The sequence below is a fragment of the Nycticebus coucang genome, chromosome X (assembly GCF_027406575.1).
Source record: "Nycticebus coucang isolate mNycCou1 chromosome X, mNycCou1.pri, whole genome shotgun sequence".
Classification (NCBI taxonomy): Eukaryota; Metazoa; Chordata; class Mammalia; order Primates; family Lorisidae; genus Nycticebus; species Nycticebus coucang.
In genome coordinates, this window is record NC_069804.1 from 146,051,953 (window position 1) to 146,124,041 (window position 72,089).

Genomic DNA, 72,089 nt, shown 5'->3' on the forward strand with positions numbered 1-72,089 from the left:
GAAAGGATTTGATCAGAGTTGAAACTTTCTGTCAACTCTGCATCATTCCTGGGTCGGGGGAATTCTCCTATTTTCCATCTAGGGGACTACGTTGTGAAACCACGGTGGGTTTCTGGAACCCAGGGCTGACCTTACGTAGAAACAGAGTTGATGACCACCTTTGTGGTGTGATTTAAAGGGACCAGAGAACCTAGCTTTCCATAAACATTAAAATAGGTTTATTCTTTATTTGATTCATTTATATCAGATCTCACTAGAGATTTGTTTTTTAACTTTTTATTTTAAAATAATTATAACCTATGAAATGATAGATTCTATTAAGAGAGTTCATGTATTCTTCACCTAGCTTCCTCAAATATTAATATCTTATATGAATTGTAGTACATTACTAAAGGCAGGAAGTTGATATTTTCACAATATTGTTAGACTACAAAACCATATTCAGGTTTCACTGTTATTTATATGTGTATATTCTATGTAATTTTACCTCTAGGTTTGTTCTTTTTGTTTAAAGCTCTCATCACTGCTTCATACAGCCTTCTCCACCTTGGGAGAGGTAATGTGTTCTGTGACAGAAAGGATATAAGAGTTTCAATATCTGACAAGCTTGAGTATGAATTCAGGCTATTTTATTTCCTAGCTGTGTGACTATCATTTTGGGCAAATTACATCGTCTCTCTTGGTCTCAGTTATCCCTGGTGTGGCATGAGGATAACTACTACTAATCTACATGGCTTTCATGAAGATTAAATGGGATATTATGTGTAAAGTGTATGGCCTAGCAAATGCTATTCCCCTTCTTTATTTCTCCTTCCTTTAGAGGGGTAGCATTTTAAGTTGTTCCCAGATCTTTATATTTCTGACTTGTTCCTGAGAGGAGCAAGGTTTAATGAGAGGAAGTGAGAAGTTCATGAAAGCATTGTGTATCTAAATGGAATGACGAGCGATCAAAATTTCCAGAAGAGAAAATATAGTGGAGCCAAAGGAAGATTTTACCACTTTTATGATTTTGCTTGGTTCTAGTCCTGTTCTAGGTGTCCTATGAATTGTTCCTACATAACATGAACATTTATAACATTCTTACTCTATACTTTTGGCTTGAATTAATAATCTAAAATATTTAATAAACATCATGGCCATCCCTTTATTTTTTATTAGGAAAATCTCCTTTCATTGCCATGAATCCAGAATTACTGTGCTAAGAGGAAGTTGGAGCAATTGATGGTGTAAAAGGCATACTTTTCTATGGACTTGACTATTAAATAGTCACTAAAAGATGTGGAGACTATCCTGGGTATATGATAAGGAAGTTTCTGTTTCTTTTTTGTCTAGGTGGACAGAGTTACCACAAAGATGGAGAGACTATTTAGATAGGGAGCCAGAATTTTTTAAAACTTGAGGTTTTATTTCTTTTCATATATATATATATATATATATATATATATATATACATATATATATACACACACATTTTTTTTTTTTGCATTGTTTTGCTGGGGCTGGGTTTGAACCCGCCACCTCCAGTATATGAGGCTGGCACCCTACTATTTTGAGCCACAGGTGCTGCCCCATTTATATATATATATATATATATATATATATATATTTTTTATTGTTGGGGATTCATTGAGGGTACAATAAGCCAGGTTACCCTGATTGCAATTGTTAGGTAAAGTCCCTCTTACAATCATGTATGAGCTATTATGTGTTGTGAAATTGCCTCTTTTTAGCATATGGTCATATAAGTTTTAACAGTCAGTTGGTTAACAACCATAATCAAGACATAGACTTTTCTCATTCCCCCTTAGCAGGGGTCCTCAAACTACGGCCCGCAGGCCACATGAGGCGGTGTGATTGTATTTGTTCCTGTTTTGTTTTTTTACTTCAAAATAAGATATGCAGTGTGCATAGGAATTTGTTCATAGTATTTTTTAAAACTATAGTCTGGCCACGGTCTGAGGGACAGTGAACTGGCCCCTGTTTAAAAAGTTTGAGGACCTCTGCAAGTGTTCTTATGCCCCACTGTAGTCAACACCTCTCACCATTCCAAGTTCCTGGAATCCATTAATATATATTCTATTCCTGTAGTTTTGGCTTAATAAGATGTCACAGAAGTAGAATTGTACAGTATGTTACTTTTCGAGTCTGGCTTCTTAGTATAATAAAATTTACATTTATCTGTGTTTTTCTATGTCTCAATAGTTAATTTTTATTGATAAGTAGAGTTCTATTTTATGGCTACACTATCCATTCACGAGTTGAACATTGGGTTGTTGCTATTTTTTGGTTATTATGAATAGGGGCTGCTATAAACATTTTGTACAGGTTTTTGAGTGAATATATTTTCATTTCTCTTAGATGAATACCTAGGAAAAGGATTACTAAGCTATATTGTAGGTGACTTTCTAACTTTATAAGTAACTGTCACACTGCTTTCCAAAGAAACTGACATTTTTGCACTTTCTCCAGGAATGTACATGATTGTAGTTGCTCTGTTTCTTTGCTACTGCTTGATGTTACCACTTTTTCTTTTGCTTTTGTTTGCCAATCGAATTAATAGGTTTGTAGTGATATCATGTGATATGTAAATTTACATTTCTGTGATGACTAGTTATGTTGAACATCTTTGCATGTGGTGATTTTCCATTTGTATATCTTCTTTGGTAAGTCTGTTCAAATCTTTTGCCCAGGTTAAAAAATTGTTTTTTTTTTTTTTTTAATATTGTGTTTTGAGAGTGAGGTATCCTGGATAGAAGTCCTTTATCAGATATATGATTTGGAAATATTTCCCTAAGTATTTGGCTTAATTTTTTCACTTTCTTACCAGTATATTTTGAAGAATAGAAATTTTTCACGTTGATGAAGTCCAGTTTATCATTGTTTTTAATGGATTGTACTTTTGGTGCCGGATCTAAAACTTACCTTAAATCAAAGTCACAAAGATTCTCTCTTGTGTTTTCTTCCAGAAGTTCTTTTATAGTTTTAGCTATTTATATACAATTCAATAAGTTTTCAGTTTTTCCTTATTGTGTAAAGTGTGGGCTAAAGCTATATATATATATATTTTGCATACAGATATCCAATTTTTCTAGCACCATTTGTTTAAAGGACTACGTTCACTGAACTGCTTTTGCATTATTGCCCCAAATGAGTGGGCCATATACATGTGCGTTTATTTCTGTATTCTCTATTCTGTACATTTTTCCTTTTGTCGATACCACACTGTCTTGCTTACTGTAGCTATACAGAAAGTCTTGAAATCATGTAGTCTATAATTTCCATCTTTGTTCTTTCAAAAATTGCTTTGGCTATCTCAGGTTATTTGTGTTTCTATATGAATTTTATAGTTTGTCAATAATTTTATAATTTGTCAGTTCCTATGAAAAAATTATATGGGATTCTTATTAGGATTGTATTGAATCTATAGAACTGTGGGGAGGGGGAGAATTGTGTCTTTACTATGTTAAGGTTTCCAATTCATTAACATAGTAAATATATCCACATTTTTAGTTTTTTTCACTAAATATTTTGTCATTTACAGCATATGGATATTATGCATATTTTGATAGATTTATGTTTAACTAGTTCATGTTTTTGGTACTGATTCTATTAATACATGATATTGCTTTTTAATTTCAATTTCCAATTATTCATTACTAGTACATTGAAATACAATCCATGTTTAAACATTCTTTTTGTATCCTGAGAACTTGCTAAATTCACTCAGCTTTTAAAAATGTTCTTTAGGATTTTTAGACCATGATTTTATCTGTGAATAGCAGCCTTTTTATTACTTCCTTTCTAATGTGTATGCCTTATTCTTCTGGCTGAGACCTCTGGCATAGTGTTGAATAGCAGTAATTAGTGCAGACTACTTGCTAGCTTTCTGTTCTTAAGTTGGAAAGTACTCAGTTTTTATCAATAAATATGTTAGTTGGGGGTTCTTTAGAGATACCCTCTGTTAGGTTCATGGAATTTACTTTAATTCCTAGTTTTTATCATGAATGGATGTTGAATTTTTCAAATACTTTTCTTGCATTTATTAAGAGGACAAAATAATTTTATCTTATTTTATCTGTTGATATGTAGAATGCTATGGATGACTTTTGAATGCCATACAAAACTTGGATTCAAAGTATAAACCGCACTTGGTCATGATATATCACTATTTTTATGTATTCTAGATTTGATAATATGTTTTTTAAGTATTTTCCGTCAATATTCATCAGACAGTACATAAATCATGAGTTTTATACTGTTTTGTGCTAGTTTAGTATCAGGATAATGCTGGCCTAAAAGTAATTTGGGATTTTTTTCCTTTTTTTGTTTTTTTTAACATTTTATTTCAAGATTATTAATTTAAATTTTCTTTCTTTATTTTAATTAAATCATAGCTGTGTACATTAATGTGATCATGGGGCACCATACACTGGTTTTATAGACCATTTGACACATTTTCATCACACTGGTTAACATAGCCTTCCTGGCATTTTCTTAGTTATTGTGCTAAGACATTTACATTCCACATTTACTAAGTTTCACATATACACTTGTAAGATGCACCGCAGGTGTAATCCAACCAATCCCCCTCACTCTTGCCACCTCCCCCCTCCCTTCCCTCCCTTTCCCCCTTCCCCCTATTCTTAGGTTGTATCTGGGTTATAGCTTTCATGTGAAAGCCATAAATTAGTTTCATAGTAGGGCTGAGTACATTGGATACTTTTTCTTCCATTCTTGAGATACTTTACTAAGAGGAATATGTTCCAGCTCCATCCATGTAATCGTGAAAGAGGTAAAGTCTCCATCTTTCTTTAAGGCTGCATAATATTCCATGGTGTACATATACCACAATTTATTAATCCATTCGTGGATCGATGGGCACTTGGGCTTCTTCCATGACTTAGCAATTATGAATAGGGCTGCAATAAACATTCTGGTACAAATATCTTTGTTATGATGTGATTTTTGGTCTTCTGGGTATATGCCTAGTAGAGGAATTATAGCATTGAATGGCAGATCTATTTTTAGATCTCTAAGTGTTCTCCAAACATCTTTCCAAAAGGAATGTATTAATTTGCATTCCCACGAGCAGTGTAGAAGTGTTCCCTTTTCTCCACATCCACACCAACATCTCTGGTCTTGGGATTTTGTGATATAGGCTAATCTTACTGGAGTTAGATGATATCTCAAAGTAGTTTTGATTTGGATTTCTCTGATGATTAAAGATGATGAGCATTTTTTCATATGTCTGAAGGCCGCACGCCTTTCTTCTTCAGAGAAGTTTCTCTTCAAGTCCCTTGCCCAGCCTGCGAGGGATTTTTTCTTCTTTCTACTTTATGGAAGAGTTTTTGAAGACTTGTATTATATCTAAATTACTCTGTAGAATTCAGCATTGAAGCCATCTGGGTGGGGAATTTTCTTTGTTAGAATGTTTTATAAATATAAATTTGCTTTCTTATATAGATATAGTTCTATTTAGCTTTATATAATTTTCATAGTTCTGTATAATTATTACATAGTTTTTTTTATGAGTGAAGGTTCAGTAGTTTCTTTTAAGAAATTTCATCTAAATTGTATTCGACTATCTTAGTCTGTTTGAGCTGCTATATGAAAATAATTTAGCCTGGGTATTTTATAAACAAGAAATGTATTGCTTATTGTTCTAGAGCAGTGGTTCTCAACCTGTGGGTCGCTACCCCTTTGTAACAATGAAAATGCATCCTGCATATCAGATATTTACATTATGATTCATAACAGTAGCAAAATTACAGTTATGAAGTAGCAATGAAAATCTTATGGTTTGGGATCACCACAACATGAGGAACTGTATCAAATGGTCGTGGCATTAGGAGGCATTAGGAGGGTTGAGAACCACTGTTCTAGAGGGTAGGAAGTCCAAGACCAAGATGCCAGCAAAGTCCGTGTCTGGTGAAGACTTTTTCCTCACAGATGGCACCTGTATGTGTCTTTACATGGTAAAAGGAACAAACAGTCTTTCTCAAGCCTCCCCTTTTTTTTTTTTTCTCAAGCCTCTTTAAAAGGGCACTAATCTAATTCATGAGAATCTTCTGAAGGCCTCACCTCTCTTAACACTACTACATTAGGGATTGAAGTTCCAATATAAATTTTGGGAAGGCACCAACATTCAGACCATAGCATGAACATAAACTTTTTCATAATATTGTATTATTAATGTTATCCATTCAATGTCTGTATGATAAGTAATTATGTCTCCTCTTGTTGATATTTCTAATTTATGTTCACATATGCTCATGTGCTCTCTCTCTCTCTTCCATAGTCTGTCTGGAAATGTACAATTTTTATTGACCTTTATGAAGAACTGGCTGTCAGTTTTATTTTGTGTTTTCCTATTTTTGTTGATGTTTTTATTTTATTTACTTCTGCTTGTACTGGATTTCTTTTTTTCTAATCTTAGGATGAAACATCATTGATTTAAGAATTTTCTTCATCACTAATTATGATCACTTAAAGTTATGAATTTCCATCTAACCACTGTTTTAACTACATCCCACAAATTTTATTATGTGTTTCTATTGTCAGTTATACAGAAATTTAATTTCCTAATATTTAAGGACTTCTTTCTTGTTTTGTGTTCGTGGTTCTACATTAATACACTTTCAGTTAGAAAATATGCTCTAAATACGTCAGTATTTAAAGTAAATTTGAATATTGGCAGTGTTCTGGATCAAAAAATAATATTGTTGAATTTTTCGTGTGTTAGATGAGATGTTATATATATTTCAATGAGGTCAAGTTAGTTAATAATGTAATTCCAGTCTCTGTATCCTTGGAGACTTTCCATCTTCTTATTTTATCAATTACTGAAAGAGGAGTTGTCAATATGACCAACTATAATTATGTCTGTCCATTTCTCTTTGCAGCCCTATCAGACAAGGGATGGATTAATGAAGGTTTTTATTCCTACTCACAGTGTTCTGGCTCTAGGCTTAGCTTTCAGGCTTTATTGTGCCTCAGACTTTGTATTTCTATGTTAGCCCAAGAATAGATCACTTTTTGCTTATTACAGAGTGCTTGGAAGTCTGGTGTTGGGGGCAGAGAAGAATCTCTGTTGTTCAGTTTCATTTTTAGGTTTGTGCATCTGTGTAGCATGAGGTGAAGCTTTCTTGATTAGCCTGCCTCTTTCTAGACAAACTCTGCCTTGTTCAGTAGATCTTGTGCAGGAGAGTTCCCTTCCACTTCCCCAGTGGTAAGAGAATGCTAATTGCGTTAGTATAAAGTTCAGAGCCCAGGACAGTTTCTCACTTATCCTCTATTGGTATTTTTTTTTATTATTATTATTTTACTATCCTTCCTGCCATAATGAGTACTCACCTGTATTTTAGGAGTGACAGGGCTTTCTGTTTTCCTCCCAGTGGCTTAAACTTGTTGCTTTTTAGAGGATAAGGGTCTGGGAAAGTTTTATGCCTTTGCTTCTGTGGCAGCTTCTTTGCTCCAGGTCTGCAATATTAAGAGGTTCTTTGGCTTCTTCCATCCATAGTCTTTCTGGTAAACACTTTGCAGCAGTCTGTAAACAAGAGTTTGTGAAATAGGTGAGAATTTACTTTGTGTCTGTGTCACCCAGGAGTTCCATCATCTCATGCCAGCTGATACTTGGTTTTTAGCTATTCATTGAAACTGTGGCTAAATTCTTCTCACCCAGTGTTTGTGACTTGTCTTTCATAAGGTTTCAGATCAGTTCTCTTCCTTGCCATATCAGCTTTCTGATGACATTAGGAAAAAGTATGATTTTGCTTGTTTATCTGCAGATGGAACATCTTTTTTCTTATTAAGATGGTTGTGATTTTTTTTTTCAGCTTTCTTCATCCAGGATGAAACACCTTTCATTTCCTTGAGCTAGTTTTCAAAAATTATAAAAGTAATACATAAGCAGGATAAAAATTAAAATGTTAAACTTTAACATCTAAAAAATCTATAAAATGTTAAACTTTCCTACAAGTTCCACTCCCTAGAGGCAACACTGTTAATAACCTTTCTATTTTAATTTCTATTTCCAGTAGTTCCTGGAACAAGATAAATTATGAGAACCTATCACTAACCTTTCACAAATTTTACAAGTCCGTTGATGTCACATTGGTACTTGAAATTAGGTATAGTGAGAATATTTATACCATGGAAATTAGTAAATACTGAAAATCATGCTCCCTTTCCCCTAGCATGCTGGGAAACATTTATCAACACACCACTGATTTATAATGGTAAGTGTCATATGTATAGCCCTATATCTCAATTTGTTTTGTTAATAGTAAGTATAGACTCCCCACAAAGAAATACGAAAAATCTAACACATCATCAAACATGCTTATCTCCCAATTTCTTTTTAATTATTTTTTAAGTTGTAGATGATATTAAATGATAACCAAATATTTTCATTTTATAACCCCACATCTTAGTCTCCATAAGAAGTTACTTTAAATTGTTCCTTTTATTAGTCTTTGATAATTAGCATAATTCTAAAATAATGTTACCTCCATTCCTTGATTTAACGTTAAACAATACATTGACTCATTAGTTTTGACACATGTCTAATTCTCTCACCACCATAATTTCCAAAGATTAAATTTCATTACTTTTAGATTGTTCAGACTTTTAAAAATTTATAATCTGTAATGTACCTGTTGTGCCCAGATCTTGAAATCCCCCACAGAGACCACTAAGGAGCCAAGTCTGATGCAAAAGCAAAGGAACCATTTATTCACAGACTTGAGTCTGGGCTTCTCCTTCCTGGCACAGCAGGAGGGCAGAGAAGCCCCTACGGCAGAGGGAAGAGCAGTTTTAAGGATACGGAAAAGAAAAAGGGGGGAGAATAGGGGCTTAAGGACCTAAACAATGTTTGAGTTGGGCTGATTGCTTAGGGGAAAGATTTACTGCTACTGGGGCTGAGGGTGGGGGCTGTTATCACTCAGGGCAGACACACTGGAGCCCTGGATGGGGGAGGAAGCAGGTTGCCTATCACCTTTGGTATGCAGCTGTAAGTTGAAGGCTGTGAGGCAAAGTGGGGTCAGTGAAGGCTGTGAGACAAAATGGAGTTAGTTTTAACAAAATGAAGTTAGCTTGGTCCTTTCATACCTGTGCTTTATCTGTACATTAATTATAAAACCATGTTGAATAGCATGAGAGCACATTTATACTTAAAAAATAATGGTAATATTACTTACTGTGGAATTGTATACAGGGATTTGATCCAAATAAAAGGAAATATATCATTAATCCCTTGCCTGACAGGGATATCTGAATTAACAAGCTGACTTATATACCCCTACTACTTTCCAAGTTTCTTTGCTTCCTCTGGATTATTCTCATCTGTCACTGTTCCTTGTATCCCATTATTTCTTCATTTTTTTATTAAATGTTTGTTTAATTGATGAACAGTTCTTAATAATTTTTAATATAGTGAGTGGATATTAATTTTTGAGTTTGTGTGTGTCTAAAGCAGTGGTTTTCAACTAGTGTGACATAGCACACTGGTGTGCTGTGAAAAATATTAAAGATCATTAATTAAATTATTTTCTAAAGAAGTTCAAAGTATCCATAAGTATATTTATTTTTTGATACTTTTTTAAATCAACATAATTTAAGTGTGCCATGGAAGTTTAACTATAGGTTCAAGTGTGCTGTGTGATAAAAAAGGTTGAAAAACACTGATCTAAGTATTTTCTTTCTCATTCTGATTACTACTTTAGTTAGGTTTGACGTCCTGATTATAGAATTACTTTTCTTTAAAACTTTACAAATATCCTTCTGTTGTATCTTAGTATTCTGTGATGGTCATGAAAAGTCCTACAGTGGTATGTTTATTTGGGGGGAGTTAGTCTTTTATTTGGCATTTGATATATTTTAAGAATAAATATAGCATGTATAAGTGCTGAATTGAAATGAAAAAATTTAAAAAGCTACCACCAAACTAGAGCATGACCATAGCACTGCATCTGTGTGTTTCTTCCATTTCCTACCCTTAATTTATTCAGAAATGATTATCCTGAATTTTGTCTTTAACATTATTATTCTTGTTATGTCTATTGAATATATGTTCATCCCTCCGTGATATATTAGGTTTTCCTTATGTTTAAAAAATTTTTCTACTTAAGTTTATTTTTATTGATGCATAATATTTGTACATAATTAGGGGGCACATATAGCATTTTGTTATATGCATAGAATATATAATGACCAAGTCTCAGTATTTAGGTTATCCATCACCTCAACTATTTATCATTTCTATGTGTTGGGAACATTGAGTTCTCTCACCTATTTTGAAATACACAATACATTGTTGTTAACTCTAGTCATCCAATTCTATCAAACATTGGAACTCATATCTGTAATCTAGTTTCTACCCATTAACAAACTTCTCTTTTCCCTACTCCCATCAAACACATTCTTCCCAGCCTCTGGTTATATAATAGCTGTACTAATTTACGTTTCCGCTAACAGTGTATAAGAATTTCCTGTCTTCCTCATCCTCACCATATTTTTTTCTTTTTTTTTCATTTTTTTTTTTTTTTTTATAATAGCTGTTCTGACTTTTTTCTTGGCTAGTTCATTGTTGGTATATAGAAAAGCAATTTATTTTTGTATATTGATTTCTATATCCTGGGAGGTTCTTAAAATTATCAGATCTAAGCTTTTTTTTTTTTTTTTTCTTGCTATAGTCTGTATACTTTTCTAGATGTAAGATCATGTTATCTGCAAGTTGACTTCCTCATTTCTGATTTGGATGCCCTTTCTCTTGTCTAAATGCTTTGCCTAGGACTTGACTTCCAGTATTATATTGAGTAGGACTGGTGAAAGTGGGCATCTTTGTCTTGTTCCAGTGCTTACAGAAAATTATTTCAGCTTTCTCCTATTTGGTATGATATTAGCATTGTGTTTGTCATATAAAAACTTTATTATTTTGAGTTATGTTCCTTCTATGCCTCATTTGTTGAAGGATTTATCATGTAGGGAATGTTAATTTTATCAAATGCTTTTTCTGTGTCTGTTGAGATGATCATATGTCCTTCACTCTGTTGGTGTGATATACTACATTTATTGATTTGTATATATTGAATCCTCCTTGCATACTTAGGATATATCCCACTTGATCACAATATATTATCTTTTTGATATCTTGTTGATTTGGGTTTGCTCATATTTTATTGAGGATATTTATGTCTATGTTCAGCAGGGATATTGGTGTACAATTTTCCTTTTTGTTCTGTTGTCCTTGTCTGGTTTTAGTATCATGGTAATGCTGGCCTCTTCAAAGGATTTAGGGAGCATTCGACCCCTTTTCATTTTTCTGGAATAATTTGAGGAGAATTGCTGTTAGTTCTCTGTAAGTTTGATGAAATTCAGAAGAGAGGCCGTCCAGTCATTGGCTTTTCTTTTGATTACTGATGCAGTCTCATTACTCATCATTGGTGCATGCAGATTTTCTATTTCTTCCTAATTCAATCTTGGAAGGTGGTATATGTCCAGGAACTTACCCATTTTTTCTAGGTTTTCCAGTTTGTTAGTGTATAGTTATTCATAATAGTCTCTGATGATCTCTTGTATTTCTGTGCTATCAGTTATAATGTCTCCTTTTGAATTTTTGATTTTATTTTTGTCCTTTTTTAATTCTTGGTTAATCTAGTGGTTTATTAATTTTGTTTATTTTTTTCCAATACTTTGTATTTTGTTAGCCTACCTCATTTAGTTTTGCTTTTGTCTTTATTATTTATTTCCTTCCATGTTTGGTTTTGATGGTTGATTTATTAATTTCTTAAGGTATATCATTAGTTTACTTGAAATATTTCTACATTTTTGATGTATTTATTGCTAGGCACTTCCATCCTCGTACTGCTTTCACTGTATATCCCAAGGGAATTGATATTTTGTGTTTTAATTTAAATTTATTTCATGACTTTTAAAAATTTACTCCTTAATTTCTTCCTTGATTCAGTCATCATTCAGGAGCATGTTGTTTAACTTTCACGTATTTGTACCATTGCTGAAGTTCCTCTGTTGATTTCTAGTTTTATTCCATTGTGGTGGGGCCCTGTAACTCCTGGTTTGTTAAGGTTACTTTAGGCAAGTCTGAAGGCCTTTGTAAAGTCTTGGCAGAAATCAGAAGTTGCTTTTCTAGACACCTTTGGTAGCCACTGGGAGCAAAGTCAGGGCAGACTCTCCAGACCAAGAGGGCTGATTGTGGGGTTGGGGCCTCAATACTTGGTTGCTAATGTGCTGGGCTGGGGTCTTCCCAGCCCAAGCACCACCCTAATCAAATAGGACAGCTTTCCTGAGGGGAGCAGTTGGTTTTCTCCTAGACCTAGATCATCATGTCTCAGATGCCCAAAGTATTTTCTTGTCAGTTATATCCATGTGGGCTCTCTTAACCACCTGAGTCTAGCTCCCAGCCCTCCCCAATATGTTTCCCAGCAAGCTGCTCCAGTCTAAGAGAGCTCCCATATTGGGCAACCTGGGTCCACTGCAGGTCCCCAAGGTGAAAGGCAGGGATCCCACTCTTTGTGGAAATCACAGCTTGTAGCACATGCACACTGGGGTGATACAACCACTCACCAAATTTTAAGCTCAAACTATTCTCCCAGTTGGAATGAGTGGGAGAAAGGCTGCAATTCCCTGTCAGCTCACAGTGTCTGAATGTACCACCTTTGGTTGCTATGGCTCCCAGGGCTAAGCTCTTCCTGGCAGAAGACCCACTTTAATCCAACTCTGTTTTCCTATGTGATGTATGGGTGCTCTCCTATATCATTGCACCTTGGAACCCCACAGTATTCTTGCATCAATTCTGTCCATATGGTTTCCCTCACCACCTGAGTCCAGCTCCCAGACCTCCCTCCTGTGTCTCCCAGCAACCTATTTGAATCTAGAGTATTTGGGGACTGGTATACCATATGACCCTATGGCATGCAACTTCACAAAACACTGTTCCACTCTTAATGGAAACTGCATCCTATAATGTGCACCTGCTAGGAAGAGGCAGCTGGCTGGGAAAATTCTTGATTCAAACTGTTCTCCCAGTTGAAATGGATGGGGAGGGGCAGGTAGGGAAACATTTCAATGGAAGAAAGCTGACTCTTTGGCCTGTTAAGTCATTCTCCTTGGAGGGGAGCCCCATATGGAATGTCCAAGCTCTGAGGTCACACAGGTTCTCCTCAGTATTCCATAGTCTTCACCATACCTAGGCTCAGGGGGGTGGAAAAGCCTCCAAGAAACTTAGTAGCCTACTGGTCACCAAAGGTACATAGGAGGGAGAGGGGGGATTCCTTCTTACTCCTTCACTGGGCTTCAAGCCTCTCTGGGTTGGATTTATGACAGTATCTTTTTCCCTTTACCCTTTTCATTCTCTGCTTTGCAGTTTAAAATTTTTTTTTGCAGTTTTTGGCCAGGCTGGGTTTGAACCCACCACCTCTGGCATATGGGGCCGGCACCCCCGCCACCCTGCTTTGCAGTTTTTCTCTGTGAGGTCCTGTGTAGGTTCTGGCACCTCTCAATGATCTACACCTGAGCTGTACCTTCTTCTTTCTCCTTTATCTGAAATCTTTCCTTCCCTTTGGGATGGTCTGGCAATCAATGTCTTTAGTAGATCATTTGGCTCTCCCACACCCCATCATATTTTTCAATCCATTCAGACAGTCTGTATTTTTTTTTTTTTTTTTTTTTTTGAGACAGAGTCTCACTCTGTCACCCTGGGTAGAGTGCTGTGGCATCACAGATCACAGCAAACTCAAGCTCTTGAGTTTAAGCGATTGTCTTGCCTCAGCCTCCAAAGTAGCTGGGACTCCAGGTGCCCACCACGCCTGGCTACTTTTTGGTTGTAGTTGTCATTATTTGGCAGGCCTGGGCTGGATTCAAACCCGCCTGCTCTAGTGTATGTGGCTGGTGCACAAGTCTCTGAGCTACAGGTGCCAAGCCCAGATAGTGTGTATTTTTTTTTTTTTTACACTTTTTGCCGGAGCGGGGCTTGAACCTACTCCTAGAGCCACAGGTGCCACCTAAGTTTGTATTTTTTTTTTTTATTGTTGGGGATTCATAGAGGGTACAATAAGCCAGGTTACACTGATTGCAATTGTTAGGTAAAGTCCCTCTTGCAATCATGTCTTGACCCCATAAAGTGTGACACACACCAAGGCCCCAACCCCCTCCCTCCTTCCCTCTTTCTGCTTCCCCCACCCATAACCATAATTGTCATTAATTGTCCTCATATCAAAATTGAGTACATAGGATTTATGCTTCTCCATTCTTGTGATGCTTTACTAAGAATAATGTCTTCCACGTCCATCCAGGTTAATACGAAGGATGTAAAGTCTCCATTTTTTTTAATGGCTGAATAGTATTCCATGGTATACATGTACCACAGCTTGTTAATCCATTCCTGGGTTGGTGGGCATTTAGGCTGTTTCCACATTTTGGCGATTGTAAATTGAGCTGCAATAAACAGTCTAGTACAAGTGTCCTTATGATAAAAGGATTTCTTTCCTTCTGGGTAGATGCCCAGTAATGGGATTGCAGGATCAAATGGGAGGTCTAGCTTGAGTGCTTTGAGGTTTCTCCATACTTCCTTCCAGAAAGCTTGTACTAGTTTGCAGTCCCACCAGCAGTGTAAAAGTGTTCCCTTCTCTCCACATCCACGCCAGCATCTGCAGTTTTGAGATTTTGTGATGTGGGCCATTCTCACTGGGGTTAGATGATATCTCAGGGTTGTTTTGATTTGCATTTCTCTAATATATAGAGATGATGAACATTTTTTCATGTGTTTGTTAGCCATTCATCTGTCGTCTTTAGAGAAAGTTCTATTCATGTCTCTTGCCCATTGATATATGGGATTGTTGGCTTTTTTCATGTGGATTAATTTGAGTTCTCTATAGATCCTAGTTATCAAGCTTTTGTCTGATTGAAAATATGCAAATATCCTTTCCGATTGTGTAGGTTGTCTCTTTGCTTTGGTTATTGTCTCCTTAGCCGTACAGAAGCTTTTCAGTTTAATGAAGTCCCATTTGTTTATTTTTGTTGTTGTTGCGATTGCCATGGCAGTCTTCTTCATGAAGTCTTTCCCCAGGCCAATATCTTCCAGTGTTTTTCCTATGCTTTCTTTGAGGATTTTTATTGTTTCATGCCTTAAATTTAAGTCCTTTATCCATCTTGAATCAATTTTTGTGAGTGGGGAAAGGTGTGGGTCCAGTTTCAGTCTTTTACATGTGAATATCCAGTTCTCCCAACACCATTTATTGAATAGGGAGTCTTTCCCCCAAGGTATGTTCTTGTTTGGTTTATCAAAGATTAGGTGGTTGTAAGATGTTAGTTTCATTTCTTGGTTTTCAATTCGATTCCAAGTGTCTATGTCTCTGTTTTTGTGCCAGTACCATGCTGTCTTGACCACTATGGCTTTGTAGTACAGACTAAAATCTGGTGCCCCCAGCTTTATTTTTGTTACAGAGAACTGCCTTAGCTATACGGGTTTTTTTCCGGTTCCATACAAAATGCAGAATCATTTTCTCCAAATCTTGAAAGTACGATGTTGGTATTTTGATAGGAATGGCATTGAATAGGTAGATTGCTTTGGGAAGTATAGACATTTTAACGATGTTTATTCTTCCCATCCATAAGCATGGTATGTTCTTCCATTTGTTAATATCCTCTGCTATTTCCTTTCTGAGGAGTTCATAGTTTTCTTTATAGAAGTCCTGCACCTCCTTTGTTAGGTATACTCCTAGGTATTTCATTTTATTTGAAACTATGGTGAAGGGAGTTGTGTCCTTAATTAGCTTCTCATCTTGACTGTTATTGGTGTACACAAAGGCTACTGACTTGTGGACATTGATTTTATAACCTGAAACATTACTGTATTTTTTGATGACTTCTAGGAGTCTTGTGGTTGAGTCTTTGGGGTTCTCTAAGTATAAGATCATGTTGTCAGCCAAGAGGGAGAGTTTGACCTCCTCTGCTCCCATTTGGATTCCCTTTATTTCCTTGTCTTGCCTAATTGTATTGGCTAGAACTTCCAGCACTATGTTGAATAGTAAAGGTGACAGAGGACAACCTTGTCTGGTTCCAGTTCTAAGAGGAAAAGCTTTCAGTTTTACTCCATTCAGTAAAATATTGGCTGTGGGTTTGTCATAGATAGCTTCAATCAGTTTTAGAAATGTGCCACCTATGCCTATACTCTTCAGTGTTCTCATTAGAAAAGGATGCTGGATTTTATCAAATGCTTTTTCTGCATCTATTGAGAGGATCATGTGATCTTTATTTTTGCCTCTGTTAATATGGTGGATAACGTTTATAGACTTGCGTATGTTAATCCAGCCTTGCATCCCTGGGATGAAGCCTACTTGATCATAATGAATGACTTTTTTGATGATAAGCTGTAATCTATTGGCTAGGATTTTGTTGAGATTTTTTGCGTCTATGTTCATGAGTGAGATTGGTCTGAAATTCTCCTTTTTGTTTGGGTCTTTTCCTGGTTTTGGTATCAGGGTGATGTTTGCTTCATAGAATGTGTTGGGGAAGATTCCTTCTTCCTCAATTTTTTGGAATAATTTCTGCAGTACAGGAATAAGCTCTTCCTTGAAGGTTTGATAGAATTCTGGAGTGAAGCCATCTGGACCAGGGCATTTTTTGGTTGGAAGGTTTTTTATTGTTTCTTAGATCTCAGTGCTTGAAATTGGTCTGTTCAGGAGCTCTATTTCTTCCTGACTGAGTCTAGGGAGAGGGTGTGATTCCAAATATTGATCCATTTCTTTCACATTGTCAAATTTTTGGGCATAGAGTTTCTGGTAGTATTCAGAGATGATCTCTTGTATCTCTGTGGGATCAGTTGTTATTTCTCCTTTATCATTTCTGATTGAGGTTACTAGAGATTTTACTTTTCTATTCCTCGTTAGTCTGGCCTATGTTTTATCTATTTTATTTATTTTTTCAAAAAACCAACTCCTTGTTTCATTAATTATCTGAATGATTCTTTTGTTTTCAATTTCATTGATCTCTGATTTGATTTTGGATATTTCTTTTCTTCTACTGAGTTTAGGCTTAGGTTGTTCTTCTTTTTCCAATTCCATAAGATCTCTTGTGAGATTGTTGATGTGTTCTCTTTCTGTTTTTCGAATGTAGGCATCTAAAGCGATGAATTTTCCTCTCAAAACTGCTTTTGCAGTATCCCACAGGTTTTGGTAGCTTGTGTCTTCATTGTTGTTATGCTCAAGGAAGTTAATGATTTCCTGTTTTACTTCTTCCTGCACCCATCTGTTATTCAACAGAAGATTGTTTAATTTCCATGCCTTTGGGGGGGGGGTCGAGCATTTTTGTTAGTTGAGTTCCACCTTTAGTGCCTTATGGTCTGAGAAGATACAAGGTAAAATTTCAATTCTTTGGATTCTGTTGATATTTGTTTTGTGTCCCAGGATATGATCAATTTTGGAGAATGTTCCATGTGGTGATGAGAAGAATGTATATTCTTTATCTTTGGGATGGAGTGTTCAATATGCTTTTATCAAGCACAGTTGTTCTAGGGTCTCATTTAAATCTCTTATATCCTTGTTTAATTTCTGTTTAGAGGATCTGTCCAGCTCTGTAAGAGGAGTGTTAAGGTCCCCTGTTATTATGGTATTATCAGATATCATATTGCTCAGACTGAGTAAGGTCTGTTTCAAGAATCTGGGAGCATTTAAATTTGGTGCATAGATATTTAGAATTGAAATATCTTCTTGTTGTATTTTTCCCTTGACCAATATAAAGTGACCATCTTTGTCTTTTTTGACTTTAGTTGCTTTAAATCCACATGTATCTGAAAATAAGATTGCAACTCCTCTTTTCTTCTGAATTCCATTTGCCTGAAAAATTGTCTTCCAACCCTTGACAGGGAGCTTTAATTTGTCTTTTGAAGCCAGGTGTGTTTCTTGCAGATAGCAAATGGATGGCTTGTGTTTTTTAATCCAGCGAACCAATCTTTGTCTCTTCAGTGGGGAATTCAAGCCATTAACATTTATGGAGATAATTGATAAGTGTGGTAGTATTCTATTCGTCTTATTTGGTGAGAGTCCATTGGTTAGTTTTATCTTTTGCATCAGTGTGGAGGTTATGTTCTGTCCTTTGATTTCTGAGTTCTTACTTTGCTGCTGATCCATTGTGGTGGTCAGTGTGCAGAACAGGTTGAAGTATTTCCTGTGGAGCTGGTCTTGTTGCGAATTTCCTCAATGTTTTTTATCCGTAAATGATTTGATTTCTCCGTCAATTTTGAAGCTTAGCTTAGCAGGGTACAGAATTCTGGGCTGAAAATTGTTCTGTTTAAGTAGATTAAAGGTAGATGACCATTGTCTTCTTGCTTGGAAAGTTTCATTAGTGAAGTCTGCGGTAACTCTGATGGATTTGCCCCTGTAGGTCAACTGGCGCTTACTCCTGGCAGCTTGCAGAATCTTTTTTTTTTTGTCTTGACTTTGGACAGGTTCATCACAATGTGTCTTGGAGAAGTTCGGTTAGAGTTGAGGCAACCTGGTGTCCGATAGCCCTCTGAAAGCAGTGTGTCAGAATCTTTGGTGATATTTGGGAAATTTTCTTTTATAATATTCTCTAGTATGGTTTCCATTCCTCTAGGGCATTCTTCTTCCCCTTCTGGAATTCCTATAACTCGTATGTTGGAACGCTTCGTAAAGTCCCATAATTCTGACAGTGAACGTTCTGCTTTCTCTCTCTTCTTTTCTGCCTCTTTTACTATCTGAGTTATCTCAAGAATTTTGTCTTCTACCTCTGAAATTCTTTCTTCTGCATGGTCTAATCTGTTGCTGATACTTTCCATTGCATCTTTAAGTTCCCTGATTGACTGTTTCATTTCCTTCAGCTCTGCTATATCCTTTTTATATTCTTCATATCGTTCATCTCTTATTTGATTCTGTTTTTGGATTTCCTTTTGGCTATTTTCCACTTTATTAGCAGTTACCTTCATTGTTTCCCTCATTTCTTTCATTGTTTTCAACATGTGTGTTCTAAATTCCCTTTCTGTCATTCCTAACATTTCTTCATAGGTGGAATCATCTGCAGTAGCTACCTCATGGTCACTTGGCGGGGTTGTTCTGTACTGGTTCTTCATGTTGCCTGGAGTTTTCTGCTGATTCTTCCTCATGAGTGATTTCTTTTATCTCTTTCCTTTCCCTAATTTTCCTTTCACTTCCTCTTGCTCTTTAAGTTCTCGTGCCTGTGGACTAAGGGTTACAGGACCAGAAGTGTGAGAAGGTTGAAGAGCAAAAAAGGGATGAAAGGAAGGAGCACCGAGTGTTAAGAAAAAAAAAAAGAGAAATAAAGAATGGAGAGGGGGTGGGTCAAAGGGATATTGACAAAAAGAAGAGAGGCACAGAAAGAGGGAGACAGAGCTATATAGGTGTACAGTAGGGTACTTTGATATAACTTTAAAAAAAAAAAACCACCTTCTGGGGGTGCCCAGTTGGGTGGTTCCCTTGAGGTCAGCAGCTCTTTGCTAACCTGATCAGACACAGTACCCCACCTCCACCAAGTAGAGAGGAAACACAAAAATGCTATAAATCATACCAAAACAAGCAAACAGAAAGCTTTACGGGATAAAATTGGCTGGAAATACCAAATAATAGCGGTAGAAACACTAACAAAAATGAAGTTCTAATTATTGAAATAGGCAGCAAAGGGAAATTATAATTAAACTAGAAAAATTGAGAAAGAAAAAGGATGTGTATGGAAAAGGTTGAACTTAAAAAACAAAACAACAATCAACAACATCAAAATAAAAAAAAACAACCAAACCAAAAAAAAGACAAAAAAAAACAAAAACAAAAACAAAGCAGTATGTATATGTTATTGAATATTGTCTGGGCAACACGTGGTCTTCTGGGGTATGAGATGTTAATCACAGTTCTGATACAACTGGAGGCTGCTAGTTTCTCAAACCCCAGCAGGTAGACACCCTAAATCTCTCTTCAGCCCACTTAAAAGGCACTTTGAGCTTGTTCACTTGCTGAGCAGAAGCTTTCCCAGGGAAGTGCTTGTCGCTGGAATCACTGCTGAAGTGGCTATCCACTTACCCTGTGTGCCAAAACTGGTCTCCCTCTGCCCGTGAGGGTTAAGGCTGCAAGGCAGCTCAGACCCCGCCCTTAGGCTACTTGGTCGCTGGGTTACCAGCTCCCACCCAATTCCAGCTCTGCAACCCTGAGGGCGGAGCTTGCTGGGGCAGATCGCTCACAATGGCTGCCTGTGACCCAGAGCCAAACACTATTAGCTCCCTCTGGCTCAGCGGCTCAGAGTGGGGCCCTAGACAAAGGCCAAAGTTCTCCGCACTCCTGCTCAGGCTCTCCCCAAGGCAGTTTAGCTGAGTGCCAAGTCCAAAGACACCAAAACAGATCACAGATAAGGCCTTTCTGGTTTGCAGTCTCGCTGCTACTGAACTTACAGTTGCGGGCGGGTTTAGACGGATTGAACACATGCGACCACTTGCCGGTTTTCCACTGTTTTAGTCCTCCTCTTGGGGTCCAGAAGTCTCTCGCTGACTCCCTGTATCCTCTCAGGGGTGATGATAGGCAGATCCCACCAGCCAGAGATGCCTGGAGTCCTATCTCCCCAGACTCACGGTGCTCAGATGCAAGGAAGCTGTTGCTCGGCTGCCATCTTGCTCCGCCTCCCCTAAGTTTGTATTTTTATAAGTAGAAAGTTTAATCCATTTACATTCAAGTTTATTATTGATATTTGTGGTCTTACTCCTGTCATTTGATTAATTTATGGTTGTTTTGTATGTATTATATCCTTTGTTCATTTATTTCTCTCTTATTGTTTATCATTGTAGTTTGGTGGCTTTCTGTAGTGTTAATATTTGACTCCTTTCTTTTCCATGTTTGTGTGTTGTTCTACTAGTGGGTTTTACACTTTCATTTGTTTCCATGATGGTAGATATCATCCGTTTGTTTCCAAGTGGAACATTCCCTCAGGCATTCCTTGTAGAGCCACACTATTGGTAAATAATTCCCTCAGCTTTTCTTTGTCTGGGAATGACTTTGTTTCTTCTTCATTTATGAAGGATGACTTTTCTGAATACTACTTTCATATTCTCTCCTGGTATGTAAGGTTTCTTCTGAGAAATCTGCTTTTATTCTGATTGGGGGTTCCCATATAAATGGCAAGATACTTTTCCTTTGCTGTTTTAAAAATTCTTTTTGACTTTTGACATTTTGACTATAATGTGCCATGGAGAAGACCTTTTGAATTGTATCTATTTGGCAGTCTCTGAACTTCCTGTATCTACATCTAAATCTCTTAGTAGACATGGGAAATTTTCAGCTATTATTTCATTAAATAGGTTTTGTATTTCTTTCTTTTCCTCTCTGCTTACTAGGACACTGAAAATGGTAAATCTTGTTGCTTTATGGTATCCCGTAAGTTTTGTTCCTTTTTTTCCCCTTTGTATAGGTTCTTTTATATCTTTTCCTTTTATCTGGATTATTTGAAAGGACCTGTCTTTCAGTTCTGAAATTCTTTCTTTTGGTTAATCTATTCTATTGCTCAAGCTTCTAAATATGTTTTATTATTCCATTAAATTAAGTTTTCAATTTCAAAATTTTGTTCTTTTTCATGTATTTACCTATTGAGTAAAAATTTCTCATTCATATCCTCAGTTGCTTTTCTGATGTCTTTTTATTACTTTTCTGAGTCCTCTTGTATCTCATTGAGTTTCTTTAATATCATTGTTTTGATTTTTCTTTTCCCAAGATTTCATAAATTTCTTTGTCATTGGAATGTGTTACTGGGAAAAATTGTGTTTCCGGAGGTGGTACTATTTTTGCTTTTTAATATTTCTTTTGTCCTAACATTGATATCTGCACATCTGCTGTGACAGTTGGTTCTTCCATTTTTTTTTTTTTTGAATTTGCTTTCTTAGGGTAGATCTTTATTCTGAGGATAGATTTATGATATTTGTTGGATAGGGACCTTTGGCTTTAATTAAGGGTTTGTAAAGTATTGTAGTCTCTCTATGATTTCTTCAGCTGTAACCAGCATCAGTGCTGTCTGTGATTTCTTCAATGGCTTAGGATGCAGTTTTTAGTGGAGGCTGAGAAGAAGTTTTTCTGGGGATGAGGATGCTAGGTGGGCCCAAATGGTGACAATAGAGGGCTGAATGTGCCTGTTGTTGGGACCTAGGCAGCTGGAGAGTATGTGTGCTTTTGGCTGCAGTCAGGGTTACTTCTAATAGTTCATGCTTTGCCCCTGGCTGTAGGCAAGAAATGTCAGTAGAGCTCTAAGGGTGTAGAAATGCAGGGACTGTTGGGCCATACTAAAGAATACAGTCTAGTGGGGAATGTTTTCTTAAAATGGTGCCTTACTGTGGCTGCTCAGGACTTTAGGGCTTTTAGTCTACAGGGCTTCAGGGGCTCTATTGTGACTAGGATTGCAGGAGTTCTCCGTAGGAATGTTGACTGCTGGAGATCTCTCCCTTACCCTTTCACCACATTGGAAAGCCTCTACACTTAGGCTCCCAGCCTACCATTGCCAATCAGGTTTTCCTTTACTTCCTTGTGTTAGATTTTTCTTGTCACTTATCTAGTGAACTCCAGTGTTCTTTCTTAGGTAATCTGTTCAAAGTGTGATTATCCATTCATTCTTTTGGTTCATCTATTTGGAGGATATGAGTACTAGATGCCTCTGTCTAGTCAAATATCTTGAAGCCCCTCCTGTAGTTTTCTTTATTATTATGGTATATATATAGCAAAATTCACCATCTTAATAATTTTTAAGCGTACTATTTGGTGGCATTAAGTACATTCACATTCTCGTACAATCATCATCACTATCCATTTCCAGATCTTTTTCATCTTCCCCATTAAGGTGAAAATCCCCATTCTGTCTTCTACTCAACCCCTTGTAACCTCTATTGTACTTTGTTTCTATGAACCACCTATTTTAAGTACTGAATATAAGTGAAATTATGAAAAATTATCTCTATTTATCTTATTTAAATTAGTATAATGTTTTTAAAATTCATATTGTAGCATTTATCAGAATATTATCATCTTTTTATGGCTGAATAATATTCCATTGCATGTATGTACCACAGTTTCCTTACTCATTTATCAGTTGTAGGGCATATAGGTTGATTCCATCCTTTGGGAATTATGAATAATATTGCCATGAATACTGGTATACAAGTATCTGTTTGAGTCCCTTTCTTCAATTCTTTTTGATATGCATTAAGGAATGGAATTTCTGGGTCATATGTTATTCTGCTTTTAACTTGTAATCTCCAAATTGTTTTTCATAGTGGCCACACCATTTTAAATTCCCGTGAGAAGTACACAAAGGTTTCACTATTTCCACATTCTTGTCAAATTTATTTTCCTTTTTCATCATTGCTGTTTAATAGCTGTGAAGTGGTGTCTTACTGTTTTGGTTTTGGTTTGCTTTTACCTACTGATTACTGCCACTGAGCATCTTTTTTTGTGCTTTCAATTGACCACTTGTATATTTTCGTTGGAGACATGTTTGAGTCTTTTGCTTACTTTTGTACCAATTTATTTTTTGTTTATTTTTGTTGGTGCTTTTATATATTCTAGATATTAATCTCTTATTAGGTATATAACCTGCAAATATTTTCTCTTATTTCGTGCATTGTTTTCATTCTCTTGATAATGTTTTTTAAGTTACAAAATAATTTAATTTTTATGAAATTCAATTTATTTATTCTTGTTGCCTGTCATATCCAAGAAATAATTGCAAAATTCAATGCCATGATGATTTTATTTTATATTCTTCTGTAGATTTTACTGTTGTAGCTGTAACATTTGGGTCTTTGATTTATTTTGAATTAATTTTTATATGTGATTTAAGTTAAGAATACAGCTTCATTTTTATGCATGTGTGCATGTAGTTTTCCTAGCCTCACTTGTTATAAAGTTTCCTTTTTCACCCATTGAATTGTCTTGTTGCCTTTGCCAAGAATCAATTGATTATATGTGTAAAGGTTATTTTGGGGGCTCTCTATTCTGTTTCATTATTCTATATGGGACTCTGCTGAGTCCCTTGAAGTGCCATATGAATTTTAGAATGGATTAATTTTTTTTTTTTTTTGACAAAAATGTCATTGGGATTTTTATGGGGATTAGATAAAATTTATAGTTACTTCATGTAGTACTTTTATTTTAACAACAGCAAGTCTTCTAATCTATGAACATGATGAACATGGAATATCTTTTCATTTACTTATCCCTTCATCTCTTCTTTAATTTCTTTTCATAGTGTTTTTTTTTTTAAATACTGTCTCAGTATGTTGCCCTAGGTAGAGTGCTATGGCGTCACAGCTCACAGCAGCCTCAAACTCTTGGGCTCAAGCGATTCTCTTGCCTCAGCCTCTCAAGTAGTTGGGATTACAGGCACCCACCACAACACCCAGCTATTTTTTTTTGTTGTTGTTGTAGTTGTCATTGTTGTTTGGCAGGCCCTGGCTGGGTTCAAACCCTCCAGCTTTGATATGTGCCTGGTGCTCTAGCCACTGAGCAACAGGCACCAAGCCAGCAGTGTTTTTTTATTATTATTATTATTATTATTACCAGTGTATAAGTATTTTTCTCCTTGGTTAAATTTATTCCTATTTTAATCTAGTTTGATAGTATCATAAATGGAATTATTAATTTCCTTTTCAAATATTTAATTGGAAGCATATAGAACAGTAACTGTTATTTGTATGTTGATTTTATATTCAGCAACTTTGAATTTATTACTTCTCACTGTATGTGTGTAATAGAGTTTTGTATACATAAGATCATGTCATCTGTGAACAAAGATAATTTTATTTCCAATTTGGATACTTTTTATTTATCTTTCTTGCCTAATAGCTTTACTTAGACTTTCTAATAATATGTTGAATACAAGTGGCAAAAGTGTGCATTCTTGCCTTGTTCCTCATCTTAGGAGGTCCTGTAATATTTTTAATGCATTATTTTATATATTATTTTCCTCAACTTGTTTTTCTTACAAGTAATTTAACAGTTTAACTCAGAACTTTAAAGATGCTTTCATGTTATTATGTATATCTGTAGCATATTCATTTTTAGTGTAGCATATTCATTTTTAGTGCAATCTAGCATTCTATTGTAAATATGATTTATTTACGTGTTCTGTCACTAGATGTTATTATTTCCATTTTCCTGCTATTATAAATAGTGCTGCCATAGAGATTCTGTAATATTACTCCCTGGATATCTCTACAAAGTATATACTTAAGGGTGAAATTGCCAGATTGAAGGATGAGCAAGCATTCAGTTTTAAGAGATAATACCAATTTTTTCTCATACTTTCATAAACCAATTGGATTTTGATGAGGACTGCATTAAGTTTGTAGGTCAATTTGAAGGCAGTTGATTTATTCATGATGAGTACAGATTTAGTTTTTTAAAACTTTAGTATATAGAAAGTTACATTCTGGCTAGAATATAAAAGGATACAGAAGGTCTTTGTACCTGCTAGTCTGAATCTTATTGCTCTGTTCATAACTCTTTTTTCTTTTCTTGATGTTTGGCTTTCTGAAACTTCAAGACAAGAGGGTATGTGTATTTTTTCCTCATTAATTGGTACTTGGTGCCCCTTTCGATATACAGTGTTGAATTTTTAGTTCAGGGAAATTTTTTTCTATTGTCTTTTTATTTCATTGCCTCTATTATATTTTTTTTCTGGAATTTATTTTAAATACTTTTGGATATCCTCAATCTAACCTCCAATTTTTTAAATTATTTTCTCATAATTTCCATTTTTCTTGTCTTATGCTCTGTATTCTTGGATATTTCCTTAACTACATTTTCCAGGTTGATAGTCTTTTTTGTCATTACTATTTTTACTATTCATCCTATTCAATAATTTTTTTCTCTGTTTTCTGAGGCCATCATATTTTTAACATACAAGAACTCTTTCTTGTTCTTCGATTTACTTTTTTACATATTATCATGTGCTTATTTATGAATTTAATATCTTTTAAATATATCAGAGGACGTTAGAATTTTAAAAATTTATCCTCTGAAATATTTCTTTTTCCTAACTAGTTTTCTCCTCAGTTAATTTTGCTGTTGTGGTCAATCTTGACTTTTTGTTCCCTTTTGTTCATGCTATTTTCCCCAAATGTCTAGATATAATTAATTCTTCAGATGTATAACTAAATCATTGTGTTTATTACTATAGGTTTGTTTACCCTTTTAAAAGCAACAAACGTCTTTGAAAAGGATGGTTTGCTGGATTCCATATAAGTGTACATGGAGTTTTGATGACAGATCTGATAGCATTTAGGATCAGGGATCAGGCACATAGATTCACAATTACCAAAATAAGGTAAGGTTTACTAGGAGTGAGGCTCAAGTGATTTAATATGTATTATTCCTGAGTAGCAATAATTATTCCCTACCCTTGATCAGTTCTTGGATGTTTTAATTATAAGTTTCAATATTAGAAGTGATGCCTAAGTAGATTAGCCACCATTTAAAACATAAAATTTGTAGGCTTTATTCCAGAGCAGTGATTATCAATGTGTGGTCCCAGGGCCAGTTTCATCTGCATCACTTGGGAACCTGGTAGAAATGCTAATTCTCAGTCTCATTCTGTTACTACTGAATATGAAATTTTTGGACACAAATCTCAGGAATTTATGTTTTAACAAGTACTTCATGTAATTGTGTTGCATACTTACCTTTGAGAACCACTGTCCTAAGGGCAGAAGTTTCCATTGCCATTTGCTTTTTTATGTTTGAAAAGGGGGAGGGGGTAGTATCCACTTGGACCAGGTGTTTTAGATGCAATTTATTAAATGAACTAAGCTGTTAAGCACTCTAGGACCCAATCTCTACTTTTTGTTCTGTTCACTCATGTTTAAAATTTCATTTGGAGCTCTCTTTGAAAGGATTACATTTATCTTTGCTGTCCAGGCCTGAGGTTTCATTTTCTCTGGTTATCCACAAGTTCAGTACCTTTTGCTTTATACTTTCTGTGAATTTCTTAAAGATTATTGATGGTACCCTTTCTTGGTTTCTAGTCTAGATATAGTCTTATTATTTAAAAAATATTTTCATTCATTTCAGTCAGATGTTTTTTATTGAGACAGCATCTCACTCTGTTTTCCAAGCTGGAGTGCAGTAGCACAAACTCCTGGGCTCCAGCAATATTCCAGCCTCAGCTTCCCAGGTAGTTGAGACTATAGGCACATGCCACCACACTTCCATGAATGGCTAATTAAGAAAAAAATTTTTTGTAGGGACAGGGTTTTGCTGTTGTCTAGGCTGGTCTCAAACTCTTGGCTTCAAGAGATCCTCTCACCTTGGCTTTCCAAAGTATTGGGTTTACAGATGTGAGCCACCACACATAGCCTAGTTCAATCAGACTTAGGGAGATATTGTTTACTTCTGTTATAATGTCTTTTAAGTTAAATACTTTGGAACATAATGTCCGTTAGGAAAGATTGACTTTTGGTTTATGTTGCAGAATTATATATGTTTGTAGCACTTGGCAATTATTAAATGTTAGAACTATGGAACAAATAATAGCTGCATTGGATTGAACTTTGGAAATTATCTCATCTTGTATGCCCATTTTACATAGGAGAAAACTGAGTTAGACAGGAGGAGTAACTTCCCCTAGTTCAGCAAGTTGTTTCAGAGCTGAGGCTAAAACCTAGAATGGACAAGTACTTCTGTTTCTGGAAGGAACGCAGAGGAAACAGAAGCGAAAGGACAACTTTCTGGCCTAGATAAATTTAACCTAAGGATGACTCCTTTTTTGAACTTTATTTTTTGAAATAGTGTTTTCTATATTTACTCTTATCCAATTTTCAGAAAATTGGGCAGTTAGAAGTCTCAGAATTAGCAGCTGTTGATACAAGAGAAAGCAAAGGGATTGTTGCCAGTCTTCAAAAATCTTGGCATATTTGAGAAAATGTCCCAGTATGTTGCATATGTTCATTCATGTGTATAAACCTGTGATTATAGTGCTTTGTCAATACAAATATGTTTTGCACTATAAATTTGTCTAGGTGTTGGGTTGCATATTTATTATTCCTCAGAATCCCAGAACCTTTCCCTCTTCTGCTAGCTTTTTTTACTTGAATTCTCCTACACTTTCATTCTGTTCTTTTCCTTTCTGCACAAAGCAGCAAAGGGGGTGGGGAACATGGTTAGAGCTCTCAAAACGTTCATTCTAGTTCTTTCTCCCAAATCTACTCTCCCTTTTAGTCCTGGCAACAACTACCTTTTACTCTTCACTTTAACCAGAGATCTCAGATCAGACCATATCAGCTAGGCATTAGCAGAGTGGAAAAGTAAGCGCTATGTAAAACAGCTGGGAAACCAGCAAAAAGTAGTTAGAGGTCCAAAATTAGGAAGTAACACCACTGTTAAAGCTGGATAGGCACGGATTCTTGTCATGTGGAAACAATCAGCAAACAGAAATATATGTCCTAAAAAATAAATGTACAAGTGTAGAGCTCTCATTAGTCAGATTGATTTATTCACTCAAATTTTAGCACTAGCAACTTCTCAGAAATAAAGAGATTTCAGTAAGAAACAAAAGCTGTATTTGCTCCGTAAAACTCATCTCATTGTTGTTTGCCTTGGGTGATAGTCATAGCCTACGTAGAGTGAGTTACCAGGTATGCTGAAGCAGCAATAGCAGACCAATGAGAAAAGAAAGCTGGGATTTAAAGGATATAGAAAGATCCTGAAATATCTGTTCTATTGGCCTCCCTTAGTGTACAAAAATCTCAATTGTTGATCATTCCTTAGAGGTTTTCAAACTTATTTTTAATCTGGCGAACTGTTTGATTTGTCAAATGAAATTTTATATGTAAACATGATGTAGAAAATATAAAACCAGAGCTGCTCTGATTGAAGTGTCTTCATAAGGCACAATTTAGAAAACACTAGATCAAGACATTCAAGGCTCTTTTCAAATGCATATAGCCAGGGAGGGAGAACATTTTAAGCTATTATCCAATAACACTTTTGAGAAAATTAAATTAACCACATCTAGAATACCATTTTAACTTCTGTGAACTATAAAGAGGGACATAGAGAACATGAGACTCATCCAGACTGGGATTTCCAGGTTTCAGTGTTTCATAGTGAAACTGGGATTTGGAGTAAGAGAGCTTTAATTCAAGTTTTGCCTCTGTTGTTTAGTACCTGTGTGACCTTAAACAATTGATCTCTCTGAGGTACAGTTTCTTTATCTGTACAGTGGGGGAAATGATATAAATATCTAACTTGAGAATTAAAAATATAATAGAGTTGACTTAATTGAATTTAAAGGACTATGTAATTTTTAATTTACTGATGAGTATGGAAGCCATGTGACATGGACTCAAAAGTGAAGGAACCAGAGACACTTTTAGGAATAAAGATTTGAGGACACATGATAATTATCTTTGAACATGTAAAGAACTGATGTATAGAAAAGTTAAGGGTCTTTTTGCTTATTCCTAAAGGCATAACTGTGGCCAAAGTATAGATGTGTCAGAGAAGAGAACTTTAGGTTAAAATAAAAAAGGATTTTCTAATATCAAGTAAAGGGGAGTACCATGAGTTGTAAAAACTCTGTCACCATAGTTTTAGAGAGACTGCTGGGCATCTATCTGGGTTGCAGGATAAGGTATTTCTACATTGAGCAGGATGTAGTACTAGGTGACTTCAAAAGTATGAGATCTTGTGAATCCTCTTTTACTTCTCTTTTCTTTATATAAGAATATCTTTTTTGACTGCTTACCATCTATCCATTCTTCTCTTAACAGCTCTAGGAAAGGTCTTGTGAACCAGGCACAATCCATCATAGCATTACATTCAAATGGCCTCAAGGATTAATTGGTTTAATGCTAGACATGAGAGTTAAACCTGACCAAAAGAAGTAGCATCCCAGTTATTGGACTTTTATTGAGCTATTGGGCAGAAAAGCATACTTTTTCTGGTGGGATGCTGATGACAAGGAGGAACCTCTAGTTGCTTGTAGGTATCTTGATAATCCCAGGGAAGATGTGCCTGAGAATGGAGCCAATAGCAGGATAAGTAGTGACCAGAGATGGAGACTGTGAGATAAGGCCATTATGACACAATTTGAACCCACAGATATAATCATCCCTCAAATGAAATTTTAGACTGTCTTTTACATGAATCAGTAAAGTTTTATTTTGAACTAAACTATTGATCACTTTCAACTTACAAGTCTCAATTGACACATTACCCCTCATTTCTCTCTTTGTCTTTGACACAATCCTATCTCTGTAAAGCAGTAGGAAGAGAGAGAGGGCTGTGGTCACAATTTCAGAGACAGCTTTAAGGTTGGTCAGGATGTGAAGGACAGTGCATTCCTGTCTTTTATGTAACAGGAACATGAAAAGTCCCCAAGAATATTCTCATATATTCTGAATTAGAGAAACTGTTAAGTGGCAAATTAGGAAAAAGCTGTAATAGCAAAACTTTTGCTAGTTCTTTGTGTTGACTTAAAATAATTTGTTTATGTAAATTCCTTGATCTTGTTTTTGCTGATAAAAAGGGTGAAATTCTCAGGGCAAAGACTGACTGGAATGAGAGATTTGACAGAAAAAAAAAATACTAAACTCCCCCCTTACATAAAACAGCTTTGTGGCACTGTGGTAGGCTCCTCTAGTCCCAGCTACTTGGGAGGCTGAGGCAAGAGAATCGCTTAAGCCCAAGAATTTGAGGTTGTTGTGAGCTGTGACACCATGGCACTCTACCCAAGGCGACATAGTGAGACTGTCTCTATAAAAACAAAAAACAAAAAAGAAACAGCTTTGTGTCAGAGGTACTTTAGGGAAGAAGGAGGAAAGTCTAGGTATCCTAATGGCTTGGCAGTATGTTCAGAAACCAACCGCAGTCCCGGCACTGGGACATGGGGGTGTGTGATAGTAGGAGGAGGAGTAATAGACTAGGAGAATGCAAATCTGAACACAAATCCTCACTGTAGGAAAGCCTGGAAACATTGAAGAGAATGTTTACTCTCTACAGAATTTATATAGTAAGGCAAAATTTGATACCAAAAGGCTAAAGAGCTTTGGTACAGACATTTATGGAAGCACTTATTTTTGTCCATCCTTTTCCAACCCCTTTTAATGACTCTGGCCTGTCTTATAAATCTATCTTAGCTATTAAAAATACAAACTGCCAGTGGTAATTGTCTCTTCCCTGAAATTAGTCGGGACTACTTACTGCTTCACCTCAACCTTACTCTTGACTTTACCGGTTCTCCCCTCCCAGATTAGCTCAGTGACTTGGTTCCTGACATTTACTCACTCAGTAACAATGTTACAATTAAACAATGGAACAATGAAATGTTGCCATCTCTTGGAAAAGATCTTTTCTATTCACTTATCATTTCACAACTTCTAGGAAGAAGTACATACTTTCTTTGTCCTGACCCTGTGGTACTACCAGTCCAGGCCTGTTCCTCTAACTCTGTATTCCCTTTAAGAAATAATGATGAATAAACGTGAAAAAAGCCAACAATCCCCTAGATCACTGGGCAAGAGAGATGAATAGGACCTTCCCTAAAGAAAACAGACAATGGCTAATAAACATGAAAAGATGATCAACATTCCTAATTATTAGAGAAATGCAAATCAAAACCACCCTGAGATATCATCTAACCTCAGCAAGAATGGCAAAATCTCAAAACTGCAGATGCTGGCATGGATGTGGAGAGAAATGAACAATTTTACACTGCTGGTGGAACTGCAAACTAATAGAACCTTTTTGGAAGGCAGTGTAAAGAACTCTCAAAGAACTCAAGCTAGACCTCCCATTTGATCCTGCAATCCCATTGTTGGGCATCTACCCAGAAGAAAAAAAATCCTTTTATTACAAGGACACTTGTATTAGACTATTTATTGCAGCTCAATTTACAATTGCCAAAATGTGGAAACAGCCTAAATGCCCACCCACTCAAGAATGGATTAACAAGCTATGGTATATGTATACCATGGAATACTACTCAGCCACTAAAAAAGACAGAGACTTCACATCCTTTGTATTAACCTGGATGGATGTGGAACACATTATTCTTAGTAAAGCATCACAAGAATGGAGAAATAAGAATCCTATGTACTCAATTCTGATATGAGGTTAATTAAGGTCCTAGTACACAGTGGGGATGGGGGATGGGGAGAGCTGAGAAAGGGAAGGAGGGAGGGGATGGGGGGGGTCAAGGGATGTGCTACACCTTTTGGGGGGCAGGACACAAATATAAGATGGTCCTTATCTAACAAAACAATGAATGTAACCTCACTGTGTACCCTCAGTGAATCCCCAACAATAAAAAAAAGAAATAATGATTGAAAAACATTTCTTTCTTCATGTGGGTCATGGATATATTCTATGAATGGAATACATATTCTTTGGTGATATCTTAAGCCTTAGGGAAGGACCTGTACCTTCATTTCTGCTTTTGTACAGTACCTACACTGAACATGTTTTTCTCAGAACTTGAGAAATCCTTTTGATGATAACAAGGCTATATAAATTGTGTGGTTATTAGTGATAGGTGCACAGTAGGTGTCTAATACCTATAATTGATGTTGATGACATGATTTCAGGAACTCTGATGAGAGTTATAGCTGTATATTAATTATGCAAAATTTTTGAGGTCTGACACTTAAGGTCACAAGCTCATGCTAGAAAAAGTGTTACATACATAATTGCTGAATATCACTGTAGTCACCTTTGGATTACTCCCCTTAGGTAGCTATGCACTGATGCCATCACCTAGTCCACCCTTCAAAGCTCTTATTCTAGGATGAGTTCACAAACTTAATTGTCAGATCACATACTACAACATCTCTGATGGCCATTTCAGAAAAAAGAGTTCCAAAATTGCTTTGAAAGTGGACTAGGTTCTGCCATTGGTGGATAACTTCCCAAGGGGAGTACTTCTAAGGTGACCACTGTGATATTCAGCAATGAAATAAGTAGCACTTTTTCTAGGGTAAGTTCGTGAACTTAATTGTCTGACCTCATATGTCACAGAATATTATGTTCTACTATTATATATATTTAATATAAGCAGATAAATAAGATAGTGTTTTAGACATGAATGCTGGATATTACCCTTTTGTTATGTAGATCCCTTTAGATCCTGCCTTGTCCCCTGGGAGGCTGACCTTCATTGACTGCATCTGTAGATTCCCTTTCTTTCTGACTTTTGATTGGTTTAGTCAGTGGGAGGTGGTAACAGGAAGTTGGAAGGTAGAAGAAAGGAGAAAGTGAAGCCTCTCTCCAAGACCTCAGTTTCAGTTTGATAGCTCTCCCCTACAGTTCTCTACAGGTTCTGATTACTTCTCTCTTTCTTGCCACTTCAGATAAGGGTGATGAGAATGACTCCTGGTCTTTTTGCTTCACCATCATTTGTTTATTTCCCTTAACTTTCCCTACATCATTTTAGAGAGTTGCCTGTTTTTTTAAATTAAATTTTCCTTTTGAATATACCATCTGTTTCCTAGGTGGGACTCTGGCTAATTCAGTGTGAAAAAATGTACCAAACTATTGAAACATGTTTGAATCTTTGGAAATTAGTTTCTAGAAAAGGTATTAGTATATTGTTTCTTAAAGCATATTTGTTAAATGAATGTGACTTTAGTATTGGTATTCAGCTGTTTATTAACTTTACATTTAACTCTGGACTTTCTTCAACTCTCACTGTCTGTGGCATCCTAAGAATGGAATCTGCTTGGGTGGTATAAACAACCAATATTCACTACTATAGGGGCTTAGGTAAGTTAAAGGCCAGCCAACACAGTGGTTTGCTTATCTTGGGGCTAAGGAAGCGATAACCAATGTTTTTATTTTTATAAGAAACAGATGATTTGTTTTTAGAAGTCCTTCAGATTGTACTTAAAACCTGGGCATAAGTGAATAATTTTCAGGGCCTGTCAGGGCAACATGGTTGGATCAGATCAGGCAGTAGAATGCTTCAGTATACCAACCTGGGTCAGTAATGTCTTCTTTGACTAGGAAGAACAGTGATACTGTCTCCAAAAGAATCAAGATACAATTCAAATTACATAGCAGCCTGACTCTTTGTGAAGTCTTCCCAGGAGTATTTATTGTTCTCTTTTGGGAGATACGACTTGATGCTGGCTTTACCTTTCTGTCTTGGCTGTCAGGATACACATTGCTGAATTTTAAAGCTCAGCCACAGTAATAATCTCATCTTTAGTTTATGTCACAACTATAATTCCCCTTCTCATTAATTATATCTAATTCTCTTTGGGCTTTACTGTTCTATTTTTTGGATAGTTACATTTTATTGAAGGTACTTTAAAAGAATTTGAAGTGAGAAGGGAATGGATAAACAACTGTGTGCTTCCTAAAAAATGCTTATTTTTATCATTACTTCAAATTACCATGTTTTTCAGGGCCTAAAATTCCTTTTAATCGTCTCTCATAATGAGACTCTTGTAAATACTTGGGGGGTGGCTTTAATGAAGTGCCCTCATGAAAAAAATGAGGGGGATAAATTGCCCTTTGAACTCAACATGTGATTTAGGTAACTCCATAAAATTATCTGAAATAAGATTGTTCCAAGGCAAGAGTTACTGTTATACTGTATTAATATGTGTAAATAAATACCATGTCAGTAAGAAGAAAGTGTGGCTAATATAGTAAGCCAGAAAAAAAAAAAAAGGAGATTCAGAAAGGTATATGGTTGCTGTGTCTGCTCAAGTATGCTGAAGAGAAGAAAGCGCTGAGTCAAGAACTGTTACTGAGAGCATTCCAATGAGGTGGATATATCAGGCTAGCCTCATTCTTTAATTTGATTAATTTTGTTTTCTTTATTGTTATTTCAAGATCCTTAGATAAATTGTTTGAGTGTGATGTAGCTTTCCATGCACCATAATTACAGGGATAAAATATACTGTTCATATAACTCTCCTGATGCTTATGAGAGTTAATTTTCAGTGTAAATTTAAAAATATAACTTTTTATTATGATTTGGCCTCCAACATGGTATAACTACTGGGAGAGAATTCTCTCATCATGCTGACGTGATTATTCTAGTCTAAGTGAGGATTATATTTTGCTTTGTCAGTAAATGAATTGGCATTTATGTCTGTCTTAGTCTGGGGAGCTTAATTAGTGTGCATGCATTTCTAAGAGGTGAATTTGCTCTTGGTAAGCTAACGGTATCTGGTTGCAGAGGTTGTAAGGCATAGGGCCAAACCCAGGGCTATGGTAAGCTCACCAAAGTCATGAGCACCTTCCTATGAGGCCTCTTGGGAACCAGCATGTAAGCTTTTTTCCCTAATGGCATGCATGTAGCTAAAGTAAACATGTAGCTAAAAATAAACATGTTTTTAATTATAAAATTATAGACCTAACAATCTATTTGGCAAGCTTGTCTACCTAGGATATATTTAGGCTTCATCATGAGCCTGTGGTAAAATGTTATTGCATTAACTTTTTTTTCCTATTTTTCTATATTAAATATTTGATCCACATACACATGGATCATGTAACACAAAGTTATCAATCTCAGTGATAAAACAACTGTGAGCCTCCAAACTAGCAAATAACCAATACTGTTGAAATTCCTATTCTTCTGTGATCCATACCCCTGCTATAACTCAAAGGTAACTATTGCCCTGAATTCTATATTTAGTATTTTCTTAAATTTCTTTAGAGCTTTACCATGTATGTAATTATCTCTAAACAATTCATTGCTTATTTTCAAACTTCATAAAATTACAGCATATTATATATACGTTTCTGGCACATGCTTTTTTTTCTCACAATAACTTATGTTCCAAAATTACTCTATGTTGTTCGTGTATGTATAGTTGATTCATTTTCGTTGTTGTATAATATTCTACCATATGGGTATGTCACAATTTGTTTATTCTTCTGCCAATGAATATTTAGAGTGTTTGTAAGGGTGTTGTTAGAAGTATGAGAAATTCTCTAGGGTAAATACCTAGGAATAAAATTGCTGTATAATAGGGTATACATGCCTTCAACTTTTCCTTGGTTTGTGTATCATGCTAACTTTTTGTGATTTTATTTTCAATTTATTTAGTTATTAATGAGTTTGACCATTTAAAAAATGTCTTTATTGGCAATTCTGTTTTCCTCTTCTGTGAAGTGTATTTGTGCCTTTTGGTCATTTTTCTGTTGGATAGTGTCAAATTTATTTTTAGGAATTGATAATATCATCTTGACATTAATACTTCGGTTATATGTATTTCAGATAGCTTTCTCCAGTTTGTGGCTTATCTTCTTACCTTCCTGTGGTGACTTTTGATCATGAGAATTTCTTCATTTAATGTGCCTGTATTTATCATTTTTTCCTTTATAGTTTGTACTTTTTGAGTCTTGTTTCTTAAATACTTCCCTAATACACTAACAATTAATGCTTAATTGCCATAGCTGGAACTCATGATACCTTGGCCTGATACCTTGACCTTGAGCAACCTTTACCTTTTCATACATAGGGAATTTCATGAAAGTCAAAGTTAATGGGTTCATAGAATTTTACCTACTATAATTACCACATTGCAGCTGCCATGATATTTTTTCCAGTTCTTCCCCCTCCACACCAACCAATAGCATCTGCACTTTAGTTCAGTAGAGGAGGCGGAGCATGATGGCGGACATGACGGATGTGTAGCCCACCTCTCCCAAGTCATCAGGTGTGAGGAAGGGGGAGTCTGGACCTTTTCCCTGTGTGGATTATTGGTGTGGACAGACAGCTGGAGATGCACAGCGAATTGGCAGATTGCTGTATATGAGGTGTAATTTAAAACCATGGACTCTGTTGTAGAGATTTTCCCTGTTTGGCCATGCTGGCCGGCAGGCTCCTCCCTCACGGAGGACAGCAGCTTGCAATTCCTGGCAAAACCCAACGGACGAAAATTTATTCCTGAGCAGAGTTTGGCACCCGAAAGGGAAGCCACTTAGAATTACAAGGAACTAAGCAACCCCATGGAAAATTGAAAGGAAGGGATCCTGCCTGGGAAACAGACATTAAGAATTATCTGAAATGGCGGGCACCTTCCCCCAGAATAGGAGTGATTAAATAGACCGGATCATTCCTGGTGGGGAGTATTGGTGCGGGCTGGTAGTTCAGGCTGCACGGCGAACTGGCGGGTGGCTGGACTCAAAGTCAAGATTCAAAAGTGAGACTCTGAGCCACAGAAACTGAGTATAAGGTTTCTGCCTGCTACAGCTGCGGTGGCAGTGAGACCGAGCAGCAGCCAGCACCCTCCCCCGCAGCCGATTGCAGTTGCCAGTTTGCAGGAGAACACGGGAGCAGAGTGGAAAGATTTGTGAAGCATGAACTCCTGCACTAAGCTGTGAGGTCAGATAGGAGTGCTGTCTGGAACAGAGGAGCTGAGGTTGCACAACAATTAAGTAAAAAAACTTTTACAGAAACTCCAAAATGGCGATTGGCCAGGTAGGGTGGTTACCGTGGTAACAGTATAAACTGTGAATCAGGTATAAGCCTGGGAACCACTCACAGTGCCACTTTGTGTCCAGAAAGTATGTTGCATTATAATTATATTCCTATGAAAGGTTATCCCTACGTCATACATATATATACATACATATTTATACATATATACAAAAATAATATTTTTGTGGTTGGTGCCTTTTTTTTCTCATCATTTTCGTGGAGGAACTAGCATTAATTTTTAATTTTTTTATATTTTTTAATTTTTTTCTTTATTATTTTTTAACTTTTTTATGAACACCACCTTTTTTTCTAGCTTCTCTCTTCCTCTTCTTCCCTTCCTATGGTTTCTAAGAATGCTAACATCAGATTTCTAGAGGGTTTTTTGTTTGTTTGTTCATTTTGTTTGTATGATTTTATCCTTTTTTCTCAATTGTTTTATGATTATCATTATTTTTACTGTAGTTTTTGTTGTTGTCTCTATGTCTATGTGTTTCTGATTGTTTGTGCAACTGTGGGCTTGTGTGTCTGGTAGCCTTTTTATCTGTTTATTTGCTCATTTGGTCTCAATGAGTTTGGTGTTTCAATATGCAATTCTGAGCTCCCAGCACTCCCTTCCACTCTCACTCTGAGGTCTAGAGACCTGTCCCCCAGGAGTCCAGATTCTTAGGTGATTTCTCGAGGGGTGTGGACAGGGCCTGGACTGCAGCAGGTCAGTGCTGATTCTGCGGCATGGCAGTGAAAAGATGACAGTAGGCTGAGAGGGAACCATACCGGAGTAGCAGTGCCCTGAGGCGCAGAGCAGCAGCCGTTTTTGGCAACAATATGGCCCACTCCTGGATATTCCGAAGCCACAACCCTTGTCTCCCTGGGCAACCAGAGGAGGCTGGGCATCTTCTCAGATGGCAACCACCGTTGAAAAGATCTGGGACTCAAACACAGGCCCCATGAGTAAAGGGTTTGCCTGTGGCGGTACCAGCCTGGGTGGAACGTGGGGACTAGAAAACGCATGCGCAGAGCTGGGAAATTCCCAGAGTGGGGCTGGACCAGAGGACCGCTATAATGAGCCTAAGACACACATGGCTATCAGGGGATCACCAGCCTATAGACAAAGGAAGGCAGGAGGCTAGAGCTCACTGTGCTACAAATACAAACCTCAAGAGGAAAAGTCAAACAGTAAAATAATCATGGGGTGGAATCAGTGGAAAAACTCCGGTAACATGAGTAACCAGAATAGATCAACCCCCCCCCCAAAGAAAGATATGGCAGATGTAACTGAAGATCCCATTCATAAACAGCTGGCTGAGATGTCAGAAATCGAATTCAGAATTTGGATTGCAAACAAGATTAATAGAATGGAGGAAAATTTGGAAGTAGAAATTCGAAGAGCAATTCAAAAGTCAGAATTAAAAATTTGAGGAGAAATTCAAAAGTTGTTTCAAGAATTTAACAAATATAAAGACAAAACCACCAAAGATTTTGATGCACTGAAGCAAGAATTTGCAGCCCTCAAAGATCTGAAAAATACAGTAGAATCCCTCAGTAACAGAGTAGAGCAAGCAAAAGAAAGGATTTCTGACATTGAAGACAAAGCTTTTGAACGCTCCCAAACACTCAAAGAGGAAGAGAAATGGAAAGCAAAAACAGATCATTCTCTCGGAGAGCTCTGGGATAATTCAAATAAGGCTAATATCCACCTCATTGGAACCCCTGAAAGTGATGAAGTAGCCTCGCAATGAAATTATGAAAGAGAATTTTCCAGACATGCCAAGAGATTCTGAAATTCAGATAGCAGACAGTTCCAGAACTCCAGCATGACTCAATCTGAATAAGACATCCCCCAGGCATATCATAATTAACTTCACTAGTGTTAATATGCAAGAGAAAATTCTGAAAGCAGCCAGATGTAAGAAATCCATTACCTACAAAGGGAAGAATGTTAGAATGACTTCAGATCTCTCTGCTGAAACTTTTCAAGCCAGGAGAGGATGGCCATCGACTTTTAATCTCCTAAAACAAAATAACTTTCAAACCCAGATCCTGTATCCAGCTAAACTGAGTTTCATTTATGATGGAGAAATTAAATACTTTAATGACATTTACATGTTGAAGAAATTTGCCATAACCAAGCTAGCTCTTCAGGATATTCTCAGACCTATCCTCTACCATAAAAACAAACTCACTCAGAAACTTTTGATCGAACTCCAACTTCCACAGTGGTGAAAGGATTAAAAATGTCCACTGGACTTTCGAAAAACTCGACATCCAAAATTTTATCAGACTTATCAATGTTCTCCATTAATGTGAACGGCTTAAATTGTCCCCTAAAGAGGCACAGGTTAGCTGACTGGATACAAAAACTTAGGTCAGATATTTGCTGCATACAAGAGTCACATCTTACCTTAAAAGATAAATACAGACTCAGGGTGAAAGGATGATAGTCCATATTTTAGGCAAATGGTAGCCAGAAAAAAGCAGGTGTGGCAATTCTATTTGCAGACACAATAGGATTTAAACCAACAAAAGTAAGGAAAGATAAGAATGGTCACTTCATATTTGTTAAGGGTAATACTCAATATAATGAGATTTAAATTATGAATATTTATGCACCCAACCAGAATGCACCTCAATTTATAAGAGAAACTCTAACAGGCATGAGCAACTTGAATTCCTCAAACTCCATAATAGTCGGAGATTTCAACACGCCTTTGGCAGTGTTGGATGGATCCTCCAATAAGAAGCTGAGCAAAGAAGGAAGATCGTTTAAACCTAACGATCCAACATTTGGATTTAGCAGACATCTACAGAACATTTCATCCCAACAAAACTGAACACACATACTTCTCATCAGCCCACGGAATATACTCCAAAATTGATCACATTTTATGTCACAAGTCTAACCTTAGTTTAAAGGAATAGAAATTATTCCTTGCATCCTCTCGGACCACCATGGAATAAAAGTTGAACTAAGTAACAACAGGAACCTGCATACTCATACAAAAACATGGAAGTTAAGTAACCTTACGCTGAATGATAGCTGAGTCAGAGATGAAAACAAGAAGGAAATTGCCAAATTTTGGGAATAAAATGACAAGACACGAATTATCATAACCTCTGGAATACCGTAAAGGCAGTCTGAAGAGGGAAATTTATAGCACTGCAAACCTTCCTCAAGAGAACGGGAAGAGGAAGTTAACAACTCAATGGGACATCTCAAGCAACTGGAAAAGGAAGAACATTCCAACCCCAAACCCAGTAGAAGAAAATAAATAACCAAAATCAGAGCAGAATTAAATGAAATTGAAAACAAAAGAATTATACAACAGATCAATGAATCAAAAAGTTGTTTTTTTGAAAATGTCCATAAAATAGATAAACCTTTGGCTAACCTAACCAGGAAAAAAAGAGTAAAATCTCTAATCTCATCAATCAGAAACGACAAAGATGAAATAATAACCGACTCCTCAGAAATTCAAAAAATCCTTAATGAATATGACAAGAAACTTCATTCTCAGAAATATGAAAATCTGAAGGAAATTGACCAATACTTGGAAGCATGTCACCTTCCAAGACTTAGGCAGAATCAAGTGGAAATGTTGAACAGGCCCATATCAAGTTCTGAAATAGTATCAACCATACGAAATCTCCCTGAAAAGAAAAGCCTGGGACCAGATGGCTTCACGTCAGAATTCTACCAAACCTTTAAAGAGGAATTAGTACCTGTATTACTCAACCTGTTCCAAAATGTAGAAAAAGAAGACTACCCAATGTTCTATGAAGCAAACATCAGCCTGATCCCCAAACCAGGAAAAGACACAACAAGAAAAGAAAATTATAGACTAATATCACTAATGAATATAGATGCAAAAATATTCAACAAGATCGTATGCCGCACCCCCGGCATCAAGCCGTGGCGGGATGGCTCTGTCCGCGTTGTAAAAACTGTGGTAAGGCGGTGAGTGCTCCCCGGAGCGTTGCCCCCAGTCCCCCTGGCCTGCGACAGCAGCGCATAAGTTGCCTAGCATGCCTTTTAGTGAACGTAAGAATTCATGAGGTGCGGCATAAAGGCCTGAATAACCTTTACCCTGAAACCTGTTTGAAACTTGTTTGTTGAGTTGAATGGTTAATTGTTGCTTGAATGTCCTCAGAAACTAAGAATAAACATAATGACTTACTAATCCATGACTTCATCTATACAATGGAGACTAAATGTCTCCAAGGGAACACGTTCCCACCATAAAAGTCAGTTAATTGAAACAATGTATCAAGAGAATGCAGGAATGATAAGTTAAGATGTTCCTACCAGATACCCACTCCCTCCGGTCTCTTATCTCTACCTTATGTCCCTTTGAAACTGTTTCTTTGAAATAAGTTTTCTATGAAATTGCTTTCTCTATAATTTTGTCACTATACACTTAAAACATATACATAATTCACTATCAATTCACTAACAACATAAAAATCATAATCAAATATAAAAATATAAAAATACAAAATGTGAACAAAGCAGTTTTACAAAGAAAGAAGGTTTAAACATAGATAAAGAGAAGTAAAAGAGTAACTGCTGATAAGCAGCAGTCCTTTGTTCCCCCTTACGGGCAGAAACATTGTGTAAGAAAAGACGGTTGACTACTCACATCTACAAAACTCGATAAGAACTTTGTAAGCATCAGCAAGTCATAAAAATATCTTTTGTGGTTTGTAAGACATTGTCAAAAATGTATAAATACCATGCCTAAAAATCAGTAAAGTACAGCTGCTTTCATCATCATTCGTGGTGTGTAGTAGTCTGTCAATTCACCCTGCGTCGACCTTCCAATCAACCTGAGCCGTTCGCCCTGAAAGCCCTCGGACTGAGACTCATTCGACTGGCGGTCCGCGGCAATCGTAACAAACAGAATCCAGCAACACATCAAATAAATTATACATCATAACCAAGTCGGTTTTATGCCAGGGTCTCAAGGCTGGTTTAATATACATAAATCTATAAGTATAATTCAGCACATAAACAAAAAACAAAGACCATATGATTCTCTCAATTGATGCAGAAAAAGCTTTTGATACGATATAGCATCCCTTCACGATCAGAACACTTAAGAAAATTGGTGTAGAAGGGACATTTCTTAAACTGATACAGGCCATCTACAGCAAACCCTCAGCTGTTATCGTATTGAATAGAGTTAAATTGAAATCATATCCACTCAGATCAGGAACCAGACAAGGCTGCCCATTGTCTCCACTGCTCTTTAACATTGTAATGGAAGTTTTATCCATCGCAATTAGGGAAGAAAAGGCAATCAAGTGTATCCACATAGGGTCAGAAGAGATCAAACTTTTGCTCTTTGCAGACGATATGATAGTATATCTGGAAAACACCAGGGATTCTACTACAAAACTCTTAGAAGTGACCAAGGAATATAGCAGCGTCTCAGGTTACAAAATCAACATTCATAAATTGGTAGCCTTTATATATGCCAACAATAGTCAAGCTAAAAAACAGTGCCAAATAAGATGAAATATTTGAGAGTTTATCTAACAAAGGACGTGAAAAATCTCTATACAGAGAACTAAGAAACTCTAAGAAAAGAAATAGCTGAAAACGTTAACAAATGGAAAAACATACCATGCTCATGGCTGGGAAGAATCAACATTGTTAAAATGTCCATACCACCCAAGGCAATATACAATTTTAATACAATCCCTATTAAAGCTCCACTGTCATACTTTAAAGATCTTGAAAAAATAATACTTTGTTTTCTATGGAATCAGAAAAAAACCTTGAATAGCTAAGACATTACTCAGAAATAAAAACAAAGCAGGAGGAATCACGCTACCAGACCTCATACTATACTATAAATCGATAGTGATCAAAAGAGCATGGTACTGGCACAAAAACAGAGAAGTAGATGTCTGGAACAGAATAGAGAACCAAGAGATGAATCCAGCTACTTACCGTTATTTGATCTTTGACAAGCCAATTAAAAACATCCCAGTGGGGAAATGATTCCCTATTTAACAAATGGTGCTGGGTGAACTGGCTGGCAACCTGTAGAAAACTGAAACTGGACCCACACCTTTCACCATTAACTAAGATAGACTCTCACTGGATTAAAGATTTAAACTTAAGACATGAAACTATAAAAATACTAGAAGAGAGTGCAGGGAAAACCCTTGAAGAAATCAGTCTGGGCAAGTATTTTATGAGGAGCATCCCCCGGGCAATTGAAGCAGCTTCAAAAATACACTACTGGGATCTGATCAAACTAAAAAGCTTCTGCACAGCGAAGAACACAGTAAGTAAAGCAAGCAGACAGCCCTCAGAATGGTAGAAGATATTTGCAGGTTATGTCTCCAACAAAGGTTTAATAACAAGAATCCACAGAGAACTCAAACGTATAAGCAAGAAAAGAACAAGTGGTCCCATCGCAGGCTGGGCAAAGAACTTGAAGAAAAACTCTTCTCTGAAGAAGACAGGTGCACGGCCTACAGACATGAAAAAATGCTCATCATCTTTAATCACCAGAGAAATGCAAATCAAAACTACCTTGAGATACCATCTAACCCTAGTACGATTAGCGCATATCACAATATCCCAAGACCAGAGATGTTGGTGTGGATTTGGAGAAAAGGGAACACGTCTACACTGCTGGTGGGAATGCAAATTAATACATTCCTTTTGGAAAGAAGTTTGGAGAACACTTAGAGATCTAAAAATAGATCTGCCATTCAATCCTGTAATTCCTCTACTAGGTATATACCCAGAAGACCAAAAATCACATTATAACAAAGATATTTGTACCAGAATGTTTATTTGATCCCAATCCACAATTGCTAAGTCATGGAAAAAGCCCAAGTGCCCATGGATTCACGAATGGATTAATAAATTGTGGTATATGTAAACCATGGAATATTATTCAGCCTTAAAGAAAGATGGAGACTTTACCTCTTTCATGTTTACATGGATGGAACTGGAACCTATTCTTCTTAGTAAAGTATCTCAAGAATGGAAGAAAAAGTATCCAATGTACTTAGCCCTACTATGAAACTAATTTATGGCTTTCATATGAAAGCTAAAACCCGGTTATAACCTAAGTATATGGGGACGGGGGAGGGGGGGGGAGGGTTGGCAGCGGGAGGGTGATTGGTGGGATTACACCTGCGGTGCATCTTACAGGGGTGCATGTGAAACTCAGTAAATGTAGACTATAAATGTCTTAACACGGTAACTAAGAAAATGCCAGGAAGGCTATGTTAACCAGTGTGATGAATATGTGTCAAACTGTTCACAATACCAGTGTATGGTGCCCCATGATCACACTAATGTACACAGCTGACTTAATATTAATAAAAAAAAATAGTTCAGTAGCACTTCACTATAGCTTGTATTAGGTCTGTTCTTCAGAAGATTGTTAATATCTGTACTGAGGGTGTCACTTTCCAAAAGTACGTGTCTCTGAGGTTCACAGGGGTGGTGGGGTCTGTACGGAGATAAGAATATGTGTCCCTTAGGCAACAAAGCTACACTGCTTGCATGGAAAAATCCCTTAATTTCTTAACGAAGACAAATCAGTACTAAGCAAAAAAAAAAAAAAAAAACCATGCTCATTTCTACAGTAACAAGTAGCTAACTGTTCAGTCATAATATCTCAGTTTATTCAGAGTCTAGCAACATTTTTCTCCTCATGTGTGGATTGTATAAAACTTCTGAAGTAGAATACTTACTCAACCATGAACAGCATTTATATACCAGAACCAGAATTCTTGACCTATACATTTAAATTTCATAGCCTTTCTTCTATTAATGGCAAGAAGTGAAGAAATTATCAGGTCTGCATGTTTTTCTTGCATGGATTTGCTACCCCGATTTCCTGGGAGCAAATATTTGGGTAAAAAGAGCTACTTAGAATTTATATGAACAAAAGATGATTTTCAGAGACAATCCAACATAAATCTGCATTAAAATATTCCTAAGTCGTTATAGTCTGGCTAAAGATATGCTTAATTTATTAAGCAGTATCTCCTTAATTTATTAAGCAGTATTGGCTTAATTTATTAAACTGTATCTGCTTAATAAATTTCAGTGTATGCATATAGATTAATTATGAGCACACAGTTTTACTGAAGAATAAAGTGAAAGATTAGTTTGCTGAAAAGATGACCGAAGTCTTCATCACTACAGAGAAAGAACTTTTTGCAGTCTTTGAAGTGATTGAAATTTTGTATAATCCACTAATTCATCAAATATTTCAAAAAAGATCTTACATTCTGAGTTTCAGGTCATATACTTCATTTCTATTAGTAATTAGGTCTTGGAGTATGAAACTACCACTGCAGGGACAAAATTGACTATGTGGAACAAGCAGTGTAGGGTAGGTGATAATCTTAACTCTAATAGATATCCTCTTAGTCATTTTGGTTAAGTGTTTGTGATAAATTAAGGATGACTTCAAATTCTTTGACATTTATCTCATCATTTCTCCTATACTTGAATCTGGGCCAGTTCTTGCTTTGGCTAATGGAGTATGGTAAAATCGATGCTGTTCCAGTTATGGGCCTGGCTGGTAAGGAGACTGGCAGCTTCCACCTTGGTTTTGTGGAGGCCTGAGATACTGTAAGAGGTTTCAGCACCCCAGTTAAGGGAGACCATGTGAACGAATCTCTGATACTCCATAGAGTGACAGGACAAAGTATTTTAGTATCCCTGTGCATATCAAAATCAATGAATGTCCCAGTCCCTTACATAAAATGGCATAGTATTTGCATTGTAACCTATTCAAATCCTTTCATGTATTTGAAATGGCCTTGGGATTTGTAACCTTAAAAGTCAATAAAAAAAAATCAACACTTTTTTTTTTTTTTTTGAGACAGGGTCTCAAGCTGTCTCCCTGGGTAGAGTGCTGTGGCATCACAGCTCACAGCAACCTCAAACTCTTGGGCTGAAGTGATCCTCCTGCCTCAGCCTCTCTATTAGCTCGGACTACAGGCACCCACCACAATGCCGGGCTATTTTTTGTTGTTGTTGTTGTAGTTGTCATTGTTTGGCAGGCCCGGGATGGATTTGAACCTGCTAGCTCTGGTGTATGTAGCTGGTGCCCTAGCCACTGAGTTATAGGCACTGAGCAAAAAAAAAAAAAAACTTCTAGTCATTCACAGAGCAAATATTTTGTAGAGCAGCAGTTTTGTAGAATGGCAAAAAAATTGAGTCATGTCATGTAATGCATGTATGTGTTCCTAGCTGAGGTTAAAGAATGTGTTGCTCTGCCTTTTTGTTTTAGCTCTCATATTTTATTTTATTTTTTGAAAGTTCTTACATTTTAAACAAATGTCCTCTTTGTTATCTATTTAGTACTATGATTTTTTGCATTTTTATGCTTTTTTGGTGATTTTTCTATTTAAAATGGATCTCAAACTTAGTGTTGAAGTACAATCTAGTGTTTCTAAGCACAAGGCTGTGATGTGCCTTATGGAAAAATATGTACATAATATAAGCTTTGTTAAGATATGAATTACAGTTCTGGTGACTGTCAGCTTAATATAAATCAGTAGTCAATATATGTTAATAAGAAGCACATAAAACAAGGTTATACTCCTGTATTTATTGGATGACAGCAATATTGTGACCAGAGGCTCCCAGATACCTAACCTAAATTCCCCTAGGAACAGTGGTTCAATATTTGCCAATTTGGTGTTTATTGCAACCTTATAGACCATAAGTACTATGAATAATAGGAATATTTTGTCCCACATTCTGCTTACTATTTAGCTATTGATGGAAATATGGGTTATCTCCCCCTCCTGGCTGTTGTTAATAATGCTGCTATAAACATTGGTGTATTATCTGTTTGAGTCTCTGTTTTCATTTCTTTTGGATACCTAGGAGTGGAATTGCTGAGTCATATGGCAAACCTATGTTTAACTTTTTGAGGAACATCCAAAGTGTTTTCCATAGTGACTATACTGTTCTGCATTTCCATTAGCAGTTTACAAGGATCCCTATTTCTCCATATCCTCAGTAACACGTGTTTTTTTTTTTATTATAACCATTCTAGTAAAAATGGAGTGATATCTCAAATGGTCTTTGACTTGAATTTGTATAATGACAAATGGTCATGAGTATCTTTTCATATGTTTATTGGACATGCATACGCATGTATCTTATTTGGAGAAAAGTCTACTCAGCATCCTTTGCCCACTTTTATTTTTTTTGAGTTGTATCAGTTCTTTATGTAGATTAGATATCCTGTAGTATTAGATATATGATTTGTAAACATATTTTCTCATCCTATGGACTGACCTTTCACACTCTTGATTCTTTGCACAAAAGTTTTTCATTTTAATGAAGTCTATATTTTCTTTTGCCTGTGCTTCTGGTGTGATGTTTTTAAAAATTACAAAATTTAAGTTGATATATTTTCTTCTAAAAGTGTTAGGATTTTAGCTCTTGAATTTAGGTCTTTGATTCATTTGTGTTAATTTTTGCATATAGTGTAAGGAAAAGGTCCAAGTTCATTCTTTTGCCTATGGATATCAAGTTTTCCCAGCATCACTTATTTCTTTTACCATTAAAGGGACTCCAGGTCCCTTGAAGTTCCAGGAACTTATATTAATTATCTTATAATAGTCAATGTAAGCTGATAACAACTGCCCTTGCATACTAGAACGCTGTGCTTTTTACCTCCACTCCTCCCACATTATATGCTACTGATGTCAACATAATTTCCCTCAGAATTATAAATAACAATGCTAAAATTCATATCGAGCCAAAGAAGAGCCCAAATATCCAAAGTAATTTTGAAAAGAAAGAACAGAGCTGGAGGCATCACATTACCTGACTTTGAATTACAGTGTATTACAAGGCTATGGTAACAAAAACAGTATGGTACTGATATAAAAATAGATATATTAATCAACAAAATATAGAGAACCCATAAATAAAGCTTTTGTAATTGCCTGTAGTAGGGCAAGAAAGTTCACACATAGGTTTTTGTCCGGGAGCTTGACTCTTCACTCTTTCCAGTGGTTCTAGCACTTCCTATGAGAGAGGGCCTGCTATCCTTGTCTCCAAAAGCATGAAAGAAAGGAAGTCAGGTTTCTGCCTCTTTAGAATATGGCTACTTGGAGGCTTGGTATTTCCAACTTTTTTCCAGAAGAAGTATTGAATGCACCCCCACACCCATGCACACACATAGACACACACACACGCAGCAACGCAGCAACCCAGGAGGAGGGCAGAGCTGTGGTACATAGCTTACTATGACACTAGAAGGTTCACAGCAGTTGGTTCAATGGGTTTTGTAAGAGTCAGACCAGTGAGTAGGACTCCAGCCAGTCAACATCATTAATAATGGTCTACCTCTGGAGCGTCTATGCTCACCATTGAGTGTCTACATGAATCTTCTTTCTGGCTTGACTGCTGGGCATTAGCCCAAGTGAGAACTCAGGACACACATGTCTCTGGAGTACTGGGAAAATTCTCTAAATAGATAGGGCTTGTTATAGATTGAGTTTTGTCTCCCCAAAATTCATATTTTGAAACCCTAACACCCAATGTTATGGCATTTGAAGGTAAGGCACTTGGGAGATAATTTGGTTTAATTCAGGTCATAAGAGTGGAACACCCTTGATGAAATTAGTGCCCTTGAGAGAAGAGACACCAGGGAGTTTGTGTTCTTTTTACCTCCACTATTATAAGGACACAGTGAGAAGGCCGTCAGCTGAAAGCTAAGAAGAAAGACTTCACCAGTACCAAACTATGCTGGTATTCTGGTCTTGGACAATTCTAGCTTCCAGGACTATGAGAAATAAATTCTGTTGATTAAGCCACCCAATCTATGGTTTTTTTTTTGTTCTTTTTTTTTTTTTTTTTAGGGAAACCTGAGAATACTGAGACAGATTTTTTTATACCAAGAAGTGGGCTGCTATTTTAACAAATACCTAAAAACATGGAAGCATCTTTTAACTGGGTATTGGGTAAGGCCTGAATGAGTTTTGAGATGCATGCTAGAAATGCAGATGCTCATGGTGATCTGGTGAGATCTCAGACATAAAGAGCACCCCCTATAATATTATGTAATTAAAAATATAAATGAGGAACTTGTTATTAGGAAGTAGAAGAAAGGTGATCCTTGTTATAAAGTGAAAATGAAATTGGCTGAACGGTGTTCTAGTGTTTTATGGAAGACAGAAATTGTGAGCAATGAAATTGGCTAGTTATAAGGTTTCTTTTTTATTATTATTATTATTTTTTCTTTTTTTTATTGTTGGGGATTCATTGAGGGTACAATAAGCCAGGTTACACTGATTGCAATTGTTAGGTAAAGTCCCTATTGCAATCATGTCTTGACCCCATAAAGTGTGACACACACCAAGGCCCCACCCCCTCCCTCCTTCTCTCTTTCTGCTTCCCCCACCCATAACCATAATTGTCATTAATTGTCCTCATATCAAAATTGAGTACATAGGATTTATGCTTCTCCATTCTTGTGATGCTTTACTAAGAATAATGTCTTCCACTTCCATCCAGGTTAATACGAAGGATGTAAAGTCTCCATTTTTTTTAATGGCTGAATAGTATTCCATGGTATACATATACCACAGCTTGTTAATCCATTCCTGGGTTGGTGGGCATTTAGGCTGTTTCCACATTTTGGCGATTGTAAATTGAGCTGCAATAAACAGTCTAGTACAAGTGACCTTATGATAAAAGGATTTCTTTCCTTCTGGGTAGATGCCCAGTAATGGGATTGCAGGATCAAATGGGAGGTCTAGCTTGAGTGCTTTGAGGTTTCTCCATACTTCCTTCCAGAAAGGTTGTACTAGTTTGCAGTCCCGCCAGCAGTGTAAAAGTGTTCCCTTCTCTCCACATCCACGCCAGCATCTGCAGTTTTGAGATTTTGTGATGTGGGCCATTCTCACTGGGGTTAGATGATATCTCAGGGTTGTTTTGATTTGCATTTCTCTAATATATAGAGATGATGAACATTTTTTCATGTGTTTATTAGCCATTCGTCTGTCATCTTTAGAGAAAGTTCTATTCATGTCTCTTGCCCATTGATATATGGGATTGTTGGCTTTTTTCATGTGGATTAATTTGAGTTCTCTATAGATCCTAGTTATCAAGCTTTTGTCTGATTGAAAATATGCAAATATCCTTTCCGATTGTGTAGGTTGTCTCTTTGCTTTGGTTATTGTGTCCTTAGCTGTACAGAAGCTTTTCAGTTTAATGAAGTCCCATTTGTTTATTTTTGTTGTTGTTGCAATTGCCATGGCAGTCTTCTTCATGAAGTCTTTCCCCAGGCCAATATCTTCCAGTGTTTTTCCTATGCTTTCTTGGAGGATTTTTATTGTTTCATGCCTTAAATTTAAGTCCTTTATCCATCTTGAATCAATTTTTGTGAGTGGGGAAAGGGGTGGGTCCAGTTTCAGTCTCTTATATGTAGACATCCAGTTCTCCCAACACCATTTATTGAATAGGGAGTCTTTCCCCCAAGGTATGCTCTTGTTTGGTTTATTGAAGATTAGGTGGTTGTAAGATGTTAGTTTCATTTCTTGGTTTTCAATTCGATTCCAAGTGTCTATGTCTCTGTTTTTGTGCCAGTACCATGCTGTCTGGAGCACTATGGCTTTGTAGTACAGACTAAAATCTGGTATGCTGATGCCCCCAGCTTTATTTTTGTTACAGAGAACTGCCTTAGCTATATGGGTTTTTTTCCAGTTCCATACAAAACGCAGAATCATTTTTTCCAAATCTTGAAAGTACAATGTTGGTATTTTGATAGGAATGGCATTGAATAGGTAGATTGCTTTGGGAAGTATAGACATTTTAACAATGTTGATTCTTCCCATCCATGAGCATGGTATGTTCTTCCATTTGTTAATATCCTCTGCTATTTCCTTTCTGAGGAGTTCATAGTTTTCTTTATAGAAGTCCTGCACCTCCTTCGTTAGGTATACTCCTAGGTATTTCATTTTCTTTGAAACTATGGTGAAGGGAGTTGTGTCCTTAATTAGCTTCTCATCTTGACTGTTATTGGTGTACACAAAGGCTACTGACTTGTGGACATTGATTTTATAACCTGAAACATTACTGTATTTTTTGATGACTTCTAGGAGTCTTGTGGTTGAGTCTTTGGGGTTCTCTAAGTATAAGATCATGTCGTCAGCAAAGAGGGAGAGTTTGACCTCCTCTGGTCCCATTTGGATTCCCTTTATTTCCTTGTCTTGCCTAATTGTATTGGCTAGAACTTCCAGGACTACGTTGAATAGTAAAGGTGACAGAGGACAACCTTGTCTGGTTCCAGTTCTAAGAGGAAAAGCTTTCAGTTTTACTCCATTCAGTAAAATATTGGCTGTGGGTTTGTCATAGATAGCTTCAATCAGTTTTAGAAATGTGCCACCTATGCCTATACTCTTCAGTGTTCTCATTAGAAAAAGATGCTGGATTTTATCAAATGCTTTTTCTGCATCTATTGAGAGGATCATGTGATCTTTATTTTTGCCTCTGTTAATATGGTGGATAACGTTTATAGACTTGCGTATGTTAAACCAGCCTTGCATCCCTGTAGTTATAAGGTTTCTAAGCAAAGTATTGAAGAAGTGGCTTGGTTCTTTCTGAATACTTATAGTAAAATGCAAAAAGAAATATTAATTGAGGAAGGAATTAATAAACAGGAGGAAGAACTTGAAGATTTGAAAAATCCTCAGCCTATACATATTGCAAACAAATATTGCTTATGCTAAAGAGAACACTGTGTGGTTGAACAACCAGTTAATAAGGGGACCATGCGTGTGACTGATCATGAAATTAATCAGTCATCTTAACAGGAGTTAAGAATAGAGACAGGATTGTATCAGCAGAGACACTACCAGTTTGAACTAAGGAGGATGGAGAAGGTGGGATGGAATGAAAGAAGGCTATTGAGCTTCTGGATTTTACTGGATGGTACCATAGAGCTATTTGGCTGCAAGTACATGCTAACCTTCAAGTTAAGGGAAGAAGGATCTCAAAAGTGATTCAGAGACCATTAAAGTCACTGCTTTAGTATCAAGGCCAGAAGGCTTCCACCCAGAACATTGGGAGGGCCAGGTAGGACCTCCACTGAGACTGCGTGGGTGATGCTGCTCCCCAATGGACCTGGAAAACAGAGCACTGAAGCAAAGAGAATAATTCTCAAGCTTTGAAATGTAAAGCAATTTGTCTTGCTAGATTTTGTACTTCCTTGGGACCCATCACCCCTTCCCTCTTTCCTATATTTCCCTTTTGGAATAGGAAAGTCTGCCCTATATTTTGGAAGCACTTAATGTGTCTGGCTTCATAGGTTCACAGCTGGAGAAGAATTTTTCCTTAGGATGTGTTATATCTTGCTTTTCTCCCACCTAATCCTATTAGATGATATTCAGATGAGACTTTGGACATTACATCCTGCTGAATGTGGAAAAGTTGAAAACATTCCTCCTAAGAACCGGAACAAGACAAGGGTGCCCCCTGTCGCTTGGATTTATCACTGGAACTGTCTAAAAGAGGAAGTGCAGGAAGTAGTCACACTTTTATTCAGTCTGGTGGAGGTCTACAGTTTAGTTCGTCTTTCCCATCTGGTCACAAATGTAGCCTTACCCTGAGGCTCAGGCAGAAGATAGAAAAGTGTGCAGACAACTTCCTTCCAATGAGATACTGAGAACTGAGCATTTCATCTGGACTGATGCTAGGAGCTACAGCCTCTGGAAATTTTTGTGTACTTATTTAAAACCACCACTTCATTGAAGGTGGCCTAGGGAAACTTGAGAATGCTGAGTCCGTTTCATTCCCAGAACTAGGTGATTTTAGATTGAAACTCTTTGGAGAAACTATAAAGGTGGCTCTACATGTGTGGTTCAAAATCTTTGCTCCTTAGGGAAAAACTGAGTGTTGGAGATTCCTCCCTTTTTATATGGCACTGGTACCCAGAATGGGGTTTATGCATGAGTGTGCTTCATCTTTTCCTACTTATTTTGATGTGGATATTTTGTCAGTTCTTTGTCCATCTGTGGATGATTATTCAGTACCTCCAGGGTGGGAGGGAAAATCAGGTGCCTTCTCTTCCCTTATCTTGCTGACACATCAACCAGTTGATTTATTTATTTATTTTTATTATTATTTTTTAAATTTTATTTAATTTTATTTTTAAATTATTTTTTATTTTTTTTCAACCCGTTGATTTAAGTCTTTATCTAGTAAGTTCAATGTTTGGGTTTCCACAAAAATGGTTTCTTTTGATATCTTTTTTCCCCTGTTAATGAGCCATCCATTCTATGCCCTTGCATGCCTTGTAATTTTTTTGTTATTGTTGTTTAAAACTGGAAGAAAGACCTCTAGCTGGAATAATGGCTTGGAAGAGGACAGGAAATAGTGTCCAATCTCAAAATGAATGTCTGGACATTCTCATTCACTGAGGAAAAAGTCAGCATATTTTATAAAGCAATAATCCAATAATATATTTGAGGCAAAGAGCATTTTGCAACAGAGGAAACCAAATAGACTAACTTCATGAGAAGTAGTGAGACATTGGTAAAATAGCCAGCTAGAGTGGCTTGGTGCTTGTTTCTCCCACAAAAAGAGACCAAAACAACATCTATTTTTCAACTGGAGTAACTGATGAAGTATACAGGAGAGCTGGTGGGGGGTGGACAGTGAATCCTGTGGAGTATGAAAACCCAGAATAGTACCACAGAAAGGGGAACAAGGCTTCCTGCCTCTGCCAGACTGTCTCCCACTCAGCTCAGCTCAAAGCAATCTATGCTATGGCACTTTGACCACAAATGACAGTATTGGAAAGTTCTCTAAACACAAACCAAGTGAGACAACTTTGCCTTTCTTAAACAAGTCCAGCTCTGTCCTACCTTGGTGCCTTTGCTTATGCTGTCTTTTTTTCCAAGAATACAGCATTGTGCCTGACTTCAAAGACATTTCTCAAGGAATAGCTATACTATAAAGCCTCTCTGGAGGCCTCCAATTGGAATAAATCCCTTTGTCCCTTATTTTCTAATACCACATTGGCTGCGCTTCTGTTACAACCCTTATCAAACTCTATGATTTACCTGAGTAAATGTTTATCTCCTTCTGTGGGTTGTGAGTCCCTGGGGGCAGGCCTTAATTATCTTCATATTCATCATAGCATCATCTCGAGGCCTTATAAATACTATGTGCTAAATAAATATTAATTGGATTGAAATTGACTAAGTCAGGAAAGTTATTTAACATATAAGAATAAATCTATAGTATTTTCATTCACTGACATACGTAGTATAGTCTGAATTTAGTAAAATTGCTACTGTATAATTTGTATGGGGGCTCTGTGAAGATCCTGCTCTTTATAGCTAGCCTGTAAGTAGAACCGTCATTCTGTCTCATAATTGTACAGGGCACTACTTCTTTCTACCTTCTCTAGGCAATGTCCTCTGATAACAGCTTCAAATTTGGCCATTCCCTGATTCATATGGGGGGGAGGGTTACATTAACAATGCAGTTTTCTGTGTTCCAACCCAGAACTACTGAATTGGAATCTCTGATGGTAGGTAGTACTCAGGAGTTCATGTGTTTAACAGGCACGTAGCATTTGTTGATATTTACATACAGCCAGGCTTTAGACCTATGCACTTGAGTCTAGATCATTTCTTGTACTGACTCTCTTGTCAAAATCTATCTACATTGAATCTCTTGCCTTTGGAACCCATATTTCACCTAGGTGGAATTTTGGAGTGGTTTGATTTACTTTCAAAGTCCTTTTCACTAACTTATTAATGTCTTTCAAGGGCATTCACTTTTTAATTTTAAAACAATTTTCTAGTGTGATGAAAATGTGTCAAACGGTCTATGAACCAAGTGTATGGTGCCCCACGATCATACTAATGTACACAGCTATGATTTAATAAAAAAAACAAAAAACAATTTTAATAGACTACATGTTTTAGAGCAATTTTAGGTTCACAGCAAAATCAAGAGGAAGCATTTAATTTTTAATAGGACACTTTTGACAATATGGAAAATACTGCCTTTAAGAAATGACAATGTTTAGACTTTTCAGAAGGAAAACAAGTACTTTAAAGGCCAATAATTTTTAAGTCGCTGTTGGAAGTAGACAAAATGAGGTAGGATCGATCATGTGCCAACTTGAGTGGTCTGAAGGGTGGGGAGTTTCTGTTCGTTTCACTTAAACCTCATGGGGTGAGTCTCCTATAGGAAGAGGGTTTGATTGTAAGAAGAGAGAGGGATATTAGGCAGATGATGCCACAATCTGCTACAGAAGTGGACTTTGAATATTTAATCTTATTTTGATGGCATTAATGGCCCTGGTTGGAATATTCCATACCCTGAGACAAAGGAATGTCTATCTAAGGGTGAACACTCTGTGTAAGTCTGGTTTTGCCAGAAATCAATTTATAGATTTTTATGCATGTATGAGCTAACAGTTCCCCTTTCCATTCTAGGTGTCAACTGATCCCTACTTTCCGAATTGGTTAATAGTTTTTCCCTGTGGTGGACATTACCTGCTGAGATCTTGGAAGGAACTGAACTCATTTTGGTGACAGACAATGCATTTGATGAAAATCTTAAGTCCCATGAGGTAATCAAATTGTTTAACATTCAGTTGAGGAGAAACTCCTTTTAGGACATTTGATTTGCAGATTAATAAGACACTGCTCTTGCTACAGTGATAAAGATACTGAAAGTTCTAGAGCTTTAGAATTTTGATATTGTCAGAATTTATACTATGAGAGTCAAGCTCATGGTCACTGGCATGCATTCACAGTTGATGCTCTGGCCCTGAAAATCTGATTGTCAATCAAGAAAAACATTTTTAGAGTCAGCTTCCTTTGTAATTGTTTAACACTCTTCTTTCTCTGTAGAAGCAAGTAATAGAAAAATAAATGCAGAGTAAATGGAATTTTATGCTTGTGCAAGTCACTGGCAAAATTATCCTTGGGCAATGCAGGAAAAGATGTTCTGTTCAAAGGAAAATTTTATAGAAGGGAAACATTTTATTTCAATCTCCCTTCTCTTATTTACTCAATTTGAAGTTCTAGTTTTAAAAATGCTGATTCTTTTTTGGAGAGATTTACTGGGAAGGAGAGCACTTTGAATCTGTCCTAGCAATCACATGAGCCACTGCAGCATTATCAAGTGAGTCATTTATTCATACAGATTTTGAATACTAGAAAACTTACCCAAGGTGACTTATACTCACGTAAAAAGAAGAGCATATTAAGACTATTATTTGAAGGGTGTACTAATTTTATCCACTTGGAAAAATGGTAAAATAGACAAAGTTTGCCTTAGCAGATAAATTACTTCAATTCTATTGCCTGGCCCTCCTTGCTCCCTCCCCCAACCCTCTCCCATCCCTTTTCCTGCTACCTTACTAGTTTTCTATTGTTACTATAACAAATGACCACTGACTTAATGTCTCAAACAATACAAATTTAGTACCTTATAGTTCTGGAGTCGAGAAGTCCAAAATGGGTCTCACTGGACTAAAATCAAAGTGTTGGCAGGGCTGAATTCCTTCGTGGAGACTCCAGAAATGCTTCTTGGATTTTGTTTCCTTGCCTTTTCCAGCTTCTGGGGGCCTCCCATATTTCTTAGCTAATGCTCATAGCCCCCTTTTCCACTATCAAAGGCAGCCATGGCCAGCCAGGTCTTTTCCATATCTCGTTACTCTGACCTCTTCTGCGTCTCCTTTCTACTTTTAACTCCTTGACTGCGGAGCACTCAGAAACGAAACATGCCAGTTGAGGCATGCAGAGGCCGCAACAAAACAACCATTATGATACATGACACACTACTGGACATTCTTTGGTTTTCTTACGAATCAAAATAATTCACCCAAGTTGGTTTCAGTTATTTTAGGCACAACTGTGAAAAATATTGAGAATGAAGCATATAATGCTTACAGATTCAAATCAGATAACAAAACAGTAACGTGTGTCATCAAGTTTTCGTTTGCAAAATAAACCAGGCCTACAAGTATCATTTGCAGCAAACAAACATCTTTTTATTGTTGTTGTTGTTGTTGTAGTTTTTGGCCAGGGCTGAGTTTGAACCCACCACCTTTAGCATATGGGGCCAGCACCCTACTTCTTAAGCCACAGGCACCACCACAGACAGACATCTTGTTTGAGCTCCTATAGGTATTGTTCATGATCATTAGGTTAAAGATCCTTATGATTAATTTAGACCCACCTAGATAATCCAGGATAATCTTTCTGTTTTAAAGTCAGCGAATTAGCCAACTTAATTCAATCTTAATTCAGCCTATTTCCCTTTTGCCATATAGCCTAACATGTTCACAGGTTCTGGGGATTAGGATGTGGGCATCTCTTTGGGAGGGATGTTATACTGCTATCACACATCACAAGTGTTTCAGGCTTTTATTTTACTCATTGGCTTCCCAGAACCCCTGACACTCATCTAAGACTGATAGATACTTTGTAAAGATTTTGTAGTATAATGGATAAGTTAGGAACACCAGAGTAGAAGGCAGGGGGGTCTGGTTTGGGAAACAGCTGTGTGACCTTGGGCAAATAATTTTACCTCTTGGAACCCCAGGTTCTTTATCCATGACCTTTTCCTCCATCCTCTACCAAAGCATAGTTGTTCTGTACCCTTTCCATCAGGCCTTAACTAAGAACTCAAGTTAATCTAGAAATAAAAATAATTCAAACTTAGGTATTAATAAGTGGTAATGATTTCAAGAATCACCGTTCCCTCTCTCTCCCCCTGCACACACATATACCCTCTCATGTAGCATTTACATTTGAATAAGATGAATTCACCTGGAAGGGAATTATTTTACTAGATGTGCAAATAGAGTAGGCTACTCGCCTACCTTTTAAAGCTGTCTACTCCTCTGAATATTTAAGAAGAATGCATCTGTAGGATGACCAGAGGGCCTGGTTTACCTAGGATAGTCCCAGTTCAGGTCTGTTGCCTTGTTTTACTCTTATTAAGTGTCCTTGTTTTGGTGCTACATTAAATGGTCACTATATTTATTTGGCACTTATTTGTCAGTGCTTTGAGTATATTTATAAAATTTCCTTTGTACTTTACACTTTCATGAAATCAGGGTCATTTTAATTACTTTTTACAGTTTTTCTTGAATAAATTGCCTAGAATCTGCATACTGTGGCTTCTGGGTAGCTATTTTGAACTGTTTCCCATTTTAGCCACCATTATATCCCCAAGTAAAGTCTGTAGACCACCTATTATGGACTGAATTGTGTACTACCCCCATAACCTTAGAAAATTCATTTGATGGAGTCCTACTCCCCAATGTGACTGCATTTAGAGACATGTCCTTTAAAGAGTTAAGATTAAATGAAGTCATAAGGATGATTGAAATCCAATAGGATTGGTGTCCTCCTAACAAGAGAGGGAGTTACCAAGGATATATGAGAACAGAGGAAAGGCCATTCTAGGACACAGCAAACAACCATTTTCAAGCCAAAGAGAAGTGTCTCAAGAGACATCCAAACTGCCAATAACTTGATTTTGGACTTCCCACCTCCAGAATTGTGATAAATAATTTTGTTGAAGTTACCTAGTCTGTAGTAACTTGTTATGGCAGGCCTAGCAGACTAATACACCATCAGTATAGAGAGCAGATAGAGCTTTTGTTAAAAATGCAGTTTCCTGGATACCATTCCAGACTTAGAATTTCTCTTTTGGGGCTCAAGGAATCTGTATGTTTTCCTTAGATGATTCTTATGCACACTAAATTTGAGAACCACTGAAACAGGGACATGGTTGGCATTGAAAGGTTTTTTTTTTTTTTAAATGTGTCTTCATCATGTCAAATCTTTATTCTCTTTCTTTAGGAACTTTTTATCTAGGTAGAAAGATTGAATATCCCACATATCTATGGGATATCTGGAGTTGCCATTTAAAATTCCAAAAAATCTGGAGGCTATAGGGACTATATATGTAAGGTGAATTAGAGAGGAGAGGAATATTATCACTTTAAGGAGACAGTAGTAGCCAGAGTAACCTAGAACTGGTCCTTTGAAAAGGTCACTGGGAAAGCATTAAAGTTGCTTCTTTATCCCCTGGAGCTAGCGAATAATACTTGGACATAAAACTGCCCCTTTCCTTGGAGCACTTAAGGAGTTTTGGCTTTCTTTGTATCTAGGAGGAGCAACCTTGACTGCACATTTGACTCTCCTGCCCTCTAATAAAGATGTACTTAGTCACCAGAGATTGAATCCAGTCTGAAGGGAGATCTAGCTGGTAGGAACAGGTGAGCTAAGAGACATGAAAGTAATCTACAAACATCCTATTCTACAAAGCTTGAGATGTTAGTTGAAACCTAGGTGTCAGATCCAGTTATTAGCATGAATTCCTACCAATTCCATGAACTGTGTCAGTCCAAAATGTTTCCCTGGATTTCTAAAAGTTCAAGTCTCCTCTAAATAATTCACTTGCACAGAGGATTTTTAAGCAATAGAGATCTTACTGAAATGTTTTAGAATATATGGAAAATAATTTACAACTTTACATTGCAGCAATGCAAAGGACTGATAGGCATTGCCATTTTTAACTATTCATTAGCTACTACAACCATGTGGACTTCCACTAACCCCCTCATCTAAACCTAGTTTCTTTCTATCTTACCAATTTCTTTCTTTCACATTTTACGATCAAAACAACAAAATTTCTTCCTCATCTCATTCATAGCAACTACTTCCCCACCCTAAGGCCACATGGTTACCTGTTTTTTGTTTTGTTTTTCTTTGGCTAGGGAGGGGATGATTGGGAAGGGTTACTTTCTTTTCTTCTACTTTAAGCCCTTACCAAGGCAGTCTTCCAGTCCAAGGTAATGCTACTCTTGAAAGAAATTCTAGTGATCAAAACTTTTTCCATCTCATTTCATAAAAATACTATTGCCATTACTACCCTGGAGCAGTTATAGATATGACATGTGTAAGTGAAAAGAATACTATATAAGATGGTGAAGAGAAGAAAACTAAGTTTTACTGAACTTTTCCTGTGTGTCCAGAACAAAGCTAGGTGTTGTATAAATGTTTTCTTATTTAGTCCTTACAGTAATCATGTAAGAGGGGTCATTATTAGTCCCATATTACAGATGAGAAAAATAAGGATCAGAGAGTTTAAGTGACTTCAACTAGTAAAAATTTCTTTTTAATTTTTAAAAATTTAAAAACTGTTAAGTTCAGATCTCTCAGCCTCCTAACTTTATGTAATTTTCACTAGACTACTACATGCTTCTAAATCTGAAGTCCTAGATCTAAAGTTCTACTACTAGTGATTTGTGTACCCAAGGAAAAGTCATGTTCTCTGAGTTTTGGTTCCTTATTTGTATAACAGAAAGGCTAGAGTAAAATACTTTCTAAAGGCCATTTGAGCCCATATGATTTGATGTTCTATGATCTCTCCTTATACCACTTATCAAGTAAAACTAGAAGCTGTAGTATGCCTTGCTTAATTAAAGCAGGACTTCATTACAGTCTGCACCCTGGATTTTTACTGTCTGGCCCCAGAAGTTATAACTTGTTATATACTATTTACTTTTTTATTTATTAGAGTTTAACTGGGTTTTATATATCTGGAGTTCAGAATTCTTTATAAAGTAATATTAATTTACTTCATATTACACTTTATTTCTTAAATTCTTTGTGATTTTCAACTTTGCCCCCAAATTGGTAGGCTGGATGGTCCTTGCAATGCTAATGAGTTTCATGGAAACCCTTCCCTTAGTTGTAAGAAGTCATATAGGGGATGTTCAGAATAGCAAATCTATCTTTAACCTTGGCTATCAGACACAAATTGTGAAGGTTGTTTTCACACTGAGTATCATTGCCTATGCTGATGGCTGTGCTGGTGAAGAAGGTAGGGGCAAAGGTAAAGAGACCCATTACCATGATAAATACTTGGACAAGGCTGCATCATCACAGTGGCCAATGTAGAGGTTATTGTGTACTTTGGAAAAGCCTACATATAGTGAAAATGTCACTTTATGAGATGCTACTGGGTCACAGGTTTATTGGCTAAGTTGTTATCCATGTGAAGAAGAGGTGGGTGGGTGGTATATATCATCCTATTTGGATATAGTTGGAAAATAGAGTAGAAAATAGGATTTCTCAGAAGAGATGCTACAGTTTGCGCTTGTTGTATAGAATTCAGTTATGCTATTCCTGTCTGGCTAATCTTCTTCCAACACACACATAATAACAGATACCACTTATGTTTTTTAGTGCTTTATGTGCATTATCTTAGTTCACCATCACAACTTTAGGTAGTTACTATTATTGTCCAAATTGTATAAATGAGGAACCTGAGGCTGAGTGAAGTTAAATAACTTTTCAGGGTCATACAAATAGGAAGTATCTGAACCAGGATATGACCTTAGGTATTCCTCTTGTTCATTCTGCTTCTTTCCCTTTTACCTACCCTGATTGTACTCTCAGCCTGAATATATAGTGATTTTTTTTTTGTGGAATCACTTGTGATACAGCCTCCAAGAGCACGCTTTTGAGGGAATTAATACCAGTGGGATAAATAGAAAAATAAACAGTAGACTTATTAATTGATCAAGTAATTAAGTACTCATAGATTTGCACTATATGCAGATACTGTGGATACAGTGCAATAAAGACATCAGAGTAACTCTTGCTCTCATGAAGTACACAATCTAATTGCTGTTGCTATTCATGATGATAGCCAATAGCTGTGTGTGGCAATTTAATTTTAATTAAATAAAATTAAATACAATTAAAAATTCACATTCTTCATCTTATCAACATTTTAAGTGCCATGTCTGACTGCTGGCCACTATACTAGACAAAACAGGTATAGAATATTAGCATTATCACAGAAAATTCTATTGGACAAAACTCACACAATTAATAACAATTGTGTTGAGGCCAGATACTGGGGCTCATGCCACATTGGGGGGCCAATGTGGGAGGATTGCTTGAGGCCAGCAGTTCAGGCCAGCCTGGACAACATAGTGAGACCCCATCTTTATGAAAAATTAATAAAATTTGCCAGGCATGGTGGTGGACACCTGTAGTTCCAGCTACTGAGAAGCTGAGGCAGGATCGCCTGAACTCCGGAGTTCCAGGATACAGTGAGCTATGATTGCACCACTGTACTCCAAACTGAGTGGCAATGTGAGACCCTGTCTCTGAAAACAAACAACAGCAACAAAGAAACAATTGCATTGAGTGGAAAAAGAGGATATGTAAGACATTTAATATTATTTTATGGGAGATCTAGTATAAAGGATTTTCCTAATGAAAGTGACATTTGAGTTCAGCTTTCAACCAGAAATAACTAAGCACATATTCCCAGGCAGTGACCCTTTTATAGACACTCCTTGCTCTAAGGCAGCAGTTCTCAACCTGTGGGTCATGACCCTTTTGTAACAATGAAAATACATCCTGCATATCAGATATTTACATTACAATTCATAACAGTAGTAAAATTACAGTTATAAAGTAGCAATGAAATAATTTTATGGTTGGGGGTCACCACAACATGAGTAACTGTATTAAAGGATCGTGGCATTAGGAGGCCTTAGGAAGGTTGAGAACCACTGCCCTAAGGTAATGTGATTCTGATAGCCTGAGAGCACTGAGGTTGATTTGCTTGATTGGCCCAGGTTATAAAGCCACCTATCTTCAGCCTTCGATGGGCTCAACCTTGCCTCAGCAAGAGAGAACAGAATGGGGGAAAGTAGAGAGCTATTTCATATTAGTTCCTGTTAAGGTCTTGATAGTAGAAGCTGGAGCCAGGAATTATTGCAGGTTAGGACCTGCACACATTTTGGAGCTTGGTTACATATATTCCTTTAAAATATTATGGGGAGATCCCAGCCTGGGCATCATTATTAAGTTTGATAGGACAATACTATGATTTTTATCAGCAGCTACATGATCCATGAGCCTCTCTAGCATGCACTGGAGAGAAGAATATTTTTTATATACAATTTAATTTAATATGCAGGCAGTTAAAATTCATAATGTAACCAAGGTACAACCTTTGTGGGAATTTAATATGTCTTCTAATTAATTGCCACACAGAATGGATCTCTTCCTCCCTGTCATCCTCTCCCTTTCCTCCTGTATCTATATCACCTATCATTATCATCTGTCGAGTATCTATACCATTTATCCAGAAGTCCTAGTCAGAATATACAATGCTATAAACATCTCAAATTCCTCCTTTCTGTATGTTACATTCAGGCCTTGGTTATTTCTCTGAGCAGACCATCATTGAACAAAGTGTGGGAATGCCAAAATGTTTTCTCTAATGTCAATGTCACAAGCTAGGAATATTTTATTTTTAGTTTGCAGAGAAAAAAAATATAGTCTCCAAAACATGAATTTGACTTGACTAATAGATTATAGGATATCACCACAATTAGTTTTGTTGGTAAAAACTACCATAAAACTATATGTTGGTATCAAAGAAATGGGGAAACAATCAGGGTGATTGCATGAGCTTTTCAACCTTCAACCAGGTATATTAATATCATGTGGCTATCACGGTATTGGGAATGAAAATTACTCAGTTTTGAAGTTTCAAGTTTTTGGACTTCTAGAAACAACTGTGTAAGCCTCTGCACATCTGCCATCTGTTTGTTTCACTTAGGTATTGAAATGCTTTTTAAATAGTGATATCCCATTGCTACTGGTTTTTTGGGGGAGGAGGATTTGTTTTTGAAAATGATAATCTCTTTAAAAAGCACTGATTCTTCTCCTTTGATTTATAGTCCTGCTTGTAGCAGCTCTGCAGAGACCTTGACTCACTGGTTATGGCTGGAATCCAGGTCCTGTCCTTCTCAGTTTTCATTGCATGTTATGAGATTTGTCAGAGTCATTCTGTATTTGATTTATCTTCTGCCAAGATAGTGACTCCACATTCAATCTGTGTGCCAAGTGCTTCTGAGGTGGCCTTTTTAAATGAGATCGTTTTAATTTCTCCATTTTCAGAGAGCAAAGAGTAAGTTACCTTATTAACTGGAAACAGGCTTATTTGGGGGATAGTGGGGGATGGCATGATCTCTCTGAATCACAGGAAGAAGCTAATTTTGTGTCTGAGGTTTGATTCTTCTCTTCCTCCTCCTTTTGTGGGTTGGTTATTCTTTAAAAAAAAATCAGAATATTACAGGGGTACAGAAGCTTTGGTTACATTGTTTATTTTTTATAGATTGAATCAAAGTTATAAGGGGCTCCTCACTCAGTGTGAATTGTACTCATTGGGTGTGAATTTACTCTTCTCCCCTCCAACCTGCTATATTTTCATGTTTCTACTTTCATGCATGTAAGTGTTGATTGATCAGTTACAATTTAGTACTGCGTGAATGTAGTGTTTTTCCATTCTTATGATACTTCACTTACGAGAATAGTCTCTAGTTCCATCCAGGTTGTTACAAAAGATATTAGATCACCATTTTTTATAGCAAAGTAGTACTCCATGGTATACATACACCATATTTTATTAATCCATTCATGTACTGGTGGGCACTTGGGTTGTTTCCAAATCTATGTGATTGTGAATTGTGCTGCAATAAACATTTGAGTGCATGTGTCTTTTTGATAAAATGACTTTTTTTCCCTTTGGGTAAATACCTATTAGTGGGATTGCTGGATGTAATGGTAGGTCTACTTTTAGTTCTTTGAGGTATCTCCATATTACTTTCCGTAGTTTGCAGTCCCACCAACAGTGTATAAAAGTTCCTTTCTCTCCATGTCCTTGTCAGCATCTGTTGTTTTGGGACTTTTTTGATAAGATCTATTCTTTCCAGAGTTAGGTGATACCTCATTGTGGTTTTAATTTGCATTTCCCTGATAATTAGAGGTGTTAGGCATTTTTTTCCTGTTTTTTTTTTTTTTTTTTTGCTATTAGCTTATCTTTCATTTGGAAAGTTTTTGTTCATGTCTTTTGCCCATTTTTTAATGGTGTTCTTTGATTTTTCTCTTGGTGATTTACTTGAGTTTTTTATAGATTCTGGTTATCAGCCCTTTGTCAGATGTGTAGCATTCAAATATTTTCTCTCATTCTGTAGGTTGTCTATTTGCTCTTTGTGTCCTTGGTTGTACATAAGATTTTAATTTGATCAGGTCCCATTCATTTATTTTTGTTGTTACTATAATTGCTCTTGGGGTCTTATTCATAAATTCTTTGCCTAGGTCAATATCTATAAGAGTTTTTCTGACACTTTCTTCTAGAATTCATATAGTTTTATGCCTTAGGTTTAAATCCTTATCCTTTATGAATTAATTTTTGTTGAGTGGTGAGAGGTGTGGATCCTACTTCAGTCTTCTACATGTGGCTATCCAATTTTCCCAGTACCATTCATTGAATAGCCATTCTTTTTCCCAGTGTATGTTTTTTTGGCTTTGTTAAAGATCTGATGGCAACATGATGATGGTTTCATATCTGGGTTCTCTGTTCTGATCCATAGGTCTATGTGTCTGGTTTTGTGCCAGTAGTTTTCTTTTTTAGTTACTGTGGCATTGTATAGTTTGAAGTCTGATAAAGTGATATCTCCTAATTTGTTCTTATTGCATAAGGTTGTATTGGCTATTTGGGGTCTTTTCTGATTCCATATGAAGCATAGGACTATTTTTTCTTGATCAGCGAAAAATGACAGTACTATTTAATGGGGATTGCATTGAATCTGTAAATTACTTTGGGCAGTATACACATTTTAACAATCCAGTACGTGAGCATGATATGTTTTTCCATCTGTTTATATTCTCTGCAGTTTCTTTCCTCAGTGTTTCATAGTTCTCTCTATAGATGTCTTCCATCTCCTTAGTTAAATGTGTTCCTTGGTATTTATTTATTTATTATTAAATCATAGCTGTGTACATTAAGGTGATCATGGGGCACCATACACTGATTTTATAAACATTTTGACACATTTTCATCACACTGGTTAACATAGCCTTCCTGGCATTTTCTTAGTTATTGCATTAAGACATTTATATTCTACATTTACTAAGTTTCACATGTACCCTTGTAAGATGCACCACAGGTGTAATCCCACCAATCACCCTTCCTCTGCCCATCCTCCCCCAATCCTCCCCCTTCCCTTCCCTCCCTCGCCCCTTCCCCATATTCTTAGGTTATAACTGGGTTATAGCTTTCATATGAAAGCCATAAATTAGTTTCATAGTAGGGCTGAGTACATTGGAGATCTGCCATTCAATCCTATAATTCCTCTACTAGGTATATACCCAGAAGACCAAAAATCACATTATAACCAAGATATTTGTACAAGAATGTTTATTGCAGCCCAATTCATAATTGCTAAGTCATGGAAAAAGCCCAAGTGCCCATCGATCCATGAATGGATTAATAAATTGTGGTATATGTATGTCATGGAATATTATGCAGCCTTAAAGAAAGATGGAGACTTTACCTCTTTCATGTTTACATGGATGGAGCTGAAACATATTCTTCTTAGTAAAATATCTCAAGAATGGAAGAAAAAAGGTATTTTTTGTTGCAATCGTGAAAGGTACTGCACCTTTGATTTGATTCTCAGTTTGACTGTTGTTGATGTGTATGAAAGCTACTGATTTGTGTGCATTGATTTTGTAAACTGAGACTTTGCTGAATCTATTTATGAATTCCAGGAGTCTTTTGTTTGATTCTTTGGGGATTTCTGGATATAAGATCATATTGTCAGTAAAGAGCAATAGTAGTTTGACCTCTTTTTTTTCCCATTTGGATATCCGTGGTTTCCTTCTGATTTTCACCTCTGAGCACTCTCCAGGTTGCTTTAGGGGAGGGGCATCACACAATCTCCCTTCACTGTTCCTGCCCTTGGGGAGCATCAATCCAGCTCACCTGTGAGATCCACCAGCAGGACATTGCGCCAGACACCAGATGCTGGTGCTGGGAAAAGCAGTCCTCAGCTCCAGGCACTCTTCAGGTTGCTATGGGAGAGAAGGGGTAGGCTTCCTCCAAGGCACCTGTGTGGTGGGGGAACTGGTTAAGCTAGCCCAGCTATATTAGTCAAATGGGTTCCTGCCAGATTCTGGAAAGGACAGAACCACTCTTTCATGTTGCTATGGGGCAGAATGTATTGTGGCTAAGCTGGTTTGAACCAAAGTTGCTTTCTATTATGCCAGGAATGGATAAGTTGTAGAGGAGGAAACATCTAGGTACAGGAGAGCTGGCTGTCTGGTCCCTGTGACACCCTTCCAGTGGGTGGGATTTTTGCGTCCTGCTGCTCAGTGAAGGCACCCGAGTTGGGAGAGGGGAGCCCTCTTACCCTTTTATTTAGCTTCAGGCTTCTCTGGATTTGGTCGATGCTATTGCTGTCATCTCCTTTCTTTTTACCTCTTTCTGGTCTTTGCAACCCTCTTAGGGTTTGCAGATGCCTCTGTTGTCTTTCCCTACAATCTATACTCAGATGCAGCTGCTTCCAGCTCACCTTAGTCAAACCTTCCACCCTCCATCTGGGATAGCCAGTGAGTGCTGTCTCTAGCCAGGCATCTTGCCCTATCTCCTTTATTCTCCTTCTTAAAATCTTTGTGCAACTCTCCCACTACCCACTACCACATACGATTCTTCAAGTTTTATTGGTCCTTTGAGGCCCAGTTTAAGTCTCATCCCCTCTATGGATTCTTCTCTGATTAGGGAAACTGAATTGTATTTTTTCTTTTCCTGCAGAATCTATTAGTGCAACATATAATTTAATACTCATTTATTATTCTGACTCGTGCTATCCTCTTCAATTGGAAGGTAAACTCTTTGAGGGATCAGTCCACGTCTTATAATTCTTCTAGTGATTGCTTTATTCATTCATTTCCATATAGTTAACAAACATTTACTGAGCACTTATTACATTAGGACCTATGCTAGGCACTGGAACTATAAAAATGAATAAGACATGGTCCTTGCCCTCAAGGACTACCCTACTCTACTAGTATAGATAAACAAAGAAACATATAAATGCAATAATGTACTGGACACTATGATAGATGTCAAAATAGGATACAGAAAAAGCACAGAGGCAGGTGGGGGGGAAAGTTCTACTTGAAGGAGGGCAGAAATGGAAGCTGGAAAAAAAAAGGAGATGATGATAGATTGAACTTTGTGTCAAAAGCTTAGTCCACATACCTCCTGGGTGTAGGGATACAGCTATAACAGGGACTTTACCTAACAAATGCAAACATTGTGACCTAATCGTTTGTACCCTCATATTAATCTGAAATGAAAAAATAACAAAAACAAAACAAAGAAAATAAAATGAAAAAAAGAAAAAAATAACAACTAAAAAAAAAGCTTAGTTTATTTTTACTTGTCAGGAGAGAAAGATAAAAATTATTCCAAAAAGAACATTTAAAGAAAAGTCACATAAGAATAAAAAAATAAAAATGAAGAAAAGTCACAGAAGCTTTACAAAGTATGAAACATTAGAAAAAACATGAGTGGTCTGACACTACTGAAAGGCAGTTGAATGGAGGTGAGTAGGATAACAACTAAGAAATAGCACTCGTGAGGTATTAGGAACTAGATTACAAAGGGCTTTGTCATGTTAAGAAAATTGAACCTTAGGCTACAGGGAGTGGTGAGTCACTGTAGAATTTTGTATGGAGAAACGATATGATCTGATTTGTGATTAGACAATACTATTCTAATGGATAGCATGAAGGCCAATTAGCATGCTGAACTAAGGAGAGACTGACAGACTGAGTAGCATGGCAGTAGGAAATGAGAGGAACTATAGGTTTTAGAGGTATAGAGAGGCGACCTTGACAGAGCTTAGTGACTAATTGGATAGGAAGGTCCAGAGATAGGAAAAATTAGTCTAGAATAAGTCTCAGGTTTCTAGTTTAGACCACTGGGTAGGTGGTGGTGCCATGCACTGAGGCAAGAAACACAAGTCTACTCTCTCATTTCCCCTCCCACACATACTTCCATTCAGATTTATAATAGGTGCTTAATAAATGTATAGTATTTATTTTATTTTATGAAGAATGAAGAACTTGTTTTGCCCTTGCTTTGTGTTTTTCTTTAGCTTATGTAAGATTCTCCTTGTACTGGGAGATTTCATGATTTCATTGCTGCTACCTTATGAATTCTCTGTGCTGTTATGATCTAGTTCTGCATTTCTGTGTTTCTGGACTCATTCAGCTTGCTTTTGTGTTAATGTTAATGTTATATATCTTTGATCCTTGTCTGTGTGTATGATTTAATACTAGTAATCACTTATATTTGAACAGTGATTTGGCATTTACCAGGCTTGTTCAAATATACTTTCTTATTTGATACCTATTACTATACTATGAAATTGTGAAATAGGTTTAATTTTCTTTGATTTATATATAAAAATAATTTAGGCAGTGTCAGAGATCACACAGCTAGCAAGTGGCATATCTACAGCTAGCAAGTGGCATAACTGGGACTCTGATTGCATCCATATCCATTGCACTTTAATTGTACAGTCCTGATACTTACTTTGCTCTCTAGTACCCACATGCTTCCAGATTCCCGATAGCTTGTCTGATTTCTGCCCTTTGCCTTGTCCTAACTTCCAGTGCTTATTTGTACCTCAAGTTCATGGTGACCTTCTGTTTCCAGTAGCCTTCCTTGCCTTAGACTTGTACTTTGCCCTGTTTATCCAGCTTTGTTTTGGCTCTCTAAGTCCAGGCCTCTTGCTCTGTATCAAATCCTCATACTCACAATCTGGCAGTGACATAGCAGGTCTTGCAGATGGATTGTGGCACTAGAACTTTTCTTCCCAAGATTTCATCTGCTTGTTGTGAATGAATTTTAAATAAATTTTAGAGCCACCATCACTGCAAAAAAAAAAAAAAAAAGAATATAGAAGGACACGCTCTTTCGATCTGTTAGAAAGAAATCATATACTGGCCTTTGGACTATGTTACTTGTAAAATATGTAATTTTGGGATCTGAGCAGTGAAAGGAGAAAGATAATGAACAAGGCAAGTTTTCCAACCCACAGTCTGCCCTTCTTCAGTACAGATCTCATTTAATATTGTCCAGTGGGCTCTATTGTATAAGCCTCAATCTCCTGTGAGCACATAAATCTCCTAATTCAAATGTTTGGGACTGAGCATTTTAGACCATTTACTATTTATAATGTAGCAGCAAACAGTTTTAGGAATATATACATTGTTAGTGAATGCCTTCTTCTCAACACTGAGATAGTTTAATAGATGATCCAGTGGGAGTCAGGTTTGCTTAAGCTTCCTTAGCACTTTCGCATTTTATAGTTGAACAGCAAGTACTCCTGAAACAACTATTGCATGACAGAGATATTATAAACAGACACCTTGCTCTGAGCCCACTGTCTAGTTGAGAAGAGATATTTTACATTTGCTCTATCATGACTGAGCAGCACACAAAACAATTATAAATCCGTGCTAGGAAGTCTGGGACAGAAAGTAAGATAACTGGGTTAGCTGAGGAAGCTTCCTAAAAGAGATGACATTTGAACTGAGTCTTAAAGAGTGGGTAAAATTTGGAATATAGAGTGTGCATATGAGTCAGCATTGGTGCTGATATTCTGGGATGGTAGAATGGTATGATGGAAACCCCATATTTAATTCTTTTTCCAAAAGTATTTCTGTCTCAGATGACAAGTTTTGGGGGAGAGAGTGTCAGAGCAGGCTTTCTTAATGATGCTGTGTCTTACACTGTGAATGTCTCTGATTTTACTTTTTGGTTTTTTTGCAACATGATTTTAGAATGGGATATGAACTTAACCTAGGAGACTCCTTTCTTCAACCAGGTTTCAACTTCAGGTGAAAACTGTTTGTACTTTTAAGTTAATTGTTCTAAGAAGGCAGTGCTGCTAAAACACAGGCTAGAATAGAAAAGTTAACTTTGTGTACTTCTGAGATGCAATTTTCTCTGTTCTTCCTTGGCAAAGAAGATGCTGTGACTGGGGAGCCTTCTCAGAGTGACAGATCTGTGTGGGCTGAAGCCCTAGTTTGATCATGAGGGGGCAGGAGATGGAAATTTCTTTCTTTTCTCTATGATGGGTTCTGATGCAGACAACTAAATACTCTGGGAGCTATTGTTGGGGGTCTTATATGATGTATACCTTGTTTCTCAGTGGAACATTATGGAGCAAGCAGCATCTGAAACATGTTTTTGCAAATGAACCCGGGGGCAAGATGTGGTAATCAGGGGAAATAATAATATGTTAATAGAACAAATTTGTTGGAGGTATGACCTGTAGAAATGCTATATGTGATATCAAAATCAATTACCTCACCCACTATTCCACTTTTTTGAAGGTTGTCCTAGATGCTAGAGTGGATTGAGGTAAGATAGTTCATCTCTCAATTTGGGTGATGGGGGAGGTTTTGTGAAACAAAAATGGGAAGAGATAATTGGCCCTCGGCTAACTCTGAACTTGGCAACATATGCCTATTAATTTTGCACATTTCTATTGTTGTTTTTTTTTCTACTCTCTTGGTATTCTTCCCTGGGAAGAATCTAAACTACTTCTTTAAGTCTATACTAGGACCTCAGTGGTAACTTGTAGGAAGAAGGGAGTATTCCTAGGATACACAGGTGGAGGCAGAACTGCCTCATATGAACAGCCCTGTACCAAGAAGAGTGGGAAGCAATCCAGGTATAATGTCCCAAGGGTATAGAA

The 72,089-nt window shown here is 36.8% G+C and overlaps 1 long non-coding RNA gene across 1 annotated transcript; it reads right to left on the reverse strand.

Moving 5' to 3' along the window:
- Nucleotides 1–7,425: 7,425 nt before the first annotated feature.
- On the reverse strand, nt 7,426–57,059 carry LOC128578077 (uncharacterized). The gene is made up of 3 exons (XR_008377670.1): nt 56,906–57,059; nt 8,655–8,791; nt 7,426–7,875 (listed from the first exon to the last, which is right to left on the reverse strand). It is a non-coding gene; the product is annotated as an uncharacterized LOC128578077 (long non-coding RNA).
- Between the last annotated feature and the right edge of the window lie 15,030 nt (nt 57,060–72,089).